The sequence below is a fragment of the Manis javanica genome, chromosome 1, assembly GCF_040802235.1.
Source record: "Manis javanica isolate MJ-LG chromosome 1, MJ_LKY, whole genome shotgun sequence".
NCBI lineage: Eukaryota > Metazoa > Chordata > Mammalia > Pholidota > Manidae > Manis > Manis javanica.
In genome coordinates, this window is record NC_133156.1 from 36,736,502 (window position 1) to 36,808,590 (window position 72,089).

At 41.8% G+C, this 72,089-nt stretch overlaps 2 long non-coding RNA genes across 2 annotated transcripts; both read left to right on the top strand.

The window, feature by feature from the left end:
• The first annotated feature begins 10,200 nt into the window (after positions 1-10,200).
• LOC140847726 (uncharacterized) lies at positions 10,201-36,842 on the top strand. The gene is made up of 3 exons (XR_012127804.1): positions 10,201-10,709; positions 23,478-23,547; positions 35,899-36,842. It is a non-coding gene; the product is annotated as an uncharacterized lncRNA (long non-coding RNA).
• A 31,861-nt stretch (positions 36,843-68,703) lies between these two features.
• LOC140847732 (uncharacterized) lies at positions 68,704-70,927 on the top strand. The gene is made up of 3 exons (XR_012127861.1): positions 68,704-69,007; positions 69,101-69,285; positions 70,826-70,927. It is a non-coding gene; the product is annotated as an uncharacterized lncRNA (long non-coding RNA).
• Positions 70,928-72,089: the final 1,162 nt, after the last annotated feature.

The window sequence follows — 72,089 nt, forward strand, 5'->3', positions numbered from 1 at the left end:
CTTTGTATAAAGTGCAGTAGTACAGTACACAGTGAATAGACCATAAGTGTTTGCATTGTTACTGTCACATTATCATTTCTAAGCTGCTTTACTTAGACTTTATAACTTACATGGTATGTGTGTACACACACATATACATACACTTGCACACACACACACACATATGGCAAACACAATTGAAAAAGTGGAGCAATATGGAAAAAAAGTATAACTATTTTCCAAGAGGCAAGGCACGAGACAAAAACAGCATTAAGCCCAGTGTCTTAGGATTGCAAGAATAGTGATTCACTCAATTTTCTTCACCCTTTATTGAAAGGCTAAAGATCCGTGGGATCCCAGAAAAGCTACAACTCTGGTCTTAGGAAAGGCAGCAAGGGCCCCTCTGTCAATTTCACTTCCTCACAGGGCCTCAGTTTCTCTCTCTGCACCTGTTCTAAAATCCTATCTTCCCTAAAATGCCTCCTTCCTCTGCGTACTCTTCTCGCCCTGGGCCTCAGGTGGCCCCTGCTGCCCTGCCTCTGCATGGCTCTCCAGCTCAGCGGCCCAGTTACCTGGCTAGTCTCTCAGCAGCCCACCACGTTTCTGAGAACAGACTGACCAGCCCAGCCCCTCTCTCTTTGGCCGACTGATGTTATGGGATGCCAATGGGTGGCTGTGCTTGTGCCAGATGCCCACCCTGGACCAATCAAATGTGACCAGGAGGTGGGGGCATGTGGTATGGAACCGGAGCAAGCTGCCTCCGCAGGACTCTGGCAGGGAACAGATTGCCTGAGGGAATGAATGGGGGTAGGTTAAGTGCAGAAATTTGAGATAAAATCAAATAATGAGCAGTTAAGTACTTGAGGGATATTTAAAGAAATCAAGGTTTAGTAGGGACTTGAGAGGTTCTTTAATTGTTTGAAAAGCATTATTCTATGGATGAGTAGACCCTTTTTTTCTCCTTAGCTCCAGAAAGTATAACCAATAAGTTATATATAACCAGTTATAAGTTATGTATGTCATATAGAGCCAGAAAATATAACCAGTAAGTGGAAACCAGTAAGTCGGAGTTGAAGTAAGGAGCTGAGCATATTAGGAAAAATAGACTCTAAAAACAACTGTCCCCAAACGGACCTGAGGTCATGAGTTTCCTTTATGGGAAGTTTTAACAGAACTTGGATGAGCTCTTTTGATGGGGCATGTATGCATTTGGGAAGGTCTAGATCAAATGACCTTGAAAAGTTCTTTCAACATTTACAAGCACAAGGACTTACTTTTAAGGGTCTCTTCTTACCCACATTCACAAAATTTCTAGGCAAGCACATGTGCACCTCTGAGTCCAATACCTGGCATGTGGCATTTGCACATTGAGGAGCATTTCCTGATTTGCGTCTCCCAGTTTGACTGCAGTACCTTTGGAGGCCAGTTAGCCATCTGGCGGCTGCTGCCTCCTGTGTCCTGGAGTGCTCACTGCTTTCAGCTGGGTTTGGTAGCCTTGGGCTCATTTCAGTTTCAAAACAGCTAAGCAATTATACAGGAAGCAAGAGCAAGGCTGATGACAAAGCCATCCTGTTTGTAGTGAGAGCAGGAGAAAGCCCGACTGCCTGGAAAGTATCTACTAGTGATTTTGAATCGCTGAACTCATTGCTACTAACATCGTAATTAGAGGTAAACCACGAAAGCCAAGATTTAGGAGACCATCTGGTCTGCTATTTGGAGACAGGGAGAGAACAGTCCAACCTTGGAGAATGGAGTTTCTGGGGCTCCTGCAAATGACCTTGTACTTTACTCGACTTCTTTCCGTTTCAGTCTCCTCTTTCCGTTTCAGTCTCCTCTGTGATGGATGGCAAATGCTGTGATGAAAAAAACACAGATGTTTTCCAAGACCTTGACAGAATGGGTTCCCTCCATTTTCTGGCTTAAATCCAGCAGCACCAGATCTGTGGACATTTATGAGGGTCTGTTAAATGCAAGACTATGCAGGTTCCTGTGGATTAAAAGTATATAGTGTTTTCTTTAAGGAGACTAAAATCTAATTGGAGGGCAAAACAAATACTCAGACAGCTGAAATGACAAATCCAGAGAGGTCAAATTAGAGGGACCTTGGTGATGAGATCTTTGAGGTATGGAGGGGTAATTATGGCCCATAATGATCCATGGATAGTGCATTGTAGAGATGTTAGCTGGGCCTAGTGGACCTGAAATGCATTCAAGGTAAGTAGAGCCATGATGAGCAAGGCACGCTGCTGAGATGCCAAGGCCCGTTTGGAAGGTCCTGAGCCCATCGGTTTGAGAAGAGCACTCGCACCGGGTGTGAGGTTTAGCGCTCTTTCCCAGTAGACAGGAAACTAAATGACTCACTTATATACCCTCAGCATGAGTGTCAAACATTCTTTCTGTAAACTTTGAAAGCAGCATTTCAAAAACAGTTCTGTTCAACTTACTATTCTTTGGCCTTGAGTTACAAACTTACATCGGTTATGATTATTTCCTGACATGTGTCTCTTATTTGAGCCAAGAACCTGCCTCCCTCTAATATCTATCTGTGGAGTCTAGCTTTGACCTTGGGAGTCATAAGGAAAAAGTATCACCTGTTTTCCCTATCCTGGTCATTTTGATACTCAAAGTCATATACCTCCCATGAATTTTGTCTCTTTGAATCAGCCATCTCCATCCAGTGCCTTCCTGTTCCTCAGAATATGGCCTGCACCATTCTGGGTACCTTTTGACACAAGCTATTGTATATACCACTTTGTCCAGTTTTATACCCTGTGTAACATAATTTGAGGTAGGAATGACCTATGTCTTTGATGGTAGCCTCCAATAAATGCAGGTACTTTCCTCAGGAAGAACTTTTAGTCTGTTGGAAGTCTGAGCTGTGAGCATATCTGGGGTCACTGAAGCATGTGTGTCAGATCTACATCTGTGCCAGAGAGAGCCTCAGAGAAGCAGCTCCTTATTTCCTGTGCCTGTCTTCTTCCACCACCAACCTGTTCACTACAGAAAGGATGCACGAGCAAAGGTAGCACCTCTATTCAGTTTGCAAAGCACAAAGCCTCACTGAACATTTACTTTCTAGACAGTCTTTGTTGTTTTATTGGCATTTGATTATGAACTTACTCAGGCAATTACACCATTTGTTCACTTGCTCATTTATTGTGCATGTATGGCACACTTCTGCTGCTGATGCAGATTTAAAATAGAGTCTGTGTCCTCAAGGAGATTACAGGCTAATGAAGATAGGCTCCAAGGTGAGCAGATACAGTTCAGTAGGATAGATGCTAAGATGGCTGTGCTAGGGCTTCAAAGCAAGGAGTCAAGGAGTGGGCTGTGCTGGGAAAGGTTGAGGGAACTTATGACCAGAAGATCATCATGACTAATCATGTGCTGTTTGAAAGCAGGGACAGTGCCTTGTCTGTGTTGGCCTCTGCTCCTAGCATAGTGCCTAACATGTAGGTGCTCGATAAATATTTATGGAATGAGTTGAGTGAGCTGCTGTCTTCCATCAGAGTGAGAGCAGCTCTGCTCTGGAATTGTGTTCAACAAGCAAAAGATTGAGGAAAAAGAACCAACAGAGGATGCCTATAGTCACTGGATGTTTGCTAAGAAACTGCAGAAAGAGTCTACCACGTTAAGTTATTCATTACCAAAAATGCCATCTCTCCTAATTCATGCTTCAGCTCACACCCTTCTCTCCCCTGCTGGGAACTTGTTCTGGGGTGCTGGAGGCTTCCCAGCATGTGGGGGTCTGGGGAAAGGAGAAGAGATGTGTCCCCGTTCCAATGACATTCCTCTCTCTTCTCTCCCCATAGTGGCTCTCTTCCTGCATCCCAAAGGCCTCCAACTCTTAACCTCACTGTGTGCTGACCACCATCAATATGCCTGTCAAAAATGGTTTCCAGTTATCTGTCATCTTCTTGTGGTTTTTGCAAATTATGCAACCACCAGGCAAATGTCCATCACCCTACACAGTGTTTGCATCTCGCACCTCAAAACACCCAGAGTAATTACTAAAATATGTGCAAAACTTTGCAAGTGCACTATTCCATTAATTCTTCTCTGAGATAGTCCAGACAGGTGTCCTCAGCCCCATTTGTAGTGAAGAGGCTGTGAAGAGCTGAGGATTCCCAAGATCAAACCTTTAGTAAGAGCAGAGACTCAAACCCAGGGCCTTAGTTTTTATTATTATTTTATAACAAATTTTCTCCTGATTTTGAGAATTAGATGTGTCCTTTGTAGAAAATCTGGATAAAAGAAGGAAAATAAAATCATGACACAGAGATAGTTGCTATGAACATCTTGAATTTTCTTCTGGTCTTCTTTATTTCTCTGCTCAGGTATGTTACAATTATATGCATATACACATTTTTATTGATATTGGGATCTTATTACTAATATAATTTTATAACCCATCTTTTTAAAATTGAGATATAATTGACATATAACATTATATTAGTTTCAGGTATACAACATAATGATTTGATATTTGTATAGATTATAAAATGATCACCACACTAAGTCTAGTAATATTCACTGCCCCCCATAGTTAAAAATTGTTTTTTCCCTTGCGGTGAGATCTTTTAAGATCTACTTCTTTCAGAAACATTCATATATACAATACAATGTTATTAACTATAGTCACTATACTGTACATTATATCCCCAGGCTTATTTATTTTGACCACCTTTTGTTCACCCCCTCACCCATCTCTGTTAACTACCAATCTGTTTTCTGTATCTGAGTTCTTTTCTTTTTGATTCCACATATAAGTGAGATCATACTGTATTTGTCTTTCTCTGATTTATTTCACTATAACCTGCCTTTTACTAATTACAATATCATTTATTTATTCTGCGTGCATTTATCAGGCATCTGCTACATGCCAGGTGAGAGCTAAGTCCTACAGTCAGGTGGGGAGACTGGCATTCAATAAATAATCACAGTAATAAATGCTAAGTCAAAACTGGTAAGTCACAGAGAAGGAAAGAGAGGATGCTAGGAGGCAGGAAACAAGGAGACCTACTTTAGTCTGAAGGGTTAGGGAACGCTTTCTGGGGAAATAGCACATAAAAGAGTCCTCTAGGATGAAGAGGCCTTTGCCAGCAAGAGTGGGGTGCAGGTAAAATCCTATCAGAGTGACATGAGTGAAGGCCCAGAGCTAACAAGAGCTCTCCAGGGCTTGGGGGCTGAAAGAGGGCCACTGTGGCCAGGCTGGCAGGAGGCAAAGCTGGAGGGAGGCCGGCCCAGATCCCTAGGGCCGTACATGGACTAGGGCCTTCATCCAGATACCAGGTGAAGGCAGTGAAGGGCTTTAGGCTTAAACAGGAGAGTGACATGATCTGCTCCACTATGAAAAGTTCAAGTAGGTTGAACTGAGGAGTGTGGATACAAGAGAGGGGAGGAGTTTATCATGCAGAGTTTTGTAATACAACTTTTAATGGCAACATACTATTCTATTTTCTCAATATGACTTAATTTAAGAATTCCTTCATTTGGTGTTATTTTTATTATAATTCTCAAAATAAGGAATGTCCCCACAGAAACATATCTGTGCGCAGCAGTGATGATTGCCTTAGGTGGAATCCCTAGAGGCGGACATACTGGTTTAGGTTGTTCTTCTGTATTGCTAAGTTACCCTCTGGAAAGGCTGTGTGAACTTCAACTCTCTCAGGCTGGGAATAAATTTCCATACACCTTCGCTAACTCTGACTATAATTTTTTTAAACATCTGTGTCCTGATAGGCTCAAAACAAGATCTTATGTTTTAATTTCCATTCCTCTGATCACTAGCATAAGATGACATCTTCCATAAATGTATTGATCATTTATAGATTTTCCTTGAATTGTTCCTGACTCCCTCTATTTATGTCTGAACCAGAGCTCCTTCTACTATACCTCATACTGCTCTAGGACGTCTGCTAGAGAAGATTTCACAAGGTTTCCTGGGCAGGCTGGCTCTGGCACCAAGGAGACTATCTTCAAGATCTTCAAAGATACCAACAGACAAAAGTGGCTCCTCCTATGAACAGGAGACCCAGGCATTTTTATTTTTCACAGACTCATACAACAGTGGGCCAAGTGATTACATAAAAAGATCCTAGGGATGGAGATACTCTTTCTTTTGATGAAATACTCTTTAAGCATTCAGTCATTTAGATCAGTGTTGTCCAATAGAAATATGACATGAACCATGTAATGAAATATAAAATTATTTAGTGCCCCAATAAAAAATAAAAAGTGGTGAAATAATTCCAGTAAAATTTTATTTAACTCATTATAGTAAAAATATGATATCAACAGGAACCATCATAAGAACCATGAAAATGGTATATCACATTCTTTTTTCATACTAAGTGTTTGACATTTGGTGTACATTGTCCATTTATAGCACATCTCAGATTGGGCTAGCTACATTTTAAGTTCTCAGTAGTTATAACATGGCTGGTGGCTTCCTGTTGGACAGTATGAGTTTGGATGGTAAGAGGAAGCCCTCATGTTAAAATTCATAGCTTCATGGGATTATTTTTGAGCTGGAGAGTTTACTGTTTAGTCAGCTAGCACTCACTAAAGGCATGGAAAGGAGAAGTCTCTTTATCAACACCGTGTGGCTGAGGGGTGGTCTGTGAGCAACTAGGCATGGGTCTCATCCTCCCAGAGCAGCTCCTTCCACCTTGGGACTAGTGTGAGGTCATGAACTGCGGACCATGTTGTAAATGCTCACTAGATGGTGAAGGTGGTGTCATAGTTATGGTTGTTCTTCCTTACACAACACAGTGGCTCTATTTATTAGAAAAAGAAAAGGTTTGGTTCCAAGAAGCAGAGAAAGGATGAGCAGAGAGGAGATTTTCCTGAGAAGCACTTCCTGTTGTGTCCATCTGAGCCTTTGAATGCTGGTCTTAAGGATATTTCTGGTTTTCAAGGCAAATGGATCCTGGTTCACCCTTAGGAACGTGCACCTTTGCATCCATTGTGGCTCACGGATGCAGTGAGTGGCCAGCAGGTGGTGCCAGAGACAGTTGGTAACCTTGGAAAGACCTAACTGTCCAAGGCCCCCGCAGCTTGGGACCTGGGGTGCAGATGGGCACTTAGGGCTCAGATGCTGATTTGATGGGAAACTGAATGTGGGAATCTACTTCATCCTTTAAATATAAAAAATGGGTGTTTGGAAAGTTCATTCTTATTGTCTAAAATAGCAGAAGAATACTTTTCACTTCAGTAAATGTTTATCAAAAGCCAGTTCCAGACCTGGCCAGGAGAAGAAAAAAAAACAGAGAAAATTCCCAAGGAGATCATTTTGAAGGCTTAATGTAAAAATAGATATAAAATATTGCATTAATAAATTTTACATTGGTTACATGTTGATATGATAACACCCAGAGTGGAAAATGGTAAGAGAATTAAAAGTAATAGGGACATGCTTTGTAGAAGGAAAGACACAAAATAGGATTGACTAATATTGGCCCCTGAGGCTCGCCTGGGGGTTGGGGTGAGGAGGATTATAGAAAGTGGTTGGGGGTGCCAGTGGGAGATTCTCAAGTGCAGTGAGAGGCTCGAGGGAACTTAGCTCTAAGGTTGGAAGGGACCGTGAATACTTTGCTGTGCAGCCCCCACCTCCCATATTTGATGCTCAAAGCCCCTTCTCAGATTTGCTACTAAGTGTGCTTGTCCCTGAGCTGGGAGAAGAGAGCCTGTTTGGGTCTGCTTAAGAAAACCCAGGTTAGCAGTGTGTATGAACTCGGAATATTAGCGAGCAGCCCCGAGGCTAAATGTAGTCTGCATGTGTGTGTCGCATGGTTTGCACCATGTTTTAAAAGATTCCAAATTAGTTGTTAGTATGGGCATCTGGATTTATTGCTGAACATCGAGATTGTGACCAGAGCTGAGCAGTGGCCCCTTGTCTGAGGACGTAGGTCCCTCTACCTCCTTGCCTTCAGCTGCCGGCCTGGCCCTGTGCGCATCCAAGTTAGGACTCTTTAGCTTGTAGGGGAAGCAAAATTTTACCTCCACTCTCTTAGGGTTTTTTGGCTGGACTTGAGAATTAAATTGATGTATGACAGAGTAACAGGAGAAAAAACATACCTCTGTATTTAATAGAAGTTTTCGGTGACAAGGGAGACCTTATAAGGAAATGAAGGCTCAAAGAAGTGGTAAAACTTAGTTTTTTTAAAAATCTACATGTTTTTGTAATAGTGTACAAAAATCTGCCTCCCCACCACTTACTGACGTCCTCCTCATCCCACCCCCTTGTATGTCTTTGTATGACCTTGAACAAAGAGGGGCAATTGTGGAAAAGTAAAGTATATGGAGAGGTAAAAGGAAGGTAAGAATTATTTTAATAAGGTCTGTTGGTACACAATTTTCCCTGCTATGATTCTCTGCTGAAAAGTGTTTCTTTTCTTATGGTATAGAGAGAATACCTTTCACATGGGAATTTTTATCTCCTGTTTTCAGGAAGAAAAGGAAAGATTATAACATCCTTCCTGCACCTACTTTCTCAAGTGCTTTAGCTCAAAATAATCTGTAGGCCAAAGTGGCGTATTTTGGAGTGCCATATTCGGCCATTCTTTAAGCTTAACTGTTTCATCATGCGAAGATTTCCATGTTCTCTGTGAGCATAGGATTTAAGACAGCAAGTGTGTGTGTGTGTGTGTATTAACAACGATAAAAAACCCAAAAAACTCTACTTGTCCAGACCAAAACCCAAGAAAGATCAAGTCACAGAGTTTGAACAAATAACCATGAAACCATCCTCCAAATGAAGAGCTCAGTGGGGAGAAAATGTGCAGCAGGAGAGCAGGAGAATCAAGTGTCAGAGATTCAGAGGGAAGTCTTTCTCTTAAAATAAATCTTCCAATGAACAGCAGCACAATTTGGGAGATAATTTATCCTTAATAAGAAAAACAGAGAAGATACTATTTCTTAAAATGTCTGGGATGAAAAGACAGTACAAAGAAATGAAAATCACAAGTAGGAATTTTTATTGGAAACAGGGAAAGTAGAATCTACACTGTAGCCAATTTCATCAGAAACAGAAGAATAGTTTTAGAAAGTTCTCCAGAATGCAGAAAAAAGTGATAAAGATGAAAAGAGGGGAGAGATACAGAAGCCAGAGATGACAAGTGTAGCCTACAATATAGGAATTTTTAAAGAAAGATTATATGCAATGATTGAAGGAACAATAAAATAAACTTGTGAAAATTAAAAACTCTTGGGTGGAAAGTGTTTCCCAAGCTTTTCAGGCAAACCTTAAATAGAATCTATGGCAAGACAAATTCTGGTAAGGGTTTAGTATTGCAGGGACAAGATGGCAAACAGAAAAGTAGAGAAAACAAAAGAAAAGAGGGTATTTTAAATGGACATAAATCAAGTGAGTTTCAGTTTTTTGTTTTTTTTTTTACTTCAGTAGCAGAGAAACATGGGTAGGACCTGCAGAGTTCCAAGAGCACTCGGCCGAGATCCAGGAATTCTACATCCAGAGACGATGGTAGGGGATCCGAAGGAAATTCAGTACCAGAAACTATGCTTCCCACATAACTCAGTTTGTGCAGAGGGACTCCAAGTGCCTCATGCCCCAAACAGTGAAACCAGAGACTGACAAACGAGGAAACTGCAGCGGGGGCCGTGACACCTGTGCACAGCTGGCTAAGTGCGAGCAACCCAGGAACAAGGGGAAGAACGCGGCCAAGCCTGTTACTGCTGCCTGTGGACAGGAAGCTATTTGAGTCACATATATAGCACAGAGGGGAGATGTGTGTACTCATGACAGTTTGTTCATAAAGTGACCTTAAAGGCTGATGAAATGTCCAGCCTAGCAGCAGCCCTAGGAAGATGGCCTGGGTGGAATTTTTCATCGGAGATTCTAAACGAAGCATCCAAACGAAGTTCACAGTGACATAAAACATAGAAGGGACTCGTTCTAGGACTTTCTCCCCTTGGTGACTATTTCAGAATGGACTACATTCATATCTGTAACAACTGCTCTTCACTGACCTACTGACCTAGCTTAGATGAAGCTGACTCCCATCCCTTTGGCTAAACTGAATCAGAAGACTCAAGAAGAAGCTGTGGTACATTTTTGTTTATTTATGTAAAAATCTTTCCTGCCACCATGAAGTGATAATTGTATTGAACAAGAGATGTGCGATGTGTTTAGCTTCTGCTAAGGTAAATGTTTCCACTGGGCAATGAACCGTAAAGTCCCATATCAGGCCTTCAGCAGGAATCATGCTGTAGAAAACTAAACATTTCCACGTTGGATGTCACCTGACTCAGTGGGTTTTTTGTTTTCCTTTGACTCATGACTAATAATGTGCTTGCTCAGCAATGCCTGCACCTGTTCTGTATTGCCCTTGTGTTTATGAGACATTAATCATTCCTAACACTAGCCAGTCTTTTTTTTTTTTTCCTCTTTTTTGTTTCCTTCCTCCCTCCCTGCCTCCCTTCTTCCTTCTCTCTCTCTTTCTTTCCAGAACACAAATGCATCTATTTCAAACAGTGTGTTAAATTGATTTTCTTTTTGCTAGTTGCAAAATCACAGAATCCTGGATAGTGAGATTTGGAACAGATCTCAGGAGTTGAACAACTTAAATTCCCCAGCTGGGGCAGAAATGTCCTGTCGAGTGTTTGGATCATGATTACTGAGCCCTTCCTTGCCTATGGGCAGCGCTGGGGAGCTCGCTGCTTCAGGCTAGGACCGCTCACTCGGGAGAACCTTCTGTCAGTTCTTGGAGGTAAGTGACCCAGGCTTCCTCAGTGTGGTTTTCTGAATCTGAAAGGGACAGCTTTGTCCTCCCACATAGTGAAGGTCCCCATGCTCTTGATAATAAAGGACTCTTTCCTATTCCAACTGTATTCAGGCAACTTTGATAAGTATGTTTGAATGCGTGTGATGAGCTGACAAAGAATTTTTTTCGTGTTGCTTCCTGCTTGGATAATGATGGCACTGCAGGCAGGACTCAGCTTACATATCGAAAAATACGTGGTGAAACCCAAAGGGTCCCTATGTTAAGACTTTTCTCTAGAAGCTTCCTCTCTACCCGTAAGTGCAATATGATGGTTAGGAGTCTGGTTCTGGAGTCAGGCTGCCTGGGTGAAATGCTGTCCCTGCCCCTGAATGGCTCTGTGAATTTGGCAAGTCCCCACCTCACGGAATTGTTAAGTGGATTGAGTGAGATAATGTATGTGATATGCTTAACATAATTCCTGGCACATATGAAGAACACAGTGTGTTAATTCTTTTTACTAACAACTATATGCTATTACTACTACTGTTTGTCAGTGCCTAAAATTCTACCACTAGGCTGCACTGTAGGTAAAGAGGTTCTGATTCAGTAAGGTCAGCCTGGGGTTAGGCAATCTGCCTTTTTTGCTGGGTGGTTCTGTTACAGGTCATTCTCAGACCACATTTTGAGGAATGCTGCATTGGAAAAAATCCATTGTTTTTGGGCTGTGAAGATTTTAGGGCTTTAGGAAGCCTCCAGCCAAAGTGTATGCCCATTTGTCAAGGGCTCTCAGTCTTGTCAGTTTGTTGACAAGTATTCATTCTGTGACCAGTTCCGGAGGACCTGCTCCTCCTAGTGCACTGTCCACTAGCTGGCGAAACAGAAATAAGACTGCAGGGGCTACGCTAGAGAACTCGGAGCCAGGTGGAAAGGAAACAAGGTCAATACGGGTGCCACTGGGTATCTAGGAGGATTTTAGGTGTTAAAATACATTTTTAAAAATGTTAACTGCTGTGTATGACCTTCTCTTTTTGATATGGGATCCTGGTTTCCTATTTGTAGTAGTGATATAAAATTTACTTGGAAGATAAACTGTTTCACTTAAAAAAAATAAGGTGATCTAAGCATATCTATTAAGTAGGCAGTCGCAGTGTAGACAGTGGAAATCCTGAAAGTGGTATGTGAATGCCTCGAGTGTAAGAAATGCCGCACTGTACTTGGGGGTAGGGCAGTAAGCTGTCCGCTGTGCTCGTCAGCTAGAGGAGAGGCCTGCGAACTCAGCCTGGGAGGGCGGCAGCAGGCGTCGGCCGGAGATGGTGCTCTTCTCCCCTCTCCTCCCATCCACAGGCAGTAATCCCCGAGGAAAGGACCTCCTCTGCAAGGAGTGCTTGCTCCCATCTCATACCTTGCCTCACTCATAGCAATTGTGTGAGTGGGATGAATGTTATCTCCATTATGCAGATGAGGAAATCGAGGTCACAAAGCCCTAAGCAGGAGGGGGATTTGAGCCCAGCAGCCTCCTGATTTCTATCTCCAAAGCAGTATTGCACCATCTTGACCTAGTAGGAATTAGAACAAGTGGTCATGATGAGATGTCTGGATTGTGTGTATATAAATGTATGTGTATAAGGTGGGAAGGCTTGGCAGAACTGGGTATGTAATCTGTAAAGGGCCCAGTGAAAAATGAAAATGTGGGGCCCTTGTTCAAAAATTATTAAAAATATAAAGACAGTGACAGAAAACATTAAAGCAAACATGGCACCTTTCTGGGCACAGGGCTCTGAGCGCCCAGTGCTTACCCACCCGTGAGGCCATCCCCAGGACTTGGGGTAGAATGGACAGGAGCTAAGAGGTAAAGGAGAAATCCCAAGACCCTCCATCTGTCTCTCTCTTTTTTTCTTTCCTTTTCTGATAACTGACCTGAGGAGCTCTTGTTAAAAAGCAATTTCCTCTTGGTTTTTTGTGTCTTTTGAGGAGAAAAAAAAATCTCCACAAACACTAACCTCATTAAGAAAGGTTCCAGTGCTCTGGGATGCCTTCAGAGACCTTAACACAGCTCCAAATGTCAATATTCCTTCAGTGGGTTCTGCAAACAAGAGGCCTGTGGGTAATTACATTTTTAATAAATTACAGTTTGCAGATTGATAGTCAAATAGATTTCCTGTTCTGGAAGGTGGGCCTCTCTTCCCAGTCCTGTCACCATGGCCTACTCATGCTGCTCCTTCTTACAAATCCTTCATCATTAGGAAAAGAGCTGTTCAATGACTTAAACCTTCAGATACTCTCCGTTCCTGCTAATTCATTGTGTGGAAGAGCTAAATGTTAGGAAAATTGCCCTTTATTGCCTCACACTCATGATGTGCCTGTTTAGTGAAATGAAATAGAAATGAATTATTTTTGCACGTTGTTGGTGACTGCAGATCACAAGGATAAATAATCATGTGCATGAAAGGTTTAAAAGGAATTTTCATAGAAAATGTACATGTACCTTGTTTTATTAAGCAATCTCAATACAATGAAAATCTAGATTTATAAATCATATTTCAGGAATAATGTTTTACTTTTCAAGGTGATTTTTAGCTTGGCAAAAACATTTGCTATAGTAGTTTTCTTTTAAATAATAGCTCTTTAGGTATTTTTTGAAGTGGAATTTCGTTTAAGAAGTAATCAATTTGCTCACTGTGGTTCAGAATGCTCTCTTTGTGCAGAGCAATGCACACCTAAAGTCCCCTGGAAAAGAAGTACCATGCTTCTGAGTTCTGTGTTGTTTTGTGTTGAGGACTGGTATTGGTCTTAGTATCCAACTTACGTTTCATTAATTCTGCATTTATGCTCTGTTACGAGTAGCTCCTAATCTAAATAAATATGCAGCTTTGTCAAATTAATGCCTGTTTTAAAAAATTCCCATTTTACAAAACATGCAATCTGTGGGACAATAAAGGACTTCTCTCATTAATCCTTCCGACTAAATGGTGATTGTCAAAAGTGGACAAACATTCATTGTCATAAAAAAGAGCAATCCTACTTTTAGAAAGTATCTCCACTGTTTCTCAGTGCCCCCTGCAGGGAAAAATATGCATATTTCAATAAACAGGATAATTGTCAGGTTCTCTGGATACTCACTCCCTGCCCAACAGGGTGGCTGACACATAGTAGGTTGGAACATTCTAGAGAGTAAGATAGTTACCATTTAATTGTTTGGAACCTGGGTCAAAGGAATTTCTAAACTAGTTTTCTGTTATATGTGTGAAGACATGGTCATAAACAGACTCAAGGAATACCAGACAAAGCTGCTCATGAGCTTAAAGCTCATCTGGTCTCCCCTTAAGAAAGTAACAAGTCATGATGATGAGGATGGTGATGATTATGACATGAGTGCCGTTCTCATTCTCTGAGCACCTGCTGTTGTAGACCCTGTACTTATATCACCTCATTTAATCTTCACAATAACTTTGCAAGATAGATACTATTATTCTACTTCACAGATGGGGCAATTAATGCTCAGAGAGGTGAAATAATTTCATCAAAGCCAAACAGTTAGTAGCTGGCTTGAACCCAGGTCTTTTTTTTTTTGGCTCCAAAGCCCACATTCTTTTTTTTTTTTAAATTAAAGTATCATTGATATACAGTCTTATGAAGGTTTCACATGAACAACATTGTGGTTTCAACATTCACCTATTTTATCAAGCCCTCATCCCTCCCTTGCAGTCACTATCCATCAACATAGTAAGATGCTGCAGTCATTACTTGTCTTCTCTGTGCTGTACTGCCTTCCCCATGACCTGCCTATATTGTGATTGCAAATTATACTGCCCCTTACTCCCCTTCTCCCTTCCTCCCCACGCACCCTCCCCAACCCCTTCCCTTTGGTAACTTCTAGTCCCTTCTTGGAGTTTGTGAGTCTGCTGCTGTTTCGTTCCTTCAGTTTTTGCTTTGTTGTTATACTCCACAAAAGAGTGAAACCATTTGGTACTTGTCTTTCTCTGCCTGACTTATTTCACTGATCATAATACCCTCTAGCTCCATCCATGTTGCTGCAAATGGTATGATTTATATTCTTTTCATGGATGAATAATATTCCATTGTGTGTATGTACCACATCTTCTTTATTCATTCATCTACTGATGGACACTTAGGTTCTTCCATATCTTGCCTATTGTAAATAGAGCAGCAATAAAAACTGAAAATAGAAATACCATTTGACCCAGTAATTCCACTCCTAGGAATTTACCCATAGAAAACAAGGCTCCTGATTCAAAAAGACATAGGTACCCCTATGTTTATCACCCATGTTCTTTTTTCTTACCATTTTATCTCTGCACAAGGTCCTGGAGCTTGTCATTGGCTGAGGCAGGATCAGAATGCAAGTCTCTTGATTCTTCAAGTCAGTGTTCTTGCCTCTGTGGCAGGCTGCTACCTGAACTCAGGCAAAAGGAAAAAAGGAAAGCTCATCAAAGGGTTTCAAAAGATGTATCATATTTTAACTTTACCCATCAGGGGACATAATTTGGTGGCCAAAGGTCATTCTCAGTAAATCTATTGCAATTTGGTCAAATGGATTTGGGTTACTCATGGGATATTTAGAGTAATTAGGGCAGGATGTGCAATGTGGCAGAAGAATCACACAATTTGTCACCATGAGCTTGGTTTTAGTTCATGATTTGATACCTTATTAGTTGTGTGATCTTGAGGACGTATCCTCTTTGAACTTGCCTCCTCATTTACAAAATAGGAGCAATACAAACACCTACCTGTCAGAATGGTTGTGACACTAAATGAGATCATGTACAGGAAATGTTTTCTAGACTAAAATATAGTTAAGTATCTTTATTCCTAATAGCTTGCATTCCTCTTTCTTATTTTATAGTCTTTTTGTTTTGTCTTGTTTTATAGACATTGCTCTGCAGATATTGTTTTATAGATATTTGATAAAAATTTTAATTTTAGTTTTTCTTATGTGCTATTTTTGATTACTTTGATAGCGAACAGTGATATCTTCTTTATAATGGGGACAAGTATAATTTGTTTTAAATTCATTAAAATACAAATATTGTGCTTAGCATCCAGATTAGAAAAATCATTTGCATGGAAGAGGTTTGAAGGAATAAGCATAACAGTAGTAAATGGAAAAAGGTCTTCCCAATATCATTTGATTACTAGGTCAGCAGGAGCTAGGACAAAGTCTAGCTGGATTAACAAAAGGATGCTAAGGGCCCAGAACAGAGGAGATAACTCTACTTGGAGCTGGTCAACCAACACCATGTGATGTATATTGTATATGCAATTTGGAGACTCTTTCTTTGAAAGGAGTGTTGTTTCACATGCTTGCCAATACTGAGGGTCATCAGTCTTTTTAATGATACCTCTTTTATTGGGTGTGAAGTGGTATCTCTCTGTGGTTTTAATTGCATTTCCATGAAAAATAAATATACACCTACCCATGAAACCAGTTATTGCACTCCTGGGTATATTTACCCAAGAGAAAGGAAAATATAAATTCTAACAGAAACTTGTATAAAAATGCTTGTAGCAACATCATTCAAAATATCCCCAAACCAAGAGGAGCCAAGATGGCAGCATGAGTAGGGCAGCGGAAATCTCCTCCCAGAACCATATATAGTTTTGAAAATACAACAAATACAACTATTCCTAAAAGAAAGACCAGAAGATACAGTACAACAGCCAGGCTACATCTATATCTGTGAGAACTCAGCACCTCATGAAGGGGGTAAGATACAAGCTGCGGCCTGGCGGGACCCAAGCACGCCCCCAACCCCAGCTCCCTGGTGGGAGGAGAGGAGTTTGAGTGGGGAGGGAATGTGAGCCCAGGACTGCTAAATACCCAGCCCTAGTCATCCGCAGCAGGAGCGCAGACACACATTGGTGTGGTGTGCTGGATATTAGGGAAATGGAATAGTAAAACCTGTGAGTCCCCGCAGCTGGTGCCCCTGGGACAAAAGAAAAGTGAGTGCTTTTTGAAGTCTTAAAAGGGACAGGGGCCTCACCACTGGATGGAAGCGTCCTGGCACACTCAGCCCAGCAGCTGGGAATCTGGGGGATAAACAGCCTTCCATCCATTCCCCCTCTGGCATGGCCCTGCCACAGCAGGGGAGCAGCCTGAGAGTGGCCACGCCCACAGCAACCGCCAAGAGCCCCCTCTGCAGCTGCCTGGGTCAGACTCAGAGGCCCCACCAGTGTGTGGCAGTCCAGCACAGACAGAGGAAGTCGGGACAGGGCATGAAAGGTCACCATTCTTGCCGGAGAGCACACCTGGCATGCCTGCCTCTCCCTGCAGGGCTCTGGGATGCCCCGATGGCTGCCTTGCCCACAGCAGCTCAGGAAATACAACCGGAAGCTGCTCCCCATGTATGGGATGTTGTTCTCCCAGCTGACACATGTGAGAACTGCCTACGACTACCTCTATTGCCATGAAAAGGTAGAAGAATTTGATCCAGTCCAGAATTACCCAGACAACCCCTGAGAGGGAGCCTGGGAAGATAGATTTAACCAATCTTCCTGAAAAAGAAGTTAAAATAAAGGACATAAACATGCTGATGGACCTGCAGAGAAATATTGAAGAGCTAAAGGATCAAGTTAGGAGGGATAATATAGAAATAAAATAATCTCTGGAAGGACTTAAGAGTAGACTAGATGAGGTGCAAGAGGCTGTTAATGGCATAGAAATCAGAGAACAGGAACACAGAGAAGCTGATGCAGAGAGAGATAGAAGGATCTCCAGGAATGAAAGGATATTAAGAGAACTATGTGACCAATTGAAACAGAACAGTATCCACATTATAGGGTTAAGAGAAGAAGAAGAAGAGAGAAAAAGGAATAGAAAGTGTATTTGAAGAAATAATTGCTGAAAACTCCCCCAAACTGGGGGAAGAAATAGTCTCTCAGACCATGGAAGCCCACAGATTTCCCAATACAAGGGACCCTAGGAAGACAACACCAAGATACATAATAATTAAAATTGCAAAGATCAAGGACAAGGACAGAGTATTAAAGGCAGCCAGAGAGAGAAGAAAGGTCACCTATAAAGGAAAACCCATCAGGCTATCATCAGACTTCTCAACCGAAACCTTAGAGGCCAGAAGAGAACGGCATGATATATTCAATTCAATGAAACAGAAGGGCCTAGTACCAAGAATACTGTATCCAGCACGATTATCATTTAAATATGAGGGAGGGATTAAACAATTCCCAGACAAACAAAAGTTGAGGGAATTTGCCTCTGACAACACCTCTACAGGATATTTTAAAGGGACTGCTCTAGATGCAAGCACTCCTAAGGCTAAATAGATGTCAACAGAGAAAATAAAATCACAGCAAGGAAAGCAGAACAACCAAATACTAACTAAAGGCAAAAAATAAAATCAACTACTCACAAAAGCAGCCAAAGGAAACACAAAAGAGTGCAGAATAAAGCACATAACATATAAAGAATGGAGGAGGAGGAATAAGAAGGGAGAGAAATAAAGAATTATCAGACTGTGTTTATAATAGTTTAAGAAGTGAGTTAAGTTATGCAGTTAGATAGTAAAGAAGCTACCCTTGAACCTTTGGTAACCATGAATCTAAAGCCTCCAATGGCAATAAGTACATACCTTTCAATAATCACCCTAAATGTAAATGGACTTAATGCACCAATCAAAAGACACAGAGTAATAGAATGAATAAAAAAGCAAGACCCATCTCTATGCTGCCTACAAGAGACTCAACTCAAACCCAAAGACATACACAGACTAAAAGTCAAGAGATGGAAAAAGATATTTCATGCGAACAATAGGGAGAAAAAAGCAGGTGGTGCAGTACTAGTATCAGACAAAATAGACTTCAAAACAAAGAAAGTAACAAGAGATAAAGGAGGACATTACATAATGATAAAAGGCTCAGTCCAACAAGAGTACATAACCATTATAAATATATATGCACCCAATACAGGAGCACCAACATATGTGAAACAAATACTAACAAAAAGGAGGAAATAGAATGCAGGGCATTCATTTTAGGAGACTTCCACACACCACTCACTCCAAAGGACAGATCCACCAGACAGAAAATAAGTAAGGACACAGAGGCACTGAACAACACACTAGAACAGATGGACCTAATAGACATCTATAGAACTCTATACCCAAAAGCAGCAGATACATATTCTTCTCAAGTTCACCTGGAACATTTTCCAGAATAGACCACATTCTAGGCTACAAAAAGAGCCTCAGAAAATTCAAAAAGATTGAAATTCTACCAACCAACTTCTCAGACCACAAAGGTATAAAACTAGAAATAAATTGTACAAAATAAACAAAAAGGCTCACAAACACATGGAGGCTTAACAACATGCTCCTAAATAATCAATGAATCAATGATCAAATTAAAATAGAGATCAAGCAATATATGGAAACAAATGACAACAACAGCACAAAGCCTCAACTTCTGTGGGAAGCAGCGAAGGCAGTTCTAAGAGGAAAGTATATAGCAATCCAGGCCTATTTAAAGAAGGAAGAACAATCCCAAATGAATAGTTTAAGGACACAATTATTGAAATTGGAAAAAGAAGAACAAATGAGGCCTAAAGTCAGCTGAAGGAGGGAAATAATAAAGATTAGAGAAGAAATGAATAAAATTGAGAAGAACAAAACAATAGAAAAAAATCAATGAAACCAAGAGCTGGTTCTTTGAGAAAATAAAGTAGATAAGCACCTAGCCAGACTTATTAAGAGAGAAAGAGACTCTACACACATCAACAGAATCAGAAACAAGAAAGGAAAAATCACGATGGACCCCATAGAAATACAAAGAATCATTAGAGAATACTATGAAAATCTGTATGCTAGAAACCTAGAAGAAATGGACAACTTCCTAGAAAAACACAACCTTCCAAGACTGATGCAGGAAGAAGCAGAAAATCTAAACAGACCAATTACCAGCAATGAAATTGAAGTAGTAATAAAAAAACTACCCAAGAACAAAACCTCCAGGCCAGATGGATTTACCACAGAACTTTATCAGACATACAGAGAAGACATAATACCCATTCTCCTTAAAGTTTTCCAAAAAATAGAAGAGGAGGGAATACTTCCAAACTGATTCTATGAAGCCAGCATCACTCTAATATCAAAACCAGTCAAAGACCCCACCAAAAAAGAAAATTACAGACCACTATCCCTGATGAACGTACATGCAAAAATACTCAACAAAATATTAGCAAACCAAATTCAAAAATACATCAAGAGGATCATACACCATGACCAAGTGGGATTCATCTCAGGGATGCAAAGATGGTACAACATTTGAAAATCCATCAACATCATCCACTATATCAACAAAAAGAAAGACAAAAACCACATGATCATCTCCATAGATGCTGAAAAATCATTCAACAAAATTCAACATCCATTAATGATAAAAACTCTCAACAAAATTGGTATAGAGGGCAAGTACCTCAACATAATGAAGGCCATATATGCCAAACCCACAGCCAACATCATACTTAACAGCAAGAAGCTGAAAGCTTTTCCTCTAAGATCAGGAACAAGACAGGGATGCCCACTCTCCCCACTGTTATTCAACGTAGTACTGGAGGTACTAGTCATGGCAATCAGACAATACAAAGAAATACAATGAATCCAGATTGGTAAAGAAGAAGTCAAACTGTCACTATTTGCAGATGACATGATATTGTACATAAAAAACCCTAAGGATTCCACTCCAAAACTACTAGAACTAATATTGGAATTCAGCAAAGTTGCAGGATACAAAATAAATGCACAGAAATCTGAGGCTTTCCTATACACTAACAATGAACTAGCAGAAAGAGAAATCAGGAAAACAATTCCATTCACAATTGCATCAAGAAGAATAAAATACCTAGTAATAAATCTAACCAAGGAAGTGAAAGACCTCTACCCTGAAAACTACAAGACACTCTTAAGAGAAATTAAAGAGAACACTAACAAATGGAAACTCATTCCATGCTCTTGGCTAGGAAGAATTAATATTGTCAAAATGGTCATCCTGCCTAAAGGAATCTACAGATTCAATGCAATCCCTATTAAAATACCAACAGTATTCTTCAACGAACTGGAAAAAATAGTTCTAAAATTCATATGGAAACACCAAAGACCCTGAATAGCCAAAGCAATCTTGAGAAGTAAAAATAAGGCAGGGGGTATCTCACTTCCCAACTTCAAGCTCTACTACAAAGCCACAGTAATCAAGACAATTTGATACTGGCACAAGAACAGAGCCACAGACCAGTGGAACAGAATAGAGACTCCAGATATTAACCCAAACATATATGGTCAATTAATATTTGATAAAGGAGCCATGGGCATACAATGGGGAAATGACAGCCTCTTCAACAGTTGGTGTTGGCAAAACTGGACAGCTATATGTAAGAGAATGAAACTGGATCACTGTCTAACCCCATACACAAAAGTAAATGCGAAATGGATCAAAGACCTGAATGTAAGTCATGAAACCATAAAACTACTAGAAAAAAACATAGGCAAAAATCTCTTGGACATAAACATGAGTGACTTCTTCATGAACATATCTCCCTGGGCAAGGGAAACAAAAGCAAAAATGAACAAGTGGGTCTATATCAAGCTGAAAAGCTTCTGTACAGCAAAGGACACCATCAATAGAAGAAAAAGGCATCCTACAGTATGGGAGAATATATTCATAAATGACAGATCTGATAAAGGGTTGACATCCAAAATATATAAAGAGCTCACACACCTCAACAAACAAAAAGCAAATAATCCAATTAAAAAATGGGCAGGGAGCTGAACAGACAGTTCTCTAAAGAAGAAATTCAGATGGCCAACAGACATGAAAAGATGCTCCACATCGCTAGTCATCAGAGAAATGCAAATTAAAACCACAATGAGATATCACCTCACTCCAGTAAGGATCGTCACTATCCAAAAGCAAACAACAACAAATGTTGGTGAGGTTGTGGAGAAAGGGAAACCCTTCTACATTGCTGGTGGGAATGTAAATTAGTTCAACCATTGTGGAAAGCAGTATGGAGGTTCCTCAAAAACCTCAAAATAGAAATACCATTTGACCCAGGAATTCCACTTCTAGGAATTTACCCTAAGAATGCAGCAGCCTAGTTTGAAAAAGACAGATGCACCCCTATGTTTATCGCTGCACTATTTACAATAGCCAAGATATGGAAGCAACCTAAATGTCCATCAGTAGATGAATGGATAAAGAAGATGTGGTACATATACATAATGAAATATTATTCAGCTATAAGAAGAAAACAAATCCTTCTATTTGCAACAACATGGATGGAGCTAGAGGGTATTATGCTCAGTGAAATAAACCAGGCGGAGAAAGACAAGTACCAAATGATTTCACTCATATGTGGAGTATAAGAACAAAGAAAAAACTGAAGGAACAATACAGCAGCAGAATCACAGAACCCAAGAACGGACTAACAGTTACCAAAGGGAAAGGGACTGGGGAGAATGGGTGGGAAGGGAGGCATAAGGCGGGAGGGAAAGAAAGGGGGCATTATGATTAGCATGTATAATGTAGTGGGGCACAGGGAGGGCTGTGCAACACAGAGAAGACAAGTAGTGATTCTGTAGCATCTTACTACGTGGATGGAGAGTGACTGTAATGGGGTTTGTGGGGGGTGCTTAGTGATGGGGGGAGTCTAGTAAACATAATGTTCCTCATGTAATTGTAGATCAATGATACCAAAAAAAAAAATCCCAAAACCATAAATAATCAAATGTCCATCAACAGGAGAATGGATAGACAAATTATGGTATATTTCCACTATAGAATACTATTCAGCAATAAAAATGGAGTGCATTACCCTAATTTGCAATATGACAAATCCCAAAAACATTTTGCTGAATTAAGTAAGCCAGATGCAAAAGAATACTTACTATATGACTATAGGTAAAACTAATCTGTGGTGCTAAGAATCAGATCAGTGGTTCCCTAGGGTGGGGATAGGTGGAGGACTCCTGGGAAAGGACACCAAAGAACTTTCTGAGCTGATGGAGATAGTTCATATTTTAATAGGGGTATGGGTTTAATAGGGTCTCATTTGAAATTTTGTCAAAACCCATTAAACTTGAAGTCTGTGGTCTCTATTCTATCTAAATTATACTTCATGGAGTTGATTTGTAAAATAGAAAAGCAAATCAGTACTGAAATGAGGGCCTTTTGGATGTTGAGGAACCTTGGATCCTTTGCACAGGAGGAGTTAAGGATCCAGACAGAAGAGGAGAGGTAAGAGAGAAGGCAGGAGAGCAGACTTGAAGACTAGAAGGGCTGTCCTGGGGCAGAGGTTACGGCCCATTGTGTGTCACTCCAGGGGAGAGCAAAAGGGAGTGCGAGGGAAACAGGTGGTTTGAGCTCCATGGAAAGAAGAACTTTTTAACAGCTAGAGACATTGTGTGATGGAATGGGTGTCTCAGGAAGTCTTGAGCTCCCTGTCACTTATCAGGCTGGGTAGCATCTTGTCAAGCATGTTGTAGAGAGTGTCCTGTAGCAATTAAGAGATTTAACTAGAAGACAAAGAACTCAAGATTTTCTCCTGCGCAAGGATTCTGTAGTTACAGGTGGTGTTGTGTAACAGATAGAGCATAAGCTCTGGAGCCAGGCTGCCCCCATCTGAATCGGGAAATCTTGCATCTACCACTAATGGGATTATCTCATGTGAGTAGGCTACTTTAAGTCTCAGTTTCTCATATTAAAAAGGTTTGTATGTAAACATGTGTTTATATTCCTTCCCTCCAGTCGGTAACCCACCTGCAATTCTGCAAGATCTCCAAGAACTGTAACTGACTCTGAAATTGAAATGGTTCAGGTAAGTGTGCAGTAAGGTATCTAGCACCTAAACTAAGCACATGATAGCTGCTCATAAACTTTAGCTATTTTATTATTATTATTACTCTTGCTATGATTCTAAGAATTTTAGGGATCAGCACATGCCAAATAGATAATTTTGGGCAGAATTTAGAAACTCATACAAAATCTCTCATATTAGACCCTGAAATTGGCTGTTACCTCCATCAGAAAATATGATCAATAATCCACAGGTTAATTTAGAAAATGGGAAAATAAGTCTTCATGGGATGCCAAACTTTGTGGATCAAAAAAAAAAAAAGGGCATTTCTTGTGAGTCCTTGACATAAAGAGACTTTTTGTTCTGGTTATGTTCTGACTTGTCTTTGAGCCACAAGTGGTCTAACGAAACCTAGAAGGACAGATCTGGTTGATAGGACTGTGCTGACCTCGGTCCCCATCCCTGAGGGGCAGATCACAGTGGTGCAATGAACACTTTTCGTCAGTGAAGGCTTGATTTCAAATAATCTAGGTCACAACAGGGTTTCTCAAAAGGCTCTGAGGGATTAAAATGTGTTTTACTTAGGAACAGGTCATTCAATCATATGGATAAAATTGAGAAGGAACAAAAGATCATATAGTTAAACATTTTCCTCTTGCCCCCTGTTCTCTAGCCAGCCTGGTCTCCCCTTCGTAGGCAACAAATTCAACCAGTTTCTTATGTATCTTTCTGAAGACATTTTATGCCAATTTGTGGTGCCTTTTCTTTCTGTATTTTTTATTTTTTTTACATCTTAGAGTGTTTTTTACTTTGCATTTTCTATTTAATAATATTCACTTAATAGTAGTGTTTCATTTCAGAACTTGAGAGTTTTCTCTTTCATTTTTTGTTGCATTGTATGTATATATCATACTTTATGTAACATGTAACATGTTGGACATTTAGGTTTTCTCCCAACTTTTTCTAACGCAAACAAGGCTTCAGTAAATGATTTGGTCCATAGGTCATTTGACATATGTGCAAATAAATCTGTAGGATAAGTTTCTGGAAGTAGAATTGCTAGGCAAAATGGCATATGCATTTTAAAAACATTTTGATAGATCTTACTAATATTCCCTCTAGTAAGGTTATATCAATTTACCTTCTGTCAGCAATGTATTAGAATGTCTGTTGTCTTCAAATCCTCACCAACACAATACATTCTCAGACCCATTGATCTTTGCCAATCCAATGAGTATAAAAGTGAGGTTGAACATATCTTCAAATATTTAAAAGCAATTTATATTTCCCCTTCTGTGAATTGTCCCTATATATCCTTTGGCTGACTTCTGATATATGGTTCAGATATATGATACTTGATTTATTAGAGATGTTTGTAATATTTCCTTTATATTCCCTTTCCTTGCAGAGTTTAAGCTCTATCTGAAAAATTAACATATAGTAGAAGTTACTTTTTTGGTATAAAAACAGTACTTTTTATATGTGAATTTTAATACATGACTTTTTAACACATACATAGATTCTTGTAACCACCCCCAGAATTGGGATATAGAAATGTTCCATCATCCAGAAAATTCCCTTGTGCTTCCCCTTTGTAGTCAAGCTCTTCTACATCCCTAAACTTTGGCAACTGCTTCTCTGTTCTCTATAGCTATGATTTTGCTTTGTCCCAAATGTGATATAAATGGAACAATGCAGTATGCAACTTTTTGAGACTGGTTTCTTTCTCTTAGCATAATGCCTTTGAGAGTCATCCTTGTTCTTGTAAGTGTCTAATAGTTCATTTCTTTCTATTGCTGAGTGGCATTCCATTGAATGGAGAAGCAAAAATTTGTTTATCCCTTCACCCATTAGAGGACATTTGCGTTGTTTTCAGTTTTTGGTGATTATGAGTAGGGCTTCTTTAGTATTTGTATACAGGTTCTTGTGTGAATGTAAGTTTTCATCTCTACTGGGTAAATACCTAGGTGTCTGTTTATCTTGACTTTTTTTTCCTTCACATTTTTCTGTTTTTTTTCTCACCTTGTAATATTTTATTACATACTGCTCATTGATGATGTTTTATAGACCCTGGATTCTGTAATCTTCCTCTGAAGTTGGCTTACTTTTGCTTGGTAGTCAGTTCAGTTACTGGATGATCACCTTAATTATGTGGACTTGGTTTTATATGTTATTATGTCATCTCTGTGAAAAGCCCAAGGTAATTTGGTGGGACTCAAGTTCTAAGTTGTTTCCTTTGTGGATCTAGCCAGGGCCTGCTTAACGTACTGTTAGGGCCAATCTAGAGTTGGGCTGCTATAAAGTAAATATGGTCCATACTCAAAAGGGAAACTTTGTGGTATGTCAGCTTGCTGCCTAGGTGCTTAACAAGATCTTCTACTCAGACAGGGCAGGCCTTCCATCGTTATCTGGTACGACTTGATCTCTAGCACCTCTTTTCCATTCTCAAGCTCATAACGCCTCTCTCTGGTAAGCACAGTCTCATCCTGTGGAGGTGAGCTCAGCCCTTGGGCCAGGACTTTTGGGGAACCCCAATATGACTTCTGCGGTGCCTCTCTATTGTAGTTCTCTCCAGCGTCTGCTCCATAGCTTCCAGAAGTTTCAGCTGCCCCAGATATCGATCTTTGCCACTTCAGCTTGGCAGGACCACCATGCTCTGCTTGGGCTTCAGCTTATTGACCTTCATTGGGAAATTGTCCCCAGACATATTGCTGGGATGACTTTGCAGCTTAGCTCACGAGTTCCTGTCTCTTAGGGGTTCAGTCCTTGCACTGCCTCCTGTCCAGTGCTTGAAAACAGTAGCTTCCCTGATTTACCTATTTTTATGGTTGTTTTGCAGCCTAAGGTAAGTCTCGTGCTAAATACTTCCATCAGCAGCTTACTTGAATGACAGATCCAAGATGATTTATTAAGGCAACCAGAGGTCTTTTGCTTGTAATCTAACTTTTCATGAAGGAAGACTTTGTTTCTTCAACTGTCAGAGAGCTCTGTGCTGAAGGGTACTAGGAATCTGACCTGGCTTGGTGATTTTTGTGTTCTTCTATTTGCTACATTGTGTGGACTGGGAACCTTTTCCAAGGAGCTGAAACACAGATTCTGTAAACTGCACTGGGTAATGAATTTTTAATTTTCAGTCCAGTTTTACCACAGTAGCAAAAACAGATTCAATTATATGCTATTGGGAATTCTTGATTCTTTTAAATTCTTTAGAATTTTATTACAGTAGAGATTAGATTTTTCCCCCAGCAGAGTGTGACTTCAGAACACACTTCTGCCCTTCTCAAAAGTGATAGTTTTCTTATCTGTAGGATGGAGACAAAGTTGATGAAGGAAAGAGAGTATATAACAGAATTGTAAATTCTTGTCCCTTTCCTTAGCCTGATGCTAAGTAATAACAAGTAATGGGTCGTGTTTACTAACTTTTCAGATGTGGCCATGACACCCTGATGCCATTATCCTGAGTTGGAGAAAACCAGTATTGGAATTATGTGTTAATGATGAATGACCTGGTTTCTCTCTTGTCATTTTCTGGGAGATAAATAACTGGCATATGACAATACTGAAGTCCTGATACTTATTCATTTATTCACTCTTTGAGACCTTTATTGGTCTTTTTTGTATAGTGTGCTATGTAAAAAGTGACTTTAAAATCTCAATGACATAAAAAAATGCATTTATTTAGCTCATGAGTTGGTTTGGCTGGGGCTTCTCTGGTTATATGCTGGGTTCAGCAGGAGCCATTGAGTTCTGTTCACCCTGTTTCTTTCTTTCTTTTTTTAAATTTAAGTATCATTGATTTACAATCTTATAAAGATTTCATATGAACAACACTGTGGTTTTAACATTCACCCATATTATCAAGCCCTCACACCCCCATTGCAGTCACTATCTATCAGCATAGTAAGATGTTATAGAGTCATTACTTGTCTTCTCAATGCTATACTGCCTTCCCCATGACCTACCTATATTATAATTGAAACTTATACTGCCCCTTAATCCCCTTCTCCCTCCCCTTTGGTAACCACTAGTCCTTTCTTGGAATCTGTGGGTCTGCTGCTATTTTGTTCTTTCAGTTTTGTTTTGTTTTTATACTCCACAAATGAGTGAAATCATACAGTACTTGTCTTTCTCCACCTGGATTTATTTCACTGAGAGTAATACCCTCTAGCTCCATGTTGTTTTTGCAAATGGTAGGATTTCTTTTCTTTTTATGGCTGAATAATATTCCATTGTGCATATATACCACCTCTTCCATTCATCTATTGATGGACACTTAGGTTGCTTCCATATCTTGGCTATTGTAAACAGTGCTGTGATAAACATAGGGGTGCATATTGTCTTTTGGAATCTGGGATCTTGTTTTCTTTGGGTAAATTCCTAGGAGTGGAATTCCTGGGGTCAAATAGTATTTCTATTTTTAGTTTTTTGAGGAACCTCCATATTGCTTTCCACAGCAGTTGATCCAATTTACATTTCCATCAACAGTGTAGGAGGGTTCCCCTTTTTCTGCATCCTCACCAGCATTTGTTGTTTCTTGTCTTTTGGTGTTGGCCATACTTACTAGTGTGAGGTGATATATCACTATGCTCACCCAATTTCTTATACTGCTGCTGGGACCAGTGAGCTAGTCTAGAAATTTTCTTTTCATGCTTGTGACAGAGGTTCAAGAGAGCCAGTCCCACTGCATGCACACATTTACAGCATTGGCTATATTACATTTGTTAGCATTCTATCGGCCAAGGCAAGACACATGGCCAAGCCCAACATCAATGAAACATGTTCCTCCTATGGGAGAAAAGAGGAGGAAGGGAGTATTATTGAACAATAATGCAGTGTCCTGCAAGTACTTATGTACTAGTCACTAAGGCTACAAAGAGAAGGGCGACAGTCACTTCCCCTAGGAGCACTCAGCGAATTGATTCTGAACCATAAGTGTAGTGTTCTTACAGTTAATGGAAGTTGCAGAGAAGGAGTTAAAACTCCTGTTCAAATGAACAGAAACTTTCAGGTTTTTAGGATTTTTTTTCCTTTTAATTTCACACCCTGGAGGATGTTAAGCTTGGACTGCTGGCAGTCTACCAGGGCATTATGTTGAGCTAAAATCCCCTGCTATTAATAACCAGGTATACTGTGATTTTGAGATTTAAAGCCATGATCTTATGTACGAAGTTGCAGTGGGCCAGGAAGCTGTTTGGGCTCATACCACTTCTAAAAGCACTTAGGCAGAGATGCCAGGCATTAAAGGGAAAACTCACAAGCGGGTCTGTACACAGGCACTTGGAGCTGCAAGACTTTGTTTCAGGAACTCTTAGAAAGGTGCAGTAGGAAACTGAAGTATGCAGGCCACCCAACCATTTGAAGCAGCAATCTTGGGTCATTGAGATGGAGGCTGGAAGGACCAAGGAAGGTCTTGACGGATGGCAAAGAGTAGGGCAGTGGCCTGGAGATACTTATATCTCAGGCCTCCTTCCCTTTTCCAAGGGTCTCTCCTCCAGCAGTTAGGATTGGGGTTGCAGTGAGGCCTGAGGAAGTGTCAGAAAACCTGTACCAGAGGGATGCTGAGAGCTTCAGGCTTTATTTTTTGAGTCATCCGAAACTCATAACAGTGAAGTCAAGGAGCCTGAACTGAAGGCTGGGGTCATGGTGGCTCCAATCTCCAGACTCCTTCAGGTCCGACTGTTGATCACATCCAAGGTTGACTGAACAAAGGAACAGAAGTCAAATGGGATGAAATTTATTGGGACACGAGAAAGATGATTTCAGGTTTTGTGGATTCCACTCCGGGAATATCTGTTCTGGTCAACTTGTTTTACAGTTGAAGAAGCAAAAGGCCTTTTCTGAGGTCATGTGAGTCTGTGGCAGGACCTGGTTAGAACGAGTTCTGTGCCTCATGATGGCAACTAACAACTAACATTTCCTGAGGACTTGCTATGTGCTGTGCTAGGCTGTTCTAAGCATCATATATGTAGATTATATATTTTTTTCTCCATTAAAATTCTATGAAGTAAGTACTGTAATTATTCCCATCTAACAGCGGAGGTAACTGAGGCACTAAGATACAACACAACTTGTCTAATGTCACGCAGTAAGGAAATGGGGGGGCCAGGACTCAAAATCAAGTTGTCTGACCCACAGCCTGGACTCTTAGCTTTGTTGTTTTCTACAGTGAGAGAGCTGATTAGACAGTCATATACATTAAAGGTTCCTAATTGACAAGAGGTCCCACTTGAAGACTGGCAGACCCCATAATTATAAGGTAGAGAGACTTTAGATTATCCTTACATAGAGAGGGGGCTGAAAAATATTGTGGGTCAGGCCAGAACTGTGGCAGGAATGCTGTTCCAGCCTTCTGAGCTGTGCAGGCTTCTGAGTTCCAACTTCATTTCAAGCATCATTATCTATTGCACCATCACCAATGTTTAGTAACTTTTACCCCAGAAGTCTAGAATTTTAAAGCTGAATAGATAACAATAGATAACAATTGTATTCTGGGTTCTAAGCGTTTTAGATTGTTATTTTGCTATAGCCCCCAACAATTCAGTGACCTTTCTTTTGAGGAAGCAGATAAACTACTATCCATGTTACAAGGAAGAATGAAGCAATTAACTTGTTAGAAGTATAAAAATTGGGATGTAGAAAGAGGTGACAAGAAAGCATTTTTTGGAGCCTTTGTCGTGGAACTAGAAGGATGATTTCAGCAGGGTTAAAGGGGCAGTTGGAATAAAGGAACAGTCTGTTGGAGCAAACAGGGACGATAGATCTGTATGGTATGTTGTGAATTTCAGTTATCTAGAACACATGTTTCCAGTCTCCTTCCTGCATGCATAACATACATCTCTGAATGATCATCTGTTTTTCCCCTCCTGATCTGAAATAGCACCTCAGAATCCTTCCCAACAGAGAGCTTCAGTCAGGCACCACCAATTGAACAGTTTGAGTATGTGAGATATGATTTTTTGGCCCTCCTGGACTAGAAAATTGGTGACTGGGTTTTATGGTGAAAAGTTAGTCAAATCTATTCCATCCTCCTTCACTTAAACATGATACAAGTTGAATAATTATTCAAAGTCATGCAGCAAGTGAGTGGCAGAGCCAGCGGAAACAGAACCCAGGTGTCATGACCAATACCCCGCAGTGATTACCTGTCTCAGGATTTCTCAAAGCTGGAGTCACAGACCAGGTGCCTTGGCTGCCTCAGCGTCACTCAGCTGCGTAATAAAAATGCACGTTACTCAGCTCCATTCAAGACCCGCTGGAATATATTTCCTGCACAGTGGGCGCTGAGAGTCTGGATTTTTAACAAGCTTTCTAAGTTATTATGCATAGAACACTGATAGTCTATAAGATGCTAATAAGGTTCTGTTGGGAAACTGATGCTTAACAATATTCTTTTCTAATTGAATTAAACCATATATCACAAAATAATTTATACATTTATGTAGTTCTACTCTTGTGATAATCTGCCTTTAAGAAAGTATGGTTCTTATTTAAAAATTGACTTGGTGGCATTTGGATTTTCACCTGCATATATTGGCTGAATAATTTTGAATACATTTCTCAGCCCCTCAGCATTTCAGTTTTCCCGTATGTAATAATAACTACCTTATAAAGTTGCTACAATATTTATACAACAAATACTAATAGGACATTGAGAACAGCATCTGTCCCATAATAAGTGTTTTGTAGATGACAGTTATTTTTAGTATTAGTTATTTTAACATTGTAGCTATAAAAATCATATTGCAACAATTTAGGTGATTTTTAATTGTACATATTCTTTATTCAAGCATGCATTATATCTCTGGATTTCATTTAAAAAATTAGTATGTTTTTTATGTTTAAAAATATTTCCTGTTGTCAATTATTATAGTGAATATCTGGAAATGTGGTGGCCAAATTGGAAAAGTAAGAAGGCATCAGATCATGAGGAGCCTTATATCGTGCTGAACAGTTTGGATTTTATCCTGCAGGCAATGGTCGGCCATCAAGGATTTTGATCTGGAGAGTGATGAGGCAAAACAGGGTCTTGGGAAAATTAATTTGGCACAAGAGACATTACAGACAGGTAGGCCAGTCAAAAACATTTTAGCAGTAGCTCATATAGGAGGTGATACTTTACTGTAGTAATTTGGCCACTGGGAGTATGAAGGCAGGAAGACATCTGAGAGGTTATTATTAGGAAAAATAGGAAGCATTTGGTTAATGGTTATAAGGGAGAAGAAAGAGATGAAGATAATTGTGGGGTTTCAAGCTTGAGTGATGAGGACACTGACAGTATCTTTGACAAAAACAGGTTATCTAGAGAGAAACATGGACAAATTGTGAAAATGTGATAGTAGACAGATGCACTGACTCCTTTACACATGAATCAGTTTGAGTGAAATTTTTCATTAAGAACATTTGACTATAATTTTTAATAGAAATTCTACCTCACCCTATCCCCAGTGTTTTCATTACATTTTTATTTTATTCCTTGATGTACCAGAATGTTCTTAGTTTGTTAACAAAAGAAAATGCTTTTGGCTGACTTAAACAGGAAAGGAATTCATTAAAGTGATACTGATTTGTTCACCAAATCCCTGTGAAGGTTAGAGATACAGGTGCAGAATATGGCCAGAAACAAGGGATAATGGGATGCAGCTACAACCGCTGCCAACATCATGTTAAGATCCAGTCTGTGAAGACACTGCTGTGCCCCCCATAGAATGCTGGATGTCATGGCTTGCACTGCCACTAGCAGTGGGCAGAGGATGCTATGCCTGCCTGATATCTTTGGAAACTGGAAGCTTCTGCTGCCATTGTCCCCAGTTCAAATAGATACTCCTCTGTCCTCGCTTATTTGTATCACAGGCTTCTTACTCAAAGTCCAGGTTAGAGGTATCTGATTGATTAAAATCCCGTGTCTTAGCTGCAAGAGAAGCTGGGAGAGGAGTGTCTTACATTTTCAGCCTCTGGTGGGAGGCGAACCCTGCCTCTCACCAGAATTCCTAAGGTTGCACATCTGCAATGATAGGAAGGACATTCAGGCCCATGGAAGCCAAAACAAGCATAGCAAACAAAGTAAAACTCCACCAGTAACCAATGTCTACCACACGTGCTCGTAAATTATATTTTATATCGTGAGAGAAGAGTATCTAGAAACACTTTCTAGTTAGTTTCAAATATAGATATAAAATGTCCCATGAATTGAACTACTTTCAGCCACAGCTAAAAAGGTCAGAAAATTGCTGGGTATTTCATGGCTGGGATTGCTCAAATTGCAGCCCATTACAGACTGAAACAGAACACCACTTGACCTTTTCATGTAGCAAGATGTTGTATTATCAGAACTCCCTCTTTTTATGATTTTTTTTGCCCTTCCACGCTTTTTCACTTATTTGAATTCAGGTTCAAGAGAAAAACAAATGAAGACAAATGATATGGTCTGAAATTTCAGGTTGGGGTGAACTGATTCTAATTTCGAATTTAGTGAGGGAAGTATTTTCTCTTATTCATCTGAGTAGAACATTGGATTGGGAGTCAGGGAGCTCAAATCCTAATCTTGGGCAAGTCCCTGCCTCTCTCTGGGCCTGAGATCCCTCACTGATGGTGTTGCTGGATTTAGACTCAGGAAGACCCAGATTTAAGCTTCCACTTACTGACTGGTGTACACTGGGGAATATCATGCTGTTAGCCTCATTTTTCTCATGGGAGAAATTCAGATAGTAATAGTATCTTCCTTGTAGATTTATTATGTGAATTAAATAAGCGAAACGTTTGTTAAACTCGAGGAAAAAATAGGATAGTTGTACATTAGGTGATCTTTAAGGACTTTCCAGATGTCTGAGAATCTGATATTTCACGTAATTTTCAGAGTGACCAATACAGTGTGTGTATATGTGTATCTTATAGTTCACATAGTGTAACATTTAGAGTGGGTCTAAGAGGAACAGGTGTTCTCAGAAAGTAAAGAAGAGAAAAATTTCCTCCTCCTTTTCTCTATTCCATAATCTATGAGTGTAGCTCTATTTAAAATACTGTGAAAGATACTCAGAAATGATATTATAATACATATTTAATGCACTCTGGGAGACTATGACCTGGATGAGGAGACCAGAAAGACAGAGTTCTATATGATATGGGTTGAAATATGTAATAACTATTGAGGCACTGTCATGATGAGAGAGTGGGTACTGTGAGCTCAGATCAGCATTGGGGACTGAGCTCAGAAGAGGGAAGGGAAAAGGTTATATTGGGCAGAGTGGACAAAAAGCCAGCTTCCTGTAGTTCCAGAGTCATTCCTTAAAGAATGTAGTTGAGCTTATATTGCGGGTGTTGGAGCAGCTTTACTTAAAGCTGCCAGATTTGATTATGGGAGCTGGGATGCTCAGATCATTCTGAAGTTGGAGAAAATAGCTGATGTGGTGGTTTTAAAGTGTATCAGCCAATTTTTTGACATGCCTTTCATTAAGATATGGGATTTATTTCTCCTCCCCTTGAAGATGGGTCGGCCTCAGTGACTCGCATTTAGTGAACAGAGTGAGGTGAATGACTGTGGCGACTTCGGAGTCTATGTTAGAAGAGGTAGTACAGCTTCCAGCAGATTCTCTTTTGGAATGCTCCCCCTTGAAACTTTCATGGGTGTTAGAGGAGAGATGATAGTCAAAGACAGAACCCATCAGATGTCCCATTATCTCATTCTCTAACCAGCTTTCTCATAACTAGGTTTTAACAAAATGTCTGCTTTCCTTTCAGGAGGCAGCAGAGTACTGTACTTAAGAGTAGCGTTCCTGGAGCCAGACTGCTTGGGTTTAAAGCCAGTCTGTAACTTGCTGTGTGACCTCAGCCCAGCTGTTTAACCTTGCTGAGCTCAGTGTTTCCGTACATAATGGAACTAATGATAGTACCTAACACATAGAGACTGTGTGAGGGTTAAATTAGATTATAGCCCCAAACATGGTAAGCCTTAAATAAAAATTGGTTATTACTATTATGGTCATTCCATTGATTAAGCATAAAATTTAAATGCATTGACCCAAGTAGGACTGACTTAATAAAAATACAGGCATTTGTATTGTACTTTATAATTTCTGAGGTTCTTTAACATTTGTCAATTCATTCAATTATCACAAAAATCAGCATTTGGGATATCATTACCCCTATTTTTTAATGTTAATAAATGGCAAAACTTGGGCAAGAATCTATATTTTGTATTTCCAAGGCCCAGTGTCCTTTCAGATAGAAGACTAAGAAGGAGAATATCAAGTGCAAAGATTCAGAATTGACATCCACCCATCTTGGATAAAACTGATTTACCCACAAACAGCTTGGTGCCAAGCCTTTGAATTATATGTATCCTAAAGGTTTTTAGCATTCAGTGGAAGAATGTCACTCTGAAATGGTTTGTTTGGACTGCAACACTGGAGCAGTTGAAGTTAATTCAACAGGTATTTGTAGAGCTTTGTACTTAGGTACTCTGTGGGATACAGAGAAATACAACTCATAGATTTTTTCCCTCTAAGTTTTTATTGCTTAATCAGGGTAAGAGGAGGGCAAAGGCACAAGGTGTAAAGCCATAGCTTGACTGAGCAGAGTCTGAACTTTTAATCTTTGTGTTTGAAGTTTAGGGAAACATGAAATATGGGCCATAATCCCTCTTAATCAAGCAAGCATCTCTTGGAAGAGAATCCATTAATCATTACTTTCTTGTCATGGATTGACTTGTTCAGCATGGGGAGGAGATTGTTCAAGGTACTGGGTACTTTTTCTCATGTTTGATGACATATAGTTTCTTTGTAGGAGACTAGAAGGTGGGAAGACAAGACAGGGTGAGCCTATCACCAGGTTATTGCTTTCAAGTCCCAGTTTGACTTTCAGGGGCAGAAGAAAGATAATTACTTCCTTCCTTCAATAAACATTGACTGAATGCCTCTTTTGAATGAGGCAATGTGATAGACTCTGGAACAATAAATACAGAATAAGGGCTTGTCTTTGTCCTCAAGGAGCTCATAGGGCAAAGGCAACAGTATAGGATCGTAGCACTGCTCTTGAGTCAGAGTGCTTGTGTTTGTATTCAGTCTTGACCATTTAGCATTTGCAAGACCCTGGGCAAGTAATTAACTGCTCTATGTTGGTTTCCCAACCTAGGAAATGGATGTAATGATGGTGAAGATAAAATGAGGTAATCTATGTAAATTCCGTAGTACCATGCCAGGTACACAATAAGTATTTAATAAACATTAGCTTTTATTATTATTAATTAATGTACAAAAGCATAGAGGAATTGTGCTTCTATTTAGGAGGATGCAAATAGTTGGCAAAAGCATCACTCCCATTCTAATAATGAGAAAAATTCAGCTACTAAAAAATCATAATTTGTTTTTGACCTAATAGATTGCTCAGGTCACAGAACAAACACAAGCCTGAATTCTTGAGATGGAAGAGGTCCCTCCAAGAAGAGACTGGACATGTGGACCATTTCCTCTGTGACAAAAGACAGGAAGAGGGGAAGCTGCCATACAAAAGGGTAAGCAGAGATCAAATAACATTTTTTTTTTTTGAGAGGGCATCTCTCATATTTATTGATCAAATGGTTGTTAACAACAATAAAATTCAGTATAGGGGGGTCAATGCTCAATGTACAATCATTAATCCATCTCAAGCCTCACTCTCGTCAGTCTCCAATCTTCTGAAGCATAACGAACAAGTTCTTACATGGTGAACGAATTCTTACATAGTGAATAAATTCTTACATGGTGAACAGTACAAGGGCAGTCATCACAGAAACTTTCGGTTTTGATCACGCATTATGAACTATAAACAATCAGGTCAAATATGAATATTCATTTGATTTTTATACTTGATTTATATGTTGATCCCACATTTCTCCCTTTATTATTATTTTTTTTATTTTTAATAAAATGCTGAAGTGGTAGGTAGATGCAAGATAAAGGTAGAAAACATAGTTTAGTGTTGTAGGAGAGCAATTGTAGATGATCAGGTGTGTGCCTGTAGACTATGTGTTAATCCAAGCTAGACAAGGGCAATAAACCATCCACGGATGCAGAAGATTTCTCTCAAAGCAGGGGGAATGAGGTTCTGAGCCTCACCTCTGTTGATCCCCAATTTCTCACCTGATGGCCCCCCTGCAACTGTGCCTGTCTTAGGTTGTTCCTCCCTTGAGGAATCTTACCCATCTCTGGCTAACCAGTCATCTTCCAGGGCCATACAGGGAAATGTAAAGTTGGTAAGTGAGAGAGAAGCCATATTGTTTGAAAAGGTTAGCTTTTTACTTCTTTGCAGATTTATGCCCTGTGGCTTCTATGCCCAGCACATGTCTCGAGGAATCTTTACCACCTGGAGGAATTACGATACTCGGTAACTTCGATATGAGGCACGAATTCTATTTAAGGGTTGTAATTAGGAAGGAAGAAGAAAAGCTATAGAGGTAGCATATGGAAGAAAACATGGGAGGATTGATTATTTCTTTGACGTATCTTCTTGTAGAATATCTTAAGTATGTATAGGTTTTAAACTACTAACTAATTTGTACACACATATTAACATAATAGGAATATGGTGACATAAACAAAGCAAATCTATAATTACCATCCATCTCCAGTGAAGCCAAGAAAACCATTCAGGCACCCTAGGCATTTGTGAAAATTTGTCTATGATATGATGGATATTGTCCAACTGTACTTGAACAGTCTGAGAGAAATCAGACAAAGCAGCCCATTTCTGGGATCTGTTCACCTCCCATATGTCCTTTTAACCGTAGATAGTCTATAGTCATAAGATTTTGGAGTGCTACACCTTGCACCCCTCCCAACTCCTGGTTGAGTTCCAACAGTACAGATCTGGTCAAATTCATTGTCTCACTGTATGCACATGCCAGCCTAGACATCTCCCTCCTCATTCCAATGGCAAGTCCAGGAAATGGTGGGGTGGACGCAGCCACGACCGCAGCATCGCCCGGATCCCTGTGGAGGCTTTTTGATGATCATCCCCCGGCACGAGTCCTCCAGAGAGTGCTGATGCCGGAAGCTCCTCCTCATATCGTATCTTAGTTCATTTTCTGGGTATCCAAGCTAGGCCTTGATCTTCTGCATAGAAACAAACAGACCCTTTGCCCACACTTTGACATGCCCTCTATACCACTGTGCAGAACTCATTGGAGGTCAGCACACAGGGATTGCTTTTTTTTTTTTTTATTAAGAGAAAGGAATATTATCAGAAAAGAGTACCTCCATAGCTGATCATCTGACACCCTTTAAGTGATCAACATTAAGGATATTTAAAGCATGCGTTGATCTTTGATTTACCAATAGTTTTATCCTATCAAGGAGTAATCCCCCTTTTCTTTCTGTCTTTCTTTTTTTTTAATCTTTAATCTACACTTACATGAAGAGTACTATGTTTACTATGCTCTCCCCTATATCAGGTCCCCCCTAACAACCACATTACGGTTACTGTCCATCAGCTTAGCAAAATATGGTAGAGTCACTACTTGTCCTCTCTGTGTTGTGCAGCCCACCTTCCCTTTTCTCCCTCCCCCCCATGCATGCTAATCTTAATACCCCCCTTCTTCTTCCCCCCCCCTTATCCCTCCCTGCCCACCCATCCTCCCCAGTTCCTTTCCCTTTGGTACCTGTTAGTCCATTTTTGGGTTCTGTAGTTCCGCTGCTGTTTTGTTCCTTCAGTTTTTCCTTTGTTCTTATACTCCTCAGATGAGTGAAATCATTTGTTATTTCTCTTTCTCCATTTGGTTTGTTTCACTGAACATAATACTCTCCAGCTCCATCCATGTTGCTGCAAATGGTTGGATTTTTCCACTTCTTATGGCTGAGTAGTATTCCATTGTGTATATGTACCACATCTTCTTTATCCATTCATCTACCGATGGACATTTAGGTTGCTTCCAATTCTTGGCTATTGTAAATAGTGCTGCAATAAACATAGGGGTGCATCTGTCTTTCTCAAACTTGATTGCTGCATTCTTAGGGTAAATTCCTAGGAGTGGAATTCCTGGGTCAAATGGTAGGTCTGTTTTGAGCATTTTGATGAACCTCCAAACTGCTTTCCACAATGGTTGAACTAATTTACATTCCCACCAGCAGTGTAGGAGGGTTCCCCTTTCTCCACAGCTTCGCCAACATTTGTTGTTGTTTGTCTTTTGGATGGTAGCTATCCTTACTGGTGTGAGGTGATACCTCATTGCAGTTTTAATTTGCATTTCTCTGATAATTAGCGATGTGGAGCATCTTTTCATGTGTCTCTTGGCCATCTGTATTTCTTTTTTAGAGAACTGTGTTCAGTTCCTCTGCCCATTTTTTAATTGGGTTATTTGTTTTTTGTTTGTTGAGGCGTGTGAGCTCTTTATATATTCTGGACTTCAAGCCTTTATCGGATCTGCCATTTTCAAATATATTCTCCCATACTGTAGGGTTCCTTTTTGTTCTATTGATGGTGTCTTTCGCTGTACAGAAGCTTTTCAGCTTAATGTAGTCCCACTTGCTCATTTTTGCTGTTGTTTTCCTTGCCCGGGGAGATATGTTCAAGAAGAGGTCACTCATGTTTATGTCTAAGAGGTTTTTGCCTATGTTTTTTTCCAAGAGTTTAATGGTTTCATGACTTACATTCAGGTCTTTGATCCATTTTGAGTTTACCTTTGTATATGGGGTTAGACAATGGTCCAGTTTCATTCTCCTACATGTAGCTGTCCAATTTTGCCAACACCATCTGTTGAAGAGACTGTGATTTTGCCAATGTATGTCCTTGGCTCCTTTATCAAATATTAATTGACCATATTTGTTTGGGTTAATGTCTGGAGTCTCTAATCTGTTCCACTGGTCTGTGGCTCTGTTCTTGTGCCAGTACCAAATTGTCTTGATTACTATGGCTTTGTAGTAGAGCTTGAAGTTGGGGAGTGAGATCCCCCCTACTTTATTCTTCTTTTTCAGGATTGCTTTGGCTATTCGGGGTCTTTGGTGTTTCCATATGAATTTTTGAATTATTTGTTCCAATTCATTGAAGAATGTTGCTGGTAATTTGAGAGGGATTGCATCAAATCTGTATATTGCTTTGGGCAGGATGGCCATTTTGACGATATTAATTCTTCCTAGCCATGAGCATGGGATGAGTTTCCATTTATTAGTGTCCCCTTTAATTTCGCTTAAGAGTGACTTGTAGTTTTCAGAGTATAAGTCTTTCACTTCTTTGGTTAGGTTTATTCCTAGGTATTTTATTCTTTTTGATGCAATGGTGAATGGAATTGTTTTCCTGATTTCTCTTTCTATTGGTTCATTGTTAGTGTACAGGAAAGCTACAGATTTCTGTGTGTTAATTTTGTATCCTGCAACTTTGCTGTATTCCGATATCAGTTCTAGTAGTTTTGGAGTGGAGTCTTTAGGGTTTTTTATGTACAGTATCATATCATCTGCAAATAGTGACAGTTTAACTTCTTCTTTACCAATCTGGATTCCTTGTATTTCTTTGTTTTGTCTGATTGCCATGGCTAGGACCTCCAGTACTATGTTAAATAACAGTGGGGAGAGTGGGCATCCCTGTCTGGTTCCCGATCTCAGAGGAAATGCTTTCAGCTTCTCGCTGTTCAGTATAATGCTGGCTGTGGGTTTATCATATATGGCCTTTATTATGTGGAGGTACTTGCCCTCTATTCCCATTTTGCTGAGAGTTTTTATCATGAATGGATGTTGAATTTTGTCAAATGCTTTTTCAGCATCTATGGAGATGATCATGTGGTTTTTGTCTTTCTTTTTGTTGATGTGGTGGATGATGTTGATGGATTTTCGAATGTTGTACCATCCTTGCATCCCTGGGATGAATCCCACTTGGTCATGGTGTATGATCCTTTTGATACACTGTTGAATTCTGTTTGCTAATATTTTATTGAGTATTTTTGCATCTACATTCATCAGGGATATTGGTCTGTAATTTTCTTTTTTGGTGGGGTCTTTGCCTGGTTTTGGTATTAGGGTGATGTTGGCTTCATAGAATGAGTTTGGGAGTATTCCCTCTTCTTCTATTTTTTGGAACAGTTTAAGGAGAATGGGTATTATGTCTTCTCTGTGTGTCTGATAAAATTCCGAGGTAAATCCGTCCGGCCCCGGGGTTTTGTTCATGGGTAGTTTTTTGATTACCATTTCAATTTCTTTGCTCGTAATTGGTTTGTTTAACTTTTGTGTTTCTTCCTTGGTCAGTCTTGGGAGGTTGTATTTTTCTAGGAAGTTGTCCATTTCTTCTAGGTTTTCCAGCTTGTTGGCATATAGGTTTTCATAGTAGTCTTTAATAATTCTTTGTATTTCTGTGGAGTCTGTCGTGATTTTTCCATTCTCATTTCTGATTATGTTGATTTGTGTTGATTCTCTTTTTCTCTTAATAAGTTGGGCTAGAGGCTTATCTATTTTGTTTATTCTCTCAAAGAACCAGCTCTTGGTTTCGTTGATTTTTGCTATTGTTTTATTCTTCTCAATTTTGTTTATTTCTTCTCTTATCTTTATTATGTCCCTCCTTCTGCTGACCTTAGGCCTCATTTGTTCTTCTTTTTCCAGTTTCGATAATTGTGATGTTAGACTATTCATTTGGGATTGTTCTTCCTTCTTCAAGTGTGCCTGGATTGCTATATACTTTCCTCTTAAGACTGATTTCGCTGTGTCTCACAGAAGTTGGGGCTTAGTGTTGTTGTTGTCATTTGTTTCTATATAATCCTTGATCTCTATTTTGATTTGTTCATTGATCCACTGATTATTTAGTAGCATGTTGTTAAGCCTCCATGTGTTTGTGAGCCTTTTTGTTTTCTTTGTAGAATTTATTTCTAGTTTTATACCTTTGTGGTCTGAAAAATTGGTTGGTAGAATTTCAATATTTTGGAATTTACTGAGGCTCTTTTTGTGAGCTAGTATGTGGTCTATTCTGGAGAATGTTCCATGTGCACTTGAGAAGAATGTATATCCTGTTGCTTTTGGATGTAGAGTTCTATAGTTGTCTATTAGGTCCATCTGTTCTAGTGTGTTGTTCAGTGCCTGTGTGTCTTTACTTATTTTCTGCCCAGTGGATCTATCCTTTGGGGTGAGTGGTGTGTTGAAGTCTCCTACAATGAATGCATTGCAGTCTATTTCCCTCTTTAGTTCTGTTAGTATTTGCTTCATGTATGCTGGTGCTCCTGTATTGGGTGCATATATATTTAGAATGGTTATATCCTCTTGTTGGACTGAGCCCTTTATCATTAAGTAGTATCCTTCTTTATCTCTTGTTACTTTCTTTGTTTTGAAGTCTATTTTGTCTGATATTAGTACTGCAACCCCTGCTTTCTTCTCACTGTTGTTTGCCTGAAATATGTTTTTCTATCCCTTGGCTTTTAGTCTATGCTTGTCTTTGGGTTTAAGGTGAGTTTCTTGTAAGCAGCATATAGATGGGTCTTGCTTTTTTATCCATTCTATTACTCTGTGTCTTTTGATTGGTGCATTAAGTCCATTTACATTTAGGGTGACTATTGAGAGATATGTACTTATTGCCATTGCAGGCTTTAGATTCGTGGTTACCAAAGGTTCAAGGTTAGCTTCTTTAGTATCTTACTGCCTAACTTAGCTTGCTTATTGAGCTGTTATATACACTGTCTGGAGATTCTTTTCTTTTCTCCCTTCTTATTCCTCTTCCTCCATTCTTCATATGTTGTGTGTTTTGTTCTGTGTTCTCTCTAGGAGTGCTCCCATCTAGAGCAGTCCCTGTAGGATGCCCTGTAGAGGTGGTTTATGGGAAGCAAAATCCCTCAGCTTTTGCTTGTCTGGGAATTGTTTAATCCCGCCATCATATTTAAATGATAGTCGTGCTGGATACAGTAGCCTTGGTTCAAGGCCCTTCTGTTTCATTGCATTTAGTATATCATGCCATTCTCTTCTGGCCTGTAGGGTTTCTGTTGAGAAGTCTGATGTTAGCCTGATGGGTTTTCCTTTATAGGTGACCTTTTTCTCTCTAGCTGCCTTTAAAACTCTTTCCTTGTCCTTGATCCTTGCCATTTTAATTACTATGTGTCTTGGTGTTGTCCTCCTTGGATCCTTTCTGTTGGGGGTTCTGTGTAATTCCATGGTCTGTTCGATTATTTCCTCCCCCAGTTTGGGGAAGTTTTCAGCAATTATTTCTTCAAAGAGACTTTCTATCCCTTTTCCTCTTTCTTCTTCTTCTGGTACCCCTATAATACAAATATTATTCCTTTTGGTTTGGTCACATAGTTCTCTTAGTGTTGTTTCATTCCTGGAGATCCTTTTCTCTCTCTCTATTCAGCTTCTATACGTTCCTGCTCTCTGGCTTCTATTCCTTCAATGGCCTCTTGCATCTTACCCATTCTGCTTATAAATCCTTCCAGGGATTGTTTCACTTCTGTGATCTCCTGCCTGACATCTGTGATCTCCCTCCGGACTTCATCCCATTGCTCTTGCATTTTTCTCTGCATCTCATCCCATTGCTCTTGCAGTTTTCTCTGCATCTCTGTCAGCATGTTCATGATTTTTATTTTGAATTATTTTTCAGGAGGACTGGTTAGGTCTGTCTCCTTCTCAGGTGTTGTCTCTGTGATCTTTGTCTGCCTGTAGTTTTGCCTTTTCATGGTGATAGAGATAGTTTGCAGACCTGGTACGAGTGAACGCTGGAAGAGCTTCCCTTCTTGTTGGTTTGTGGCCTTCCTCTCCTGGGAGAATAGCGACCTCTAGTGGCTTATGCTTGTCAGCTGTGCGCAGACAGGGCTTCTGCTACCTGCCCGTTTGCTATGGAGTTTATCTCCGCTGTTGCTCTGGGCGTGGCCTGGCTGGGGCTGCTCCTCCAAAGTGGTGGAGCCCCTTCGGAGGGTGAGTGGCTGGGAGGGTATTTTTCTCCATAAGGGGCCTCTGTGCTCCCTGTTGCCCAGGGGGTTAGAATGCGCAGAGATCCCCAGATTCCCTGCCTCTGGTCTAAGTGTCCTGTCCTGCCCCTTTAAGACTTCCAAAAAGCACTCTCCAAACCAAAACAACAACAGCAACGAGAGAGGGAACAGAAAAAAAAAAAAAAAAAAGGAAAAAACACGCGATTTTTTTGTTTTCCTCAGGCGCCGGTCCCAGGCACCCACTCACTGGTCCTGCTGCCCTGCCTCCCTAGCACTGGGGTCCCTGTCCCTTCAAGGCTTCCAGAAAGCACCCGCCCACCAGTCCCACAGGGAAGAACGCGCGATATTCTTTGTCTTCAGGCGCTGGTCCCAGGCACCCTCTCACCGGTCCTGCTGCTCTGCCTCCCTAGCACTGGGGTCCCTGTCCCTTTAAAGCTTCCAAAAAGCACTCACCAAAAAGAGAAAAAAAAAAAGGGGGGGGAAAACGCGTGATTTCCTCCGTCCTCAGGCACCGGTCTCAGGCACCCGCCCACCGGTCCTGCAGGGAAAAACCGTGCGATATTCTTTGTCCTCAGGCACTGGTCCCAGGCACCCGCTCACCGGTCCTGCTGCTCTGCCTCCCTAGCACCAGGGTCCCTGTCCCTTTAAGGCTTCCAAAAAGCACTCGCCAAAAAGAGGAAAAAAAAAAGGGGAAAAACGCACAATTTCCTCTGTCCTCAGGCGCCGGACTCATGCAGCCGCCCCCCGTTCCCACAGGGAACAACACGGGATAGTCTTTGTCCTCAGGCACCAGTCCCAGGCACCCGCTCACCAGTCCCGTAGGGAAAAACGCGCGATCTTTGTCCTCAGGCGCCGGTCCCGGGCACCGCTCACCGGTCCCGCCTCCCTGCCTCCCTAGCAATGGGGTCCCTGTCCCTTTAAGGCTTCCAAAAAGCACTTGCCAAAAAAAAAACAAAAAAAAAAACTGCTCCGGTTTCTTTTCACCCGCTGGGAGCCGGGGGGAGGGGCGCTCGGGTCCCGCCGGGGCGGGGATTGTATCTTACCCCCTTTGCAAGGCGCTGGGTTCTTGCATGTGTGGATGTGGTGTGGATGTTGTCCTGTGTCCTCTGGTCTCTATTTTAGGAAGAGTATTGTTTGTTATATTTTCATAACTCTATGTGTTTTTGGGAGGAGATTTCCACTGCTCTACTCACGCTGCCATCTTGGCTCCACCTCCAAATAATATTTTAATGTATTTCTTTAGGTTGAGTAGGACCTAGCATAAAATAAGAGAAACTGGGGACCCCCTGATACAAGAGGAGTTTGCATCTACTCTCAGGCTCTTCTCTGTACATCTTCACCAGTGTTAACAAGGAAGTTTGGGGTAGTGCAAGAGACCAAGAGAGCCATTCTCATTTGATGCACACATGGCAGAGGGGATTGGCCTCTGTGAGAAAAGGACAGAAACCTACCCTCTTGCCCATAACTGTAACTTAAACTTCCGGGAAAGGGCAGCACTCTGTAACCCTCAGAAATAGTTAAGGACCCATTGTTGCTCGAGGAAAAGGAAGAGGCTCAAAAGATCAGGTCTAGCTGTGTGAGCACATTTCTAGCCTCTGCTAAAGAAATCTGTAAATTGACTCAAACCCTGTCCCCAGTGGCCTGACCAAAGAAGAGTGTGTCCATCTCCAAGCATAAATACCATTAATCTCATTGCTCCACACAAAATAGATGGCATTCAATAAAAAAATTATGAGACACCCACAATACAGCAGTTAAAAAAGCCATTGTCAAGAGACAAACAACAGAACCAGACTCAGAGATGACCAAGCTGTTAGAACTATCAGTGATTTTAAAGTAGTTATAACTAATATGTTAAAGGATCTAGTGGAAAAGGTGGACAAACATATGTGAACAGATAGAGAATTTCATTGGAGAGATGGAAACTGTAAGAGTCACATGGATATGCCACACACACACAAATCATAGATAAAGAATTTTTTTGATGAGCTCATCAGTAGTCTTGTCACAGATGAGGAAAGAATTAGTGAACTTGAAGAATTGCCCTAACTGCAGCACAATAACAGAATACCCAAGAGCTGTGACACAATATCAAATGGTTTGGCATTTGTGTAATTGGAATATAGGAAAGAAAATAAGGAGAGAGAATGGGTACATATTTGAAGAGATAAGGCTGAGAACATTCCAGAAATAAAGATACTATGCTACAGGGCTAGGAAGCTCAGAAAGCACCACAAAGGATTTTTAAAAACCCAGCAAAATGACAACAAAAACAGACCCAACTGAACACACACTCCAACTGCTGAAAACCACTAATAACAAGAAAACATTGAAAATATCCACAGAGAAAAGACACATAATATACATAGGTGTAAAGGGAGAATTACAGCTGACTTCTTTTAGAAGATATTTAAGTCAGTGTGCAATAGAGTGACATCTTTAGTAAAAAAAAAAAAGGTAAAAATAAAAAAACCACCCTGGTTACCCAGGATTTGATATTCAGTGGAAAGATATTTTATGATTAAAGTTAAAATAAAGAAAATTTTCAGATAAAAGCTGAGAGAATTTATTTCCAGTGGAGTTGTGCTACAAGAAATGTTAAAGAGCTCTGAAAATGGTAAAAATAAAGGTAATTATAAATAAATTTTATTCTCATTTTTTAACCATTGTAAAAGATAACTCTCTAAAGCAAAAATGTTTATATGTATTTCAGGGTGTAATGTATATAAAGATAAAGTGCATAACAACAGCATTACAAAGGATGGGAGGGAGGAATTGGAGGCACACTGTTGTAAGGTTCTTACACTCTATATGAAGTACTATAACATCTGAAGCTAGATCATTAATCTTAGGGTAGAAACTAAAATTATTAAAAATAAGTATATTTGATAAGCCAATAGTGGTGGTAAAATAGGATTAAAGAAAACAGTCAATCTGAAATCATACATATGTAGAAATTATGATGCTTTGGGGGGAATGGTGAGAAGCCTGGTAAAGATGGTGACTATAGAAAGTATGGGGTAAGAACATAGTGTTAAGAGAGAAAGATGGAAAGGCATATAAGTGCTTGATTATGAAAGATTTTATAGACTAGTCTAGGTTAATGATATTGAATATATAATAAAATTAAAGGTTTTCCACATTTTTACAGAAAAGACATGCTGATCACCAACAGACACATGAAAAGATGCTCAACATCACTAATGATCAGGGAAATGCAAATCAAAACCACAATGAGATAGCACCTTACACCTGTTGGAATGGCTAGACATGAATTAAAAAGACAAGAAATAACATGTTGGTGCAGATAATGGAGAAAAGGGAACCCTTTGTACTATTGGTGGGAATGTAAATTGGTGCAGCCACTGTGGAAAAAGTATGGAGGTTCCTCAAAAAGTTAAAAATGGAAATACCATATGAACCAGTAGTAATTCTACTTCTGGTGTTTACCCAAAGAATGTGGAATCACTACTTTGAAAAGATACATGCACTCCTATGTTTATTACAGCATTATGTACAATAGCCAAGATATGGAAGCAACTTAAATGTCCTTTGATAGACGAATGGATAAAAAAGATGTGGTACAGGTAGGCAATGGATTATTATTTACTCAGCCACGAGAAAGAATAAACTCTTGCCATTTGCAACAACACAGGTGGACCGGCTAAGTAAAGTAAGTCAGACAAAGACAAAGACCACAATTTCACTTATATGTGGAATCTAAGAAGTAAAACAAATTAACAAACAAGAAGAACCAGAAATAGACTCATAAACACAGAACAAACTGGTGGTTGCCATAGGGAAAGGAGCTGGAGGCTGGGTGAAATAGATGAAGGGCATCAAGAGGCACATTCATCCAATTATAAAATAAATAAGTTATAGGGGATGAAAAGTACAGTATAGGAATATAGTCAATAACTTTATAATATATCTGGTAACAACAATTATTGTGAGCAATTCATAATGTATGTAATTGTCAAATCACTGTGTTGTATATCTGAAATCAATATAATATTGTATATAAGCTATACTTCAATAAAAAAGTTTTTTCCATCAACTTTAGTAAAATAAAGATATTTCACCTAAGTTCATTTTGTGGTGCTTCCTCATAGATACAATTTCTTTAAATGATAAATATGGCTTCTAAAAAATTTGTGAGGTTCACAAGGATGCTTGAGTTCTTTTCAGGAGGCAAGTTACTTCATTTCAAACTTCTGAAGAAAGGGTGGCTTAATCATAGGGATGATGTTTTATTTTTAAATAGGAGCCTAGTCATTATGTGGCGGGCATGTCTTTTTATTGCTTAATTTGTATCCGTTCCTCTATTCCATCTTCTTGCCATGTGTCACAGTGTTCCAAGCCGTGTGGTTTGGGAGGGAAGGATCTAACTCTCAGCTCCAGAGACAGGTGTTGAGGACCCCAAGGCCGCTATGATTGGCTCTGGGTGGGCTGAGAGTCCAGCTGTGACCAAATAAGAGAAGACCAAATTGAAGGATTATGTTTAAGTTATCCAGTGAGCAGATTCTTTCCGTGTGAACATGGAAGTTTCTGGCACTACTAGGGGAGAAGGTTTCTGAGAATGAAGCCAAGGTCTGAGGTCACACTGAGACCTGAGTAAATCCTCCCCTGCAGGTTGATCAGTGAATAATACATCACCTTAAAGAAAAAAAAAAAAAAACAGATTGGGTATGGCTTTGCAACTAAAAGCATTCTGTGTGTGGAAATAACAATTTCAGTTAATTAGATTTTCCCTCATTCTGGCTTCTTTCCCTTGCTGAAGATCTGTACGAATTTTTTCCTCCCTTCATCCTCCTTAGACATCATTTCTAGCCTTCTTTTGGATAAAAGGTCAGTGGTCTCCCCATTTTCTCACAGATATCACTTATTCCAATTGACATTTACACTTGAGTAAACCTTAAACTTCTCTGACCTTTTTTAAAAGCTAGATTGTTAAAGAGATATTTTCTCTGTTTTAAAACAGTATGTTATTGTTGCTGTTCTTTGTAAAAGGCCACATCACACCTAGTTTTTTTTGAAACTGTGTATGCCTATTTAAGAGTTTCTTTCCCCTCTTTACAATGGGGGTCTGTTCCTTTTCTTTCTTTTCCTCTTCAGTGTGAGGTGCAGAAGTTTTGTAGATACATGAGAACTACTTAACAGTAATTTAAAAAATATTTAGCCAATTCCACACACCATTCTTAGTCATGTGAAATAAATAAAGGAATAAATCAGTCCTTAAATAATTCCATTTAGTGTTAAAAGTGAAAAACAGATGTAGGTGTATTTGAGTGGGGTAAGATACTGCTAGATACAAGTCTGAAGTCTGGCCCAGTTCACAAATTCAATTCAGTTTGAGAAAGATATGTTAAACCCTCCCTTGAGTTAACTTTTGGAAACCCATAGGCAAAAGATGAGTAACACATAGATTCAGAATCCACCTGCCAAGGTTGGTTCTAAGAACACTTTCAGTTAACCGGTCTGTAAATGATTCTCAGGTCCTCTCTCCACCTGGGGATGGCGTTTCCCGCTCAGCTTCTTGTCCCCTGTTCAGCTCCATCAGGTACCTTCTGCAGCCCCTTCTCTTTTAGCAACATCTTGGGTTGAATCTACTCCAGGGCTTGTCACAAATGCTTTACTCACATCACCTAGTTTAACTACAGTAATGACTCTAAAAGATACCTGTGAGATGGGCCTCATCAGAGCTTGTGAGGCCACCAGAGTTTGGACGTTTAGGCACTTGCCTGGGTCCTTCAGCTCATGAGTGGTAGAAATGAGGTTCACACTGAGGTTTATCTGAGTTCAGAACCCACAGGGGAGCTGTGGCTGAGCATCTCTGTCACTGACACTGAGGGTCCTAAACTGATAAGGCAGATCCCTCTGAACAAATATATTAAACGTTTTAAAATGGGATAAATCCATAAGACTAAGACCAATGTTGCTGGGATTGATTGCATGCTGCTGGGCAGTCCATTGGGAAACTACTGGGGGTGGGCTGCTCCTCCTAAAATCACAGTATGTTGGGGCTGCCAGCTCTCCCTGGGGTTGTTTATGTCCATAAAAACTCTGGGTACTGTAAAGTCGTCTGCTAATGTTTTCTCTAATGTTTTGAAAGGCTTTTCCCTAATGTCGTTTCCTGTTATTTATTAGGTCTTTTGGTTTCCAGATATTATAGATGTATATATTTCATATATTCAGAACTATTATCAACAAATCATTCAGAATAAAAACCAATTTGAGCATCAGGCTGTTACTGAGACAGGAGGCTCCCCAGGTACCCAACCTAGTCTCTCAAGGAGCCTCTACCCTCTATCTTTCTTCATATTTAGGGTCCTTTTTCATCTTGTTTATTTTCTTTCCTTTATACCCAAGAGAATCTGAGAGATCTTAGGTCCTGAAGCTGCTTGAATTTTTCATTGACATGTCAGGAAAAGCTTTTCATTCTCTCTTACTCAAAGACACCTCCCTCCCTCTCTTCTCATCCCATGTTTCAATGTCAGGAGTCCATATCTAATAAAACTTCACAGCCCCCTTTTGGTGTTTTGTCCCCTGTTGTGTCCTTGGGTCTGCTGCTTAGGGGACAACACAGCAAAGGACCACAGAGCAGAATCACTCACCCCACCAGAACATCCCTAGGCATGGCTGCGTCTTTATATACATTGTACGCGTGAGATAAGTTAGCTCTTGGTACAAACCAGGGCTTATTGGCGAAATATTAACCAACCACTGGATAGCAATGCCCCTGCAGACCCTAACTCAGGACTCCTATGAAAAGGCCTCCTATGAAAATACATGCAAGAGTTTTAAGTCAGATAAGTGAATGTTTAGTAGAATTTCTTAAACTGGAAGATTTAAAATATCCCAAAGACTGAACCTGAGCCTTTGTGAATTGACTGTGTTGGTTGATAATCCCATCTCTGCTGTGCCCCGAGTCTGCGTGGATTCCCACTTCCCTGGGAGGAGAGCATCTGTCTCCACAGGAAAACCCTCCATGACAAGCCAGGCAAGGGGTGCTTTTCCAGTGAGAATCAGTGGTCCTCTCAAGGCCTCCTGCTGCAGGAACTGACAATTTTCACGGTTTCCTGTGGGCCAGAAACAAGCAGCCTGCCAGTAGCCTGGCGGCAAGGATTGGTCCAACAAGAGTTTCCACCAACAGGCCCTTGTTTGTGCTAAAAGCTAAGTTATCTCATCAGTACAATGTATAAAAATACACAACCAAGGGGAAAAAATAATAGAAAGGGTGAGGTTTATCTGAAGGGTGTTTTAAAAATCATTTTATTCCACAACTGGTTAAGTAAGAGAGAATGACTTTATAAATGTTACCTACTTTAAAACGAACCATGGAAGGGGAAAAATATTGCTGACGTCGATTTCATGACATGCTACTCTGATTTAATGAGCAAACTGAATTTCCAATAGTAACGATTATTTTGCTTGCCTTCACGGAAGAAAGGTTATTGAGTATTCGCCAGCTCTCTGGGGAATCACTTACAAAGTGAAGTATTTTACACAGGAGGTAAACCATAAATCTTGTTGACCTTCTTACAGTTAGAGGCTTTTAAAGGTGAATGGTGCCTGTTTTCTTGGGGCTGACATTTGAGAAAAGTTACCTATCGGTTATTAAGTAACTTCTAGACACCTGGCTCCACTATCAGACAGAGTGAGGTAATGTGGCTACTTATAGTGAATGGTGACAGATTGGTGTTTAATGAGACACAGAATTTTAAAGCAATTGTCCTTATGTGTCCTAGTAGATGAATTTGACTCACCAGACGGCTCACAAAAACAATTAAGGCACTATTATGTTTGTACAATTTCCAAATATGAATACAAGAAGCAGATATCTTGCAGAATTGACATCTGCCACCAATTTAAATTTCTTTAAGTGGAAAAAGGACATAAATATACACCTGACTGTGAGGGCACAAACCTCACTGAGGGCAGGGATCTGTATCTTATCTGTTTGTATCCTTAGTACCTAGCTAATTCTCTCATCCTTTTAACAACTATTTCATACAACAAATATTTGCTGAGCACTTACTTCATGCCAGGCAGTGTTCTAGGTGCTGAGGATATAGAAGTGAACAAAATAGAGAGAATCTCTGCTCTTCTGGAACTAATATTCTCAAGGAGTATAAGGCTAAAAAATAAGAATATAATATATCGGGTATGAAGAGAACAAAGGAGGGTGAGGGAGGGAAGGGAGACTGAAGAGAGGGCAGCATGTGTGGCTTTCTGTGGGTGGCCTCTCTGCTATCATGATTTTGAACAGAGGTGGATGCATGGAAAGCAGCCATGTGGTTGTGGAGGGAAGAGAATTATAGGCCGAGGGAACAGCTGGTACGAAGGCCCTGAGGTAGAGGAACCTGCTTGGTGTGTGTAAGTAACAGCATTAAGCAAGAGGTGCTGCAGTGGCATGAGGAAGGGGCAGAATAGGGGGACAGAAGTTTGGTGATAGTGTGGGAAGAGGACTGGTCACCAAGGGTAGAGCAGGTCAAGGATAGGGCTGTGGGCTTTATTCTGAGTGTGATGGCAGTCTCAGAGTGGAGAATTGAACAAGGGAGGGAGGTGAGCTGATTTATTCTTTAAAAGTACCTTTGGCTGTTATATGCAGGGCAGGAATGGAAATGGGAAACTGTAAGAAGGCTCTTGCAATGGTTCTGGTGAGAAATGATGGTGGCTTCCTGGTGGAGATGGTAAGCACCTGTTAGCAGAGAGCTTTATGTACAAGAAGTGCTCAGTGTTAACAGCTTTATTCACAAAAGTCCCAATTTCCCTCTCTCCTAATATCTGTAAAAACTTGCCTTGTTAAGGCAAATTCATTTACTTCTACTCTTATTTATTTTTTAAAGAATTTTCAAGTATATTATTTTTTTCAGACCACAGAAAAGAGGATGTCTTCTTAGAGGCTCCAAGTGTTAAAATAAGAATGATACTGTGGATAAAATGAGAGTTCCTGTGGCCAGGATTCTCACCTGGCCCTGGTTGACTAGCTCACTGCACACCTGTGGGCAATACATGGCTGTTGACTCTATAAAAAGAGCTCCGCCCAGTGCTCTGGGCATGACATGGTGGCAGGGCTGCAAGGCTGCAGGAGAGCAGAGGCTGGAGTGGTGGCAGCACCAAGGACAGAGGCCCAGAGGGCGGCTGTGTGGGACAACTGTGCAGAGAGGCCCAGAGGATGGCTGTGCAGGATGACTGTGCAGAGAGGCCTGGAGGATGGCTGTGCAGGATGGCTGCGAGCAGAGGGACCCAGAGGCAGAGACCAGCTTGCTGCATGCAGACTCGCTCTGAGTGAACACGATTTTAGTGACTGACCTGCCACCTGGAAATAAAGTTGGGTATAACCCTTTCACCCCAAGAACATTTTGCTGTCATTTTCTTTGGTCAGACTGAATCCATAGAGAACTTTCCCGGGGCTGAAACCAATTGGCAAGAGAATTGGTGAAAGTCGGCAGGGTTCACTGTTGATCAAGGAAAAAGACAGGCTTCCCTTATGGGAGGGGTGCTTCAGTGGGCTGCCACTGTGAATGGGGAGACAGTGGGTCATCCCCCAATGGGTATGTGGTCTCACATGGCTTGCCTCCTAGAGGACTGGGCCCCACCCCAGGACTGGAGGCAAATGGAGGTGACACCTAAGGCAGTAGGGGTGGCTCTTGGTATGGTAAGCAGATCTTTTGAGAAGCAGAGTACCCGTGAGGCAGCGGGGACTGTGGGTTGGCTGCTTCTCACAGTATTAAAAAGGTCTACAGAGGAGACCCAAGAAATGGCAGCACGAAAACGTGAGCTGCAAACCTCTGTGGATTCCCTGAGGAAGGAGACGGCTGATGTGGGAGGAGGAGGCGGCATGAGAGTGCCGGCCCCAAGGAGCCATTGGAGACGAGACAGCAGTGCTGCCAGGTGTTCTGAAAGCGGAAGACGCCATCAAGGAAAAAGACATCTCCTGAGGGAAGTACAGGCAGAGGTGCATGAGAACATCAGCTGTGAAGCATTGAGGTGAAGGTAAGAGAGCTTCTGAAGACTGAGCTGGCATTGTTGCAAGGCACTGTAGCGGAGGGGAGAGAAAGGTGCCATCAGCTCCAAAAACGGAGGGGCTGGGGAAGGATGAAGGGGTGGTGCCAGAGGCACTGGCCCGTCCTGTATTGAAAGCATGCCCAGTGGTTGTAAAGAAAACAAAGACCCAGCAGCTGCAAGTTCCAAGAAGAGGAGCAGCCCCCTCCCCAGGTCATGGAGCACTCTATGCTCTGCCCATATACTCAGGCTGAGCCAGTGGCTGTGGGACTTAGGGGTGGATGGAATTGTTCTTTTGGGATCAGAGATTGGAAAGCTGTCTTCCCTGACAGTGCAGCCCGCCTTGAGGTAGCGATTACAAAATGCGAGGTGACACATACAGTAGCTGAAGCAACAAGAACGTGCAAAGAAATAAGACCTGTTACTCACAGGAGGAATTTGAGGGGCCTTGTGAGGGTTACAAGGACCCAGATGTGGGTTGATTTGATATGGGCAGGAGTAGATGGAAGGAAATTAGATGGGAAGCCAAATAGGATCTTACTGGAGCTATGGCACCAGCTGAAACCAGGGCAGCAGTTCCAGCCGTTAAGACCAAAGAGGCAGAGGTCAGAGACAGAGACATAAGTTTGGCCGGTGTGTTTGCAAGACTTTTTGCTGGAGAGGCTGGAGAACAATGTTCGAGCTTCCTTGCACAGGGACCATTGCAGAGGACTAAGGGCATATAGATTGAGAGGAGAGAATCCTGGAGGGATGGAGTGTGGATAAAATGAGAGTTCCTGTGGCCCGGATTCTCACCTGGCCCTGGTTGACTAGCTCACTGCACACCTGTGGGCAATACATGGCTGTTGACTCTATATAAAGAGCTCTGCCCAGTGCTCTGGGCACAACATGGTGGCAGGGCTGCAAGGCTGCAGGAGAGCAGAGTAGAGGCTGGAGTGGTGGCAGTGCCGAGAACAGAGGTCCAGAGGACAGCTGTGCAGGATGGCTGTGAGGACAGAGAGGCCTGGAGGATGGCTGTGAGGACAGAGGGGTGCAGAGGATGACTGTGCAGGGAGGCCCAGAGGATGGGTGTGAGGGATGGGTGTGAGGGATGGCTGTGCAGACAGAGGGGCCCAGAGGCAGAGGCTGGCTTGCTGCATGCAGACTCACTCTGAATGAACATGACTTTAGTGACTGACCTGCCACCTGGAAATAAAGTTGGCTATAACCCTTTCACCCCAAGAATGTTTTGCTGTTATTTTCGTTGGTCACACTGAATCCACAGGGAACTTGCCCAGGGCTCAAACCCATTGGCAAGACAGATACCTTAAGAAGAGTTTCTTAAAAATTAAAAGTAATACAACTTTGTATTCCACTAATAGATCCATTGTGTCTGCTGTTTGAGAGAGACCTTCTGTGCCCTTGTCTCCACTTTTTTCTTAAATAAAAATTTTTACATTGTGGTGTGTGGAGAAAGTGAAGTTTCCTGTGGCCAGGATCCTCACCTGGCCCTGGTTGGTTTGCTCACTACACATGTGTGGGCAATATGTTGTTACTGACTGTATAAAGAGCTCAGCCTAGGGCTCTGGGTGACACGGTGGCATGGCCGCATGGCTGTAAGGGAGCAGAGGCTGGACTGGTGGCAGCACTGAGACAGCTGCAGGGGTGGGGAGGCCCAGAGGCAGAGACCAGCTTTCTGCATGCAGACTGGCTCTAAGTGGATGGGGGATTCTAGTGATTGATGTGCCACCATGGGAATAAAGTTGGGCATAACCCTTTCACAGCCAGAACATTCCACTGTCACTTTTTCAGTCTGATTGAGTCCATGGTGAACTTGCCCAGGTCTGAAAACCACTGACAAGACCCTCTGTTACACTTTCTAAGTCCCCGTCAGAGCTTTGCAGCGAATTGTCTTTCCCGTTAACACTGCTCCTTCTCCATCTGGCAGAATCTGACCATTTCCCACCTGTTTCTGGTGGAGCCCAGGCCAAGGCAGGTTTCACCTAAGGTACTTCTCTAGTGCTGTCAGCATCTCTGATGATCATCATTAATGATGTCAGCTTTGCACTGGAAACAGTTCCAGTTGATTTGCTCCCTCCCTCATTTTTGGTTGTCTGGCTACAATAAAGACAAAACATCTGGAGGGTGTCAGAAGTCTTTGTAATAGGGTGGCCAACAATTTAGAAGTGAGGATTCTGAAGGATGTAGCCACACGGATCTCAATTACAGCGGTGTTGCACCACACTGGCATTTACTTTAGGGCATTGGTTCTCCAGTTAAGTGTGCATGAGAATCACCTGGAGAGCTGGTTAGGCCTGGAATTGCTGGGCTCCACCATCAGAATTTCAGATTCAGTTGGTTTGGGGTGGGGTCTGAGAATTTGCATTTTTAACAGGTTTCCAAGTAAGGCTGATGATGGGGACCAGGTTTTGAGATCCACTGAGCTAGGGGAATTCACCTGTGGGAGAGAGAGCAAAAGAGAGAGAAAAGTCAGTTGGGGGGGGTGACTGAAAGAGAGGGAGAAGGGGAGGAAGGGAGAGGGGAAGAGAAAGAGAGAGAGAGGGATTCAGTATTGTGGCCAGTTCGGCAGGCCATTTCCCCAGTGAGCATGGGCCTGTGAGTGAGTGTGCAGGGAAAGATGAATCCCTTGTAGAGCCAGAGGTCTCTCAATGACGTAGAAGTACTGGCCTTTGTCTTTGTAACCTAATTCATGTGGGAGAAAAAAAGTGCCACTTACTCTGAAATAAATGCATGCCAGCCACCAGAGGGTAAACCGTCCTGGGTGCTGCGTGAAAGGATGGCTGGAGCTGGTCGGGCAGAGAGAGGGGGCCGAGCCAGGCCGCCGAGCCTGGGCAGGGCTTGGAAGAGGATGATCGCATGGCAGGGCCAACGGCAGAAGCAAAATCTCAGTGGCGGGAGGGGAGCAAGAGGGATGGTGGATGTGGGTCGGGGGACTGGGGAGTTAGGAACCTGGCTGGCTGGGGAGAAAAGACCAGTCTGGGGAGACAGAGGAAAGGGCCTTGGAAACTGGCCAATGGATGGGAAGCCTAACAGGCCTTGGCCCCTGGAGAATGCAGGCTGGATGGTCAGTCATAACTAGTGTAAAACAAAAGAGCTTCCCTCAGGAAAGAGCAGGAGGAGCGAGTCTGCCTGACTGCTTGGTTCATGAGCTGTGCATGTGCGCCTTTGATTTTTTTCTGCTAAAACAGACATTACCTTATGAACAGGAGCAAATGGCTCTAAGTTCTAAGTAGGTAACATAAGTTATGCTTTTAAACATTAAGAAAGAAGCATCTCATAAAAACCAAATGGCAGGGTAAAAATATTAACGTTCTATAAAAATGCTAGCACCTGATTGAGGCAGGTGTGCTGAATGCTTTAATTTCTATTTATTTTTAGTCTCAAGTATTGTGATTTGGAAATTGACTTTCACATCTGGCAAAGGAGCAGTTGAGAATTCTAATAATACTCTAACAATGTGTCTTTTGTTCTAAAGTTCAATAAAGTAATGGGAACATTTGTTAAGTTTCTGTGTAGCTCCTAGAATTGTTGAAGATACTAGGAATCTGATAATAGGTACATGAATAAGCTGATAAGCCTCTAAACATTTTATTTTAAAAATAAATTAAAAAATCGAGTTATTTTAGGACAACTGTCATGTAAGTGTTATGAAATGAGAGGCTTAATAGCAATAATAAACATTTCAATAATATAACAGATGTGATCAACATCTTTGAAGTGATTGTGCCAGGATTGTCTGTGTGTATATCACATATGTTCCTCTGTGTGCAAACATATATACACTTTTAAAAACGAGGCATAACATAATAGGTACTCATTGCAAATTTATAATTCAATGTGTGTACATATAATTTCATATGTGTACAGAGTTGTGCAATTCTTCATAACACCAGGTTCACAACCTTTCCAGCACCAAGACATGTTCTCTTGTGACGGTTTGCAGTCGAGCTCAGTCCTTCTCCCAGCCCCAGGCTGCTTTATGTCATGTTTTTATTTATTTGTCTTTTCTGGACATGGCATATAAAGAGAATCATACAATATGTAGTCTTTGGAGTCTGGTTTCTTTCAGTTAGACTAATGTTTTTTGAGATTCATCCATGTAGTACCATGTATCAAGTTTGTTCATTTTTATAGCCAAACAGTGTTCTGTTATAGGAATGCACAACATTTTTCCATTCACCAATTGATGGGCATTTGGATTTTTTTTTTCAGTTTTGGATTATTATGAATAATGCTCTTATGGCTCTTTGCTTACATGTCTTTGTATGCACACAAAATTTTAATTGTTCCAATTATTCTATAGCTCAGAACCATTATTAATTTGTTCTCCAGATAATGAAACTGAAGATAAAAAAAATATGGAACTTGACGCAGGTGACAAATGCAGCCGTGATAATGTTATGAAAAAATACTAAATACACTTTCTTCTTTGCTTTGTCCATACACTTTACTGACTCCCCAGCCAGGCCTCAGATGGGAGGTGGATGCATTAGGCACATCATAGCAGAAAGATGCAAAGATTTAAGTATAAGTTAATCAGCTTCTGACATTCAACCTTAGAATTAGGAACAAGATAGTAGGAGTAAACTCCAGGCTTTAGAAGGAGGGAGTGTAGGAAGAGGAAAGAGAGAGGGCAGGACATTGATTTATTTTTAGAGTTATTTTTAACACATCAAGCGGAAAACTTGGAAGATTTACATCATAGTTTCTTCCACAGAGTGAAGAACCCCCTTCCACCTGCTGGCTAGCTTATCTGGCAATGTGCCTAGTTAGCAGGAGGGTAGGGCAACATCTGATGAGAAAGGTAGGATCCTGGGCCTCTGGCCAGGGCTTTGGTGGGAGGAAGTGGCAGGAGAGGTGAGGCTGGGCATATGGGCTCTGATCCCTCCACCATGGAATTTGGGATTAGTTGAGGTGACAAGGTCAGGGGCTTTGGCCTTGAGGCACATTCGGGGGCTCTGAGCCTCCTGCAGGTTGCCCTGCTCCAAACTGGGGGACAGCTGCATCAAGGGAAACTTGGCAGCCCAGCGTGGTTAGGCAGGGAGAAGGCCAAAGTTTAGGTTTTCCAAGTTGCCTTCATTGTCCTTGTGGTGTGGACATCTGGCACCTCCATCAGCCATGTGGGGCTTTGCATGGAAGACTCAGTGGCTTTAGCAAGAGCTTGGGGGAGATCCAGTCGACTAAAGAACCTCTCCAGGCTGACATCAAAAGAGAGACCAGACATGTCAGGCACTGATTTCAGCAGGAGCAGAACATGCAAGGGACAGAACAGGCCCCCAAGTGGCTGGCTCATACCCAAAGGCTGGCATGAGACCGGGGGTACTCTTGCCCCATGGCTGGGACTAGAGTGAGGTCTGCAAGGTGCCCAGGTCACAAAAGTTAGGGAGGCATTTGGTTCTCCACCTCAAGTTTACATACATCTGCCTCCCATATTCTTGGTCCGCGTGTTGGAGAGGAGCAGGGGAGGGAGTGGAAACCCATGACAGAACATTTATATTTAAAGCGAGTGGAATTTGAACAGTCTAGGTTGGCTGGAGTAGATGACATCTAGGGTTTTTTGATTGTTTGCTTGCTCATTTCCCACCACTCACGGGGTGAGGGCTTGTGTGAAAGAGCTGGTCTGTTAGGGAGATGGTTAAAGAGACTCCATTTCCTTGGCACATGGAACAGGAGTGGATTCGTGACCCTTTGACCTGACACTAGTGAGTTGTGGAGCTGGGATTTGTAGCTAAATTTGCCTGAATTCAGAGCTTACTCTTTGGAGGCAATAATAATAATAATAGCTAACGTTCTGAGAGCTTACCCTTTGCCAGGCTCCGTTCTAGGTGCCTTGTTTGTTTTAACCCATTGACTCTCCACAGTACCCTGTGTGGTGGTGTGTGCATCCTCATTTTCCAGACAATGACAATGGAGACACAGAGAGGTACAGTACTTCCCCAAGGTCACACAGCTACTCTGGGTATGGTGCCCATTCAGCAGGAAGGTGGTTGACTTAGAGGATGCCATCTTATGTTGTATAGCACTTCTCACTTTTCCAGAAACATTCACAAAATGGTCTTATTTTAGCTTCTTTATAGGTTGAGTGGTTAAGTGGGAGGCAAAATTGCCAGTTTCCATAGGAGGTAATCATGAGGCCAAGAGCAACTTGAAAATGCCAGAACTGCTCTGGCCATGTGTCTTGCCAATGGGTTTCAGCCCTGGGCAAGTTCGTTATGGATTCAATGTGACCAAAGAAAATGACAGCAAACATTCTTTGGGGTGAAAGGGTTTATTACCTGACTTGTTCTCCTGACGGTAGGTCGAGCACTAGCATCACTGCCTACGTCCAAGCACTGGGCCGAGCTCTCTATATAGCACAATAATAGCTTATTGCCTACAGGTGTGGAAGCAGTAGCCTAGCAACAGGCCAGTTACATCATCAGGTGCTTTAAGTTCAGTGAGGATCCTGGCCATAGGAACCCCAACTTCCCCATACTCCACTGCTCCAGTATTCTTGCCTTACAGTCTACATGCTCTCAATCTTCCACAATGGTCCCTGCGCGAGAAAGCTGGAGCACAGTAACCAGATTCCACAACAGCAACAGAGGGTAACAACAGATTAGAGATAATAACAAAAATTAAGATTTTGATACAGGTAACAAAAGTTATAATCCTCAAGCCAGAGGAGGTTCCTAATAACAAAAATTATAATAATCCTCAAGCCAGAGGAAGTTCACAATCCACAAAGACTTTAGGGGCGATAAGACACATGTTTTAATGTCACCAACATAGGCAAATCTTGTCCATCAGGTAGAATGCATGTGAGAGAGTGGTCCTGTGATAGGACTGTAGCAGGAAGGGGGTCCCTTCCAGGTTTAGTGTACCATACTTTTACTCCTTTCCCCATGGGGATTACAGAGATGTCTATATATAGTGCTACAGGAGGTGCATGCACTGGCCATAATGATAAAACAAAACTCCCTGGTAACATGGTCATACCTTCTGGCCATTCAGGATATACTACTGTGACCTTTGGCGGCCACCCTGCTGTTTTTCCAGGAATACACAGGAGGCCAGCTGTAAGGCTTTGTCCCCAAGGTGCCAGGAAAGCCAGCCATAGTTGGTCCATGTGTCGAAAGGTCCAAGGCCATGTCCACTCAATGGAGTCTCCAGGGTTCAGTGCAGTTGGTGCTGGCAGCAAGATGTTATTCTGGTGGCCGAACCTTGGCTTCAGTGATTCTTCCTTGGTTTGTACTTGCAGTTGTACAGGGGAGGCAGCCATATGTGTTTACATGTCCACGGGGCTCAGGGTTCCCTTTTGGGGTCTCTCATTCAAACGCTGTAGCACGGTCCATAAGCAGACTCACCATCCTTGCAGACTATTGGTATCTGACTTTAGTTTGGATTTTAACAAGCCATTCTGCCTCTCTATCATGCCTGCCGCGGTAGGATTGTATGGCACATGAAACTTCCACTTGATTTCCAGCTGTCACACCCATTCTTATACTGTATGTCCAGCAAAACGGGTGACCTGTGGTCGGCCATAGGCAGCAAAGAGATGCTCCAGGCCTCTTTTGGTTGCCTGCTGGTCTGCACAACGGGTAGGAATAGCAACCAGAAGTCCAGTAGCTGTGTTCACACAAGTCATAGCATACTGATATCCTTCTGACACAGGTAGAGGCGCAATAGAGTTTATCTGCCACCTGAGGGGTATAAGCCCCTTAGCTATTGTTCCATGTTGCTGTGGAACTTGGTGTAAGTCCCTTTTGGAGCACACGACACATTCCTGCTGGGTTCTACCAATTTCTTCAAAGGTCAGAAGAAGCCCCACCGGTGGGCTACAGCCCACATTGTCTTTTGCCCCGCATGCAACAAACGCTGATGTAGCTGTGCTATATCAGAAGCAGGCTTTCCTTCTAACCAATGTATCTAGGCCAATCTATCTGCCTCATCATTTCCTGGGGATGCCAGTGGCAAATGACCTATCACATGGTAGATGGTAATTATTTTAATCTGACCACAGGCCCATAAGTTTTGCCACAATTCTTGCCCCCAAAGAGGTCAGTGACCAACCAGCCAGTCGGCAACGTACCAGGTTAGTAGCCACATGGTCAGGCCCTGGTAGACAGCCCAGCTGTCAGTGCAGACAACTCTAGGGGAGGGCTCCTGGCTGATCACAAGCCACACAGCCCGCAACTCTGCCCATTGGCTGCTCTTCCCCTCACCATCTTCCATCCATATTGTCTCAGTCTTAGGATGAAAGCTATGGCCCTCCATTTTGGGGGCTGCCCATGGCTGGAGCCATCTGTGTACCATGCATCTTCAGGTATAGGGGTTCTTCCTTCCCGATAGGGACTCTCTGCTACTAACGGTTCAAAAGCAAGTACTTCCTGCTTTTCACTAGTATATGCTACCAGCCCCAATAAGTGTTGGAGTTCTTCACTCAAGGGGCTACTAGAGAGGGCCCTATGCTGCTGTAGGTAAGCACCCCACTTGGCCAATGTGGGCATTTGTGCCACACCACTCCTTGGCTTTTGGGTCCGGTCTCGTACCCACCCCAGTATGGGATAGGAGGTTACTGCCTTTATCAGGGCTATTCCAGTGATGGGATCAGTAGCCAGCAAGGCGTGATCATGGCAGTCAGTTGTTTTCCATCAAAGTGTATCATACCTCCTCCTCTTTGCAGAGTTGTGACCAGAATCTAATAGATTAGTAAGTTCATTCAAGCCGCTGCCAGAGACCCCAGCCATAAGCGTCTGCAGTCACATGAACGTCCAACTCACAGGGCCTTGATGGGCTATCACACTCTGGGCCTGTACAGCCTTGACTGCCTTTTTACTGTAGTAAAGGCAGATGTACATGTCTCATCCCAGTCCCACCGGATGCCCTTTTGTACCAACTGGTACAAGGGCTTCAGAATCTGTGCCAAGTGTGGGATAAATACTCTCCAGTAGCCTTGAAGACTGTTGCCGACTTTCCTGTTCAATGTCAATGGAAAAGAAGGCATTAGCAAGATCTACCACATAATGCTATGTTCCTAGTTCATGACTGAGGGTATCCATCAGGACTGCAATAGAGGGGACAACAGCATGCATAGGGGCTATAAGTTTATTCAGTTCCCTGTAATCCACAGTCATACACCAGTAGCCATCTGGCTTTTTTACTGGCCACAGTGAGGAATTGAAAGGACTATGGGTGGGCTTTATAATACCCACCTTTCCCATCTCCTGGAGAGTTTCTGCAATCTCTTAATGCCCTCCAGGCAGTTTGTATTGTTTGGTATTAGTCACCTGCTGAGGCACAGGCAAAGCTATGGGCGGGTGCCTAGCATGTCCCCACAGAACTGCCTTCACCACATGTACTCTCAGTCTGAACTTACCTGTAGTGGTCTGCAGCCATAGACCCTGCAGGATATCAATCCCCCAAATATACTCAGGGATAGGAGATAATATACACAGTATACTCTTTTGAGGGTAGACACCCTATTCCAAAAGAGATTTGGGCTTGTTTCACTCTGATAGCCTTACCCCCATATCCATCTATGATAGTGGGGGTGCCAAGGTACTGCTCAGGGTTACCATGAATCAGTGAACATTCAGCCCCTGTGTCCACCAGAGCCAGGACACATTGTATGTTCACTAGGGACCAATGGACAGCTATTTCAACATGTGGCCTCTAGACCCCCTGGTCCCTCAGGGCAGATACCTTGACCTTCCCCTCAGCCAAACTGTGTTTCCCAATCATCTTCATGTGTGGGCTTGAGTGAGGTTGGCCCGCTGTCCAGCAGGAAGTCTTACAAACACACAGGCCAGACTCGTGGCTCTGTCTCTGATCTCTGCCTCTTTGGTCTTAATGGCTGGAACTGTTGCTCTGGTTTCAGCTGTTGCCATAGCTCTAGTAAGATCCTATTTGACTTCCCATCTAATTTCCTTCCATCTGCTCCTGCCTGTATTAAATCAACCCACATCTGGGTCCTCGTAACCTTCATGGGGCCCTTTGCATTCTTCTTGTGAGTAGCAGAGCTTAGTTCTTTCTGTGTTCTCATTACTTCAGCCTCTCCTAAGTCTGTTACTGTATGTGCCACCTCGCTTATGGGCTGCCCTAAGTGAAGGGAAAGAATGGCCACTAGAGACCCAAAGAGGGATGTGGGAGCCGTTTGAAGCACAATATTTTTCATCCAAGTAGTGAAAATTTCTTCATCTGGGCCCTAATTCTCTGGACTATAGATGGCATTTCTTATGCCTAGGTCTTATAACACCTATTGGGACTCAGCATACATCTGCCATCTAACAGGAGAGGATGGTAGATCACCTGGATTGGGCCACACAGCACGAAGTGCAGCCGTAAGCCAATCGATGAGGGAATGACTCCCTGGGGTCTGATGTGCATTGTGTAATCGCTGCCTCAAGGCAGGCTGCACTGTCAGACAGCTTTCCCATGTCTGAATTCCACAGAACAACTCCATCCACCCCTAAGTCCCACAGAACCAGGAGCCAAGTTGATTTTGACACCGAGGGTGTCTGCCTAAGCTGGGAGCCCAAATCCACCAGCTCAGCCTGAGTGTACGGGTGGAGCACAGAGTGCTCCATGACCTGGGGAGGGGGCTGCTCCTCTCCTTGGGGAACTCTCGGCTGCTGGGTTTTTATTTTCTTTACAATCACTAGGCATGCTTTCAATACAGGAAGTGCCACTGCCTCTGGCACCACCCCTTCATCCTTCTACAGCTCCTCCATTTCCGGGGTTGGTGGCACCTTTCTCACCCCGCCACTGAGTGCCTCCTCTGCTACAACCTTTACCTTTTCTACCATGCCTTGCAGCAATGCCAGCTGTCTTCAGCAGCTCTCTTACCTTCACTTCAATGCTTTGCAGCTGGCATTCTCATGCCACCTCCACCTGTGCTTCCCCCAGGAGTTTGTCTTTTTCCTTGATGGCCTTTTCCTTCTTCAGAGCACCTGGCAGCACTGTTGTCTCTTTCTATAAGGAATCTTCTACCTCTTCAATAGCACCTCACTGCTGATGTTCTCGTGCTGCCTCCTCTCACATCAATGCCGTTTCCTTCCTCGGAATCCACAGAAGTTAGCAGCTTGCGTTCTCGTGCTCCCATTTCTTGGATCTTTTTCAGGAGCATGTCCTTCTCTTCTGTAGACTGTTTTAATACTTTGAGAAGCAGCCAACCCACAGTCCCCACTGCCTCATGGGCACTCTGTCTCTCAAAAGATCTACTTACTATACCAAGGCCACTCCTACTGCCTCAGGTGTCACCTCCGCTTGCCTTCAGTCCTGGGGTGGGGCCCAGTCCTCTAGGAGGCAAGCCACCTCAGACCACATACCCACTGGGGGACATTGCACTGTCTCCCCATTCACAGGGGCAGCCCCCTGAAGCACCCCTCCCATAAGGGCAGCCTGTCTTTTTCCTTGGTCAACAGTGAACCCTGCTGACTTCACCAATTATCTTGCCAATGGGTTTCAGGCTCTGGCAAGTTTGCTATGGATTCAATGTGACCAAAGAAAATGACACCAAACGTTCTTTGGGGTGAAAGGGTTTATTACTAGGCTTGTTCTCCTGGTGGTAGGTCAAGCACTTGTGTCTCTGCCTCCGCCCCGAGTACTGGGCCGAACTTTCTATATAAGCAATAATAGCTTATTGCCGAAAGGTGTGGAATGGATCCTTAGAGTACGTGGAAGAACATGGGAGGTATCCTGAGGACTTTGAATGTCCTGTCAAGGGGTTTGGCCAGGAAAGTTAAATACAGATAAATTAGTGAACACAAAGGAAAGAAAAGAAATAAAGGCATATGTAAAGTTCTCAATGTGTTTCATGATTTTTTCTTAACAGGATTCTGTCTGGATCTGAGAAAAGAAAATACAAAGCCGCTGAATGTGTCAGCTTCTGTTAAATCCCATGATCATATTCTTCTTGCTATCAATTCTCATTAAAGTTTGGTTAAACCTAAAGAAAATGCCCATTTTGCTAATAACTAAAAGTGCTTAAAGAATTATCTCCATCTTACAGTATGAAGCAAATAAATAGCAGCAGAGATTAATGACCAACGCAAACCTGAGGCAATCAATCACAAAAGTCATTTATTCCAGAGCATTCAATAGAGAAATGTTCTCTGAAATGTGGCCTATGCAATGGTTTCAGGTAATATCCAAAATGAGTATTTTTATTTTAATAGTTATAATTTTTATTTTTTTAGAGGAATGTTGGTTTCCTATTGTCTTGCTAATGGGTTTCAGCCCTGAACAAGTTCACTATGGATTCAATGAGACTGAAAAAATGACAGTGGAATGTTCTTGGGGTGAAACTTTCCTACCCAAAGTTATTCCCAGAGTGGCAAGTCAAGCACAAGAATCCTGTCCTGCAGAAAGCCTGTCTCTGCGTCTGGGCCTCTCCACCCCCACAGCCATCTCAGTGTCTGTCCTTGGCGCTGCCACCACTCCAACTTTTGGTCTCCTGCAGCCGTGCAGCCCAGAGCACCAGGCAGAGCTCTTTCTATAGAGTCAGTAACAATATATTGCCCACACGTGTGCAGTGAGCAAGCGGATCAGGCCAGGTAAGAATCCTGGCCATAGGAACCTTCACTTTCTCCACACTAATTTATGGGGATAGTATAGTTAAATTTAAGTTTAAAAGTCAAGTTGATTTAAAGAAAATATTAAATAATAGCACAAATGGTATATGAACCTGGCAAAATCACAATGATGGTACACAAATGACTCAAGTTTGGGAAATATTGTATTAATACAACAGAGACGAACCTGTTAGATAATAACTCAAAAGTGAAGATAACAAGATATTTACTCTCTTCCTACCCTACTCTTCACTTTTATTCAGCATTTACTATATATCATACCCTGTGTCAAACATTTTAATTGTATCAGCTCATTTTATGTTACAACAACAGTTGTCACCTGAGAATCATTCTCTTACTCCTAAATAAGAGAACTCTGATTTATTTGGGTAGCAAGGACTCCTGGCTGAAAGTCTAAATTCTCAGGTTGCTTTGCAACCAGGTATGCTATGGGACTGTTCTGACAGATGATCTTTAAGTGAGTATTATGTAGAATATCTGAAACTGGCTGCCTAAGTGGCACTAACTCACATGGAGGAAGTGTCCATTTGTATTTCCCCTTTCTTCCTTCCTGATGCCTGGAATGCCTTTAGTATGGCTGGAACTCCAGTGGCCATCTTGGAACAAGAGGTAAATTAGAAAGATGGAAGGTAGGATGATGGAGCAGAAAGAGAGGAGGAGCATGATCATGGAGATGTGCCTTCTCTTGACCATCTCTTGACAGATCTCTTTTACCTTAGGAATAAACTTCTATCTTTAAAACTTCCACTATTTGAGGTTTTTGGTTAAAATAGCCAAATTTATTACTGATTGCTAGAAGATAAAAATTTCAGTTTGGAGTGCTTTTGGATGTAGGTAACAGTAAGCAAATCTTATGGAAACTTAAACTTAGGGGTTTATCTTTCTCACAATAAACAATAAAGAAGTATGTGGCTGTTCAATGATGCCATTCAGAGCCCAAGTTCTTTCCAGCTTTGACATGCGGGTGTTGATCCTCATGCCTGATACTTCATGGCTGCAAGATGGCTCTGGTAGCTCCAGGCATTATATCCTAACAGAGGCAAAGAGGAGATGAAGGAATCAAAGTTCTGTTCCTCACAAGGTGTTGTCTTTTTATTTGGGGAGGGAATTCCTCCCCAGCAGAGCTCTCCTGTCATCTCATTACATAGAACTGGGTCTCCTAGATCTGTGGTGGAGGTCCATCCTCTGAAACTAAGGCATCTCTGTTAACTACTCAAATATATTGCATTCAATTTCTAGGTGTGGGGAATATGAAAGTTCCTATGGCCAGAATCCTCACCTGACCCTAAACTACTTGATGATGTAATTGGTCTACTGTTAGACGAATGCTTACACACCTGTTGGCCATGAGCCATTATTGTCGCTCTTACTATATGAAGAGCTCCTCCCAGTGCTCTTCCCAGAGACAGAGATGGGTTTGTCGCATGCAGACTGCCCCAGAAGCAGAAGTGATTCCAGCACTGGACCTGCCACTAATGAAGCTTGGTATAAACCCTTTCACCCCTAATATTGTGTTGCTGTAACTCACTCACCGAATCTAGAGTGAACTTGCCCCAGGCAATCCCCCTCAGGCAAACACTAGGGAGGAGGAAGGGGGAGAGGCTGTGGAGAGGCCATGGCCCACGAGGAAACGATGTGTTAGCGATGAGGTGACATGCTAATATTACAGAATCCATAGGTAGAAGAAGTAGGTTTTAAATGAAGCTTGAGCTCTCAGATGTGGAATCTTAACCACTTTGATAAATTGCTCTCAGAAAGACAGTAAACAGCTTCCTCCTCTTCAAACTTTATTTGTAGACTGTGTCAGGGATTTTACACCAGATGTTCTAGATTAAATGACATATGGAACTAGAGAGACTGGAAAGATCCCCAATTTAAGCTTTAGAGTAGCTCTGTGGGGAAAATGGAACTTTCTGACCAGGATTCCCACCTGGCCTTAATAGTACCCATTGTGTATATAATAAGAGTATGTTTGCACATTTATGGAGTGTTTACCTGTGACAAAGCTGCTGGTCAGTCACTGGAGCATTGTCCCAGGGGAGGAGTAGCAAGGAAACACCCATTCTCATCTTTCCCTGTGCTTCTGGCATGGAATTGGTCAGGTGTCCACCAGCCAGTAGGGACCCACTCCCAGAGTTCCTCCTGGAGTGTGGGAGCAGGGGGGTGGCCTCTGCAGGGAGAGCAGAGAGAGCTGTGGAGCCCTGGTGCTCCTGGAGAGTTAAGCCCAAACTGGGAGCAGGGAGAGACTGACACTGAGACCTACTGCTTAGAGGATTAAGATTGTGCTGGGGAGCACATTCGAACCGGCTGTGTGTACTGAGCTGCCTGTAAATGCCATGAGAATAAAGGTGGGAACTCCCTTAATCCCCAATTTTTTCTCTTGCCTTTCTTCAGTCTCACCAAATTCATAGAGAACTTGCCCCAGAGTGGGGGAGCCCCCTCCTCCCAGAGCTACAAACTTTAATAGAACTAGTTCTGATGCAGGATTGGTGGTAATATTTTTAGTTGCAAAAGCCTATAATGACTTTCCCCTGAGTTAGTAATAAGTTCAGATCTTTAGTTTCCTAGACAGTGTTAGTTAAAATGCTTTGCCCTCATATTGTGTCTAAAGAGATGGAGTATTTTATTATGTGTCCCTCTTAGAGCAGCTAGTGATGAACCACAGCTCTGAAAGGTGGGAAGTTTTGTCTTTTGCATCCGTTAATTTGTTCAGGAGGCAAAACTATCTGAATAATGTAGTTTCTTAATGTTAGATTACTAATTTGTGAACCTACATCAGATAAATAAGACAAAGCTGTTTTAATCTATTGGTGTTGCACATGTCCTAAATCAGTTTCCTTCCAGTGACAGCACTAAAAAGATTGATGATTGTAAAGATGTGGGGATATTATGTCCTTCCTGCCATTCTTCGCTGGGGGAAAGAAAGGCCTGGGAATCCATCTTGGGAGCCCCTGCTCTGAGTCTTCATGGGGATTTTCTGGAACTTCTTTGTAGCTTGACTCTCAAGCTGGCATCTGGAAAACTCCAGACAGCATCTAACTAGGTAAATTGTATTCTTTGGGGTTTTGCTTGTTGTTCTGAAGGGTCAAAGCATGGATATTTTCATAATACTTTTGTTTGTACTGTTCTGTACCAGATTTTCCACTTCTAAGTGTCCCACTGAAGAAATGATTGGCTTACAAACTCTTACCTTCTCGGTGCACCATGACCAACTGGCAGCAGAAATCAGAAGCAGGACCCACAGAACGAGGCTTTTCTCATCCCTGGCATCAGGTCAGCTCGAGCTCTCCGTCCTGGGTGACCCTGCACATTCTGTCTTTGGTGAGTGCTTCAGTACTTCTGCTATTCCCTCGAAAGCTCTACATCTTGCCTGTGCTGTTCCTCCTGCCAGAACAGGTTCCAGGCATTGTGTCCACAGCAGGATGGCCTACTTCTCAGGAGCTGTGTGGGAAGACCCACAACTCTCAACTTCTGAGGGCATCAGCAGAACAGCTCTCAATTAGTCACCAGGCGCATGAGAAGTTTAATGAGCAATACGTGCCCTTTGGTGTCAGGCCTTCCCTTTGTTTTAATCTGCTGGGTCTGAACTGGAAGTCTCAGGATAGAAACAACAGATCCCATTAGCTTTTCATCTCCCATAATCCCAGAAACAGCTCCATTTCTGTGTGAATACATCACTCAGAGCAAAGAATGCACAAAAGCAAATTGTGCTCTTAACAGGAATGTGTGTTTATTTGCAAACATAGTCATTTTTATAAAAAGGGCTGTTGATATATGTAGGTTGACATCTGGAATTACCCTGATATAATATGCAGGACTTTAGATGACAAACAATGCAGTATGGGAGTTGCTAATGATGTCTGTGCTTAAAAATAATAATGGTTATTCAGTAAATCCAAAAACTAAAGTTGAAAAACTTTCTTTGCCCTATTTCTTAAAATTAAGAAACAGATGGCCATCTGTAGCCATATATTTCTTGTTGTTGCAAGTAAATGCAGCCACAGGAACTTATTTTATGCTAGAAGCCTCCATCTGCTATATGTAATCTTTCTGTAACTGTGGAAAAATGAATAAAATAAGAAGGACCTGTTCCCTTCTGACCTTGATCTCAGACAGATTATGTACCCGAGATCGTTCCCTTTTCTTCTTGACAGGTGTTAATTCTGAAATGATAGTGCTGGAATCTTTCGACAGTTTCACTTTTTACCTAAATGGGGGCAAATTTGGCTTCATAACATTTCTGGTTGGCATATGCTTTGCTGCTGTGCAGGGAGTGGATGTCCTTTAATGAGCAATATACTGTGTCCCTTCACAGCGTCTTCTCGTTGTAAAAATGCTCAAGCATCCTTTGCCTCTCTGGTCTTCTTGCTAAGCATAAATGAGAAATCATTACAAATGAAGTGGTCTTAAAAAATCCTTACATGTGTCATCGATCTATTCATTCATTGAAGGGAAGGGGAAGTTGGTAAACAGAATGAGTTGCAGTGAATGTGCTGATTCATTTGTTCCCATCTTTTCAGATCAGGCCCTGCACGGCTCTCGACCTCCCCCTTCCTTTCTTCTGTTCACCACCATCCCCATGACATTACTCTCCTGGGACTGTGTTTCTTTCCCAGTGGTTACATGGAATGGGGGTGTTGTTTAAACAGAATTCACCGTCATTCTGGCTTCCTTTAGTTCTTCTACTTCCACTTAGCTCTTCAGAAAGTTGGAGCTGAAAGAGGGACCTTAGACGTTACACGCCTCACTTTATAAGTTAAAAAAAACCCAAACCCCAAAACCTTAAGCTAGAAAAGGGGAGTAAAAGCCCAAAGCAAAACTAGAATTGGACATGGACTCTTGTTTTTTTTCTGACATGCAGGCTGCAAGAATCACGTGGAGGAGCAACATGAATCTGGAGGTTTTTATGGAAAACTAGGATGCCTGACTCCAAACAGAATTTTCATTAACTTCCTTGGTGTTGCAAGAGCACGAGAATGCCTGAGAGTGCTTGTTAAATATAAGAGTGAGAAACTCAGAAGGATTTAAGTATGAATTCAAGATCATTTGTTGTAGAAGCATGGTCTGACTCTATTTTTCAAGGCAATCACTTTCTAACTCCACACATTTATTCTGGTACTGGACAGGTTTTCTGTTCTAAAGGAAAAGCAAAATATAGGAAAAATTATATGGGAAAAGAGAGAGGAGAAATAATAAAGTCACCACATGCTTGAAGAGAGAGATCCTTGCCCAGTGTGGTCCTGGGCAAGCCACTTCATCTTGCTATGCCTCAATTCTCCATTGTTCAAAGAAGCGTGGTGTAGGTCTCCAGGCGTGGCCCTGGACCAGCGTTATCATCATCACCTGGGAACTTGTTAGCATCACAAATTCTCAAATCTTAGGCCAGTCAGAAGCTCTGGGGGTGGGGCCCAGCAATCTGTTTCAACAAGCCCTCCAGGTGGTTTCCATCACACTCTTGTTTGACAACTGCTGTGAATGATCCCATTAGAGAAACTCAACTCTCAGACATGTGGGCTAATGCTGCAGAGGAACCCGAACAGGTAGGTTTTCCTGTTCTCAGAGGTCACTTCCAAATGGTAAGTCTGTGATTCAAGATTTCCTACATTGCTCCTTGCATTTTTGTGTGAGTTTTACACTTTCTGCCCATCACACATGAGTTTACCTTTCAGAATGCACAGATGCTATGCTAAATATCTTCCGCCAGCAGTAGTACCAACCTGGAGCTCTAGTTTTAGATCCAGAAAATAAGTGTTTGTGGTTATAAGAGTTCAGAGAGTGAGCATCACTGCTGGGAAATGAGTGTGTGGGTTATCAACTCCCTGTAGTCTTGGGTTTTTCCTACCGAGACAGCGATAGTACCGCCTGACAACATGAGCAGGTGCTTTGACTTTGTGCTGCCCGCTTCAACGTGAGTGGCTCTGTAAGTCCAGGGAGAGGAAATCCTGGGGCAAAATACCTCTAAAAACTGAAATCAGTCAAAGGGAGAAATAAAGTTTAAAACCTGTGTATTGCTTACAAACTGCAGTCCAGGGTTGTCTCTCTCCTCTGCTCCTGAAGAAGCAAGCCAGCTGGCCCCTCCCTTTGAACTCTCAGGTTCAGACATGCCCTTGGTTGCCCAGGTAATT